Source organism: Mastigoproctus giganteus, chromosome 13 (genome assembly GCF_048544385.1).
Source record: "Mastigoproctus giganteus isolate SK-2022 chromosome 13, ASM4854438v1, whole genome shotgun sequence".
Classification (NCBI taxonomy): Eukaryota; Metazoa; Arthropoda; class Arachnida; order Uropygi; family Thelyphonidae; genus Mastigoproctus; species Mastigoproctus giganteus.
Window position 1 is genome coordinate 54,385,020 of NC_143587.1, and position 72,089 is coordinate 54,457,108.

General features: G+C 38.5%; 1 protein-coding gene across 1 annotated transcript; it reads left to right on the plus strand.

Moving 5' to 3' along the window:
* Positions 1 to 7,688: 7,688 nt before the first annotated feature.
* On the plus strand, positions 7,689 to 59,582 carry LOC150076067 (uncharacterized). Its single transcript, XM_090387248.1, has 8 exons — positions 7,689 to 7,839; positions 8,234 to 8,340; positions 24,035 to 24,580; positions 40,967 to 41,116; positions 47,606 to 47,770; positions 52,830 to 52,965; positions 58,024 to 58,127; positions 59,385 to 59,582. Exons 1-8 carry the CDS (start codon positions 7,689 to 7,691, stop codon positions 59,580 to 59,582), a joined length of 1,557 nt encoding a protein of 518 aa, XP_090243374.1.
* The last annotated feature ends 12,507 nt before the right edge of the window (positions 59,583 to 72,089 follow it).

Genomic DNA, 72,089 nt, shown 5'->3' on the forward strand with positions numbered 1-72,089 from the left:
AAATGCATTAGTCTCTCGAACCAACGCTCCAATTACACAAGCTTTGTCTCCCTAATCATGGAGAATGAAAAATATGATAGGTTTCAACAAAAACGGTTAAAATTAATCGAGAGATTCTCATCTTCCTATATTTAATAATATAATTAAACTGACAGTACTTGTTGAAGAAGATTTCTTGTTACAAGCTGTAATAAGAAACTTGAGGCTCTTTCCCAAGGTCTTTTGAAGCCCTCGTGGGTAGTACGTCCTCCACACACCCGGTGGACCTAAGTTCGAATCCCCTCGATGACGGGAAGAATTTTTAATGGCCTTTTTCACGATGTGGCTGAGTTAGTCGATATCAGGCGAGGGTAGCGTGTTGTTTTTTATTCCAGAAACTCGGTTTTTCATCCAGCAAACAGAAAATCAACCTCAGAACACACAATTTACAGATAATATACACGGCGCAACATGGCCTTAGTTGCCGATGTTCCTGAAATCCAATAACAGAAACAAATTGTCTTGTGTGAGATTCAATTTTCTGGAAAGATCTTAATGTCGTGAGTCAACTCTGTTTAAACATGGCTTACTCCGTTTAACTAATAAGAAAATCTCTCTTGCAAGAGAAGTCCTGGAAATTGTTTTATCCTAAGAGATTGGCAGGTCCGATGACAGCTTGCGTAACTCAGTCAGCATCTGTATAATCTATATATCTGCTTCAAATATTTTCTCGCAGTGTCCACTTTATTAGGCACACTACGAGGTCAGCGTAGGAACTGGTGCACTATGACTTGATTGGCCAATTAGCCAGAAATTCTCAAGAACAAGAACAAAGATACGTCGCATGATTGTGGCACGTGACTCGGGCTATAAACTGTATGTCCCAGAGAAAAGAAGCGTCCCCAGCAGGCATGGAGAAGGCACTGGGGATTGTAGATGACCTTATGGACAAAAAACGGGACCTTAAGATTCATTGAACGCGGAATGTTTGCAAATATCTGGAGGGCAGATGCCCGTGTTGTCACAATGGCGCCGGAGTGTATTCTTTCATTATCTTTAAATGGTGTATTTTCTATGTATTGTCTTATTTGTTTCCAGAAATATTTGTGAGATAAAAAATTTTAAGTCAGAGGCATTCAACCGGTGGTCAGCTTTCCTGATTCTGACTTAACGTTAAGACTTTAGCTAGGCATACCTTCTCTGAGAGACCAGATTCATGGAAAAACAATGCTAATAGAAAATATACTAAGCGAGGATCCAACTGTACACAGGTTGTAATCTCCTATATGTCCAGTTCTTATGTTTAGTTGGATTGACTAAGTTTCGGTGGTCTGCAATCATTCCAGATGTAATTTATTGTGTTTCTTTATAAAATTATAATGAATTGTGTGGCTTAAAAACACGTTGATTGTCATTTGCTGGTTTTTAAAAATTTAAAACTGTTTTTATTTGTTGTTCTGATTCCAGGTTTAAACTGCTTCGAATTACGGATGGCTCACACTAATCATTCATCCTCTCTGAACAGCTTTCCACCAACGAACGATGAACAGTACATTATATAGGCTTCTATTTCTCCATTTCTATTTCTCTAGAAGAACAGTAACCAGTTCAACTGACGAGTGGATCTTGCAAGGCGAAACCGCTGATTGAGGTTGGTGATGTTTGGCTTATGCACCGCCGCTATCCCATTAAAAAAGAAATTGTGGAATTCCGTCCATAGGTGTGTTTATAAAGACTTCAATCCTTGTGACGCCTTAAACTCTTGGTTTGTGGACTACAGTGGTGTCCGACGAGACTTGAATGACCCCTACGAGCACCATTGGTCAGGTGGAGTGATATTCGTGGTCTTCCAATGCTTTTCTAAACAGCGGTGGTACCGTCATGTTTCCATTTCATGATAACACTACCAACGATCGTCTTTGGATGGTGTAAGTCAGTAGCTGTACGAATCGGCAAAGGAGAAATACTTTTTTGGGAGGGTACTGCAACTTTGAAATAACTGCCAAAGTTTCGCTAGTTGAAATACGTTGGTCTTTTCTTTTTCTGGAAGATTCTGTATTTTCTTCAGGTACATAATTGTTTTGCATTCAGTTATTGGGAGTCTGCCTATCGAGTAGCGATGTTATATTCATCGTAATGTATCCTTTTAATATTAAATTTCCGGACTGATTCGGATTACATTTCGTGGTACAGATATTTCTTCATCTGTCAAAAAGTGATAACCTGAATCGTTACGAAAATAACGGCCCCCATGGGTAGCACAGTGGTTATAAACACAGTCCTCTCCACACCGGGTGGAAAAGGACCCGCTTTGAATTTCGGTCAATGACACGAGGAATTTTTCTGAAGTTTTTTTTTTTTTCTCAATGTAGCTGAGTTAGTCAGTCTCATAGTTGATATCATCACCGTCCTCCCAATACCGGGTGGAAAAGACCTGAGTTTGAATCCCATCAATGGAGAGAGAAATTTTTATGAGCTTTTTCACAATGGTTGAGTTAATCGATCTCTGGCGAAGGTAGCATAGTTTTTATTGAGGCAACTCGGGATTTTCATCCAGCAAACAACAAATCGACCACAGAACACAGGCAATTTACAGGAATTATATACAGCGCAATACGGCCTAAGTTGTTGATGCGCCTAAAACCCTACTACAACCAACTAGCCAACCAACGAGGGATGCATGGTTTTCTCTCCCAGAAACAAGGCGTATAAGAATTAAAAAGGTTTGATGTGTCTGTGAAAAAAGCCCAAGAAAGTTGGGTAATCTACTCAGCCTTCATGGCCTTCTTCAGAAACCCATCAAACTTCTTATTTGATCCATGCCATCTCCAAATAACGCCAACCATACAATCACGTAAATTTTTATTTGTAGTGATTTGTATAATGGGCAATTTGTAGCCATATTCATCTTTTGATTTCTTGCCTTCACCATTCCATTTATGCTTTCTGTTGTAAAGAATAGAAGCACCACCTGTCGGCCGATGCTGAACTTCCCCCACGACCATACTGTAAAACAGGAAGCTGCGCATTATTTTATCGAATCCCGTCTATAGCTCCGATATTACATAAAGGGATTTACTTCCTGATGACCAACACTATCGATAGCTGCGACCTTCACTCACTTTTTTTATCCTTGTTTTCTCCTCTTAATTAAATTTTAAGCCAACCACGTACTTTCCTTGAGTCAATAAAAGTGTCAAACTCTTTAATTCTTTTTAACTGCCACCGTGAAGGTCTCTGGTAAGATGACAATGGGAGTAATTGGAATTTGTTGCTCAAAACTCTTTTTCAGCATTTACACGCCAATATCGATTTTGCATTTTACCTGTTTAACCACATACGTTACAAGAACTGTTCTGAAGACAGCTATTTAAGTCCCTGACTATTTATAAAGAAAAATATAAAGTAAAGCACCGATTTAGAGCTTAGGATCACGGTGTGGGACTTAATAACGTTGCACCGGACGAATATTAATTAATCTTTATTATATCATTGTAGAGCGTGTAGTCACGAAGCTCTCTCGACACGAGAACGACACAATTATTGCTAACCTAACACCGAGTTCATTTTGAGTATTTATTTATCAGATCACTAACAGAGATTGGTACCTTTTGAACAGATTGATGAAGGCTGCTCACGCAAAATAGCTGATGCAATCCCATCTCCTGTGGATGTTCTACAACGTCCTAAGCAAGATTTGTCTGCAGTACTCTAGATATCATTGAAACGAAATATTAAATCCCCACGTTGGCCCGATTTTTACTCCAAGGAGAAAGCTGCTGGAATTCGTCATAGGCCACCTTCTAGAATGCAGTAATGCCAGCTGACCTCTTGTGATCCATGTCATAAAAGCAATATCCTAAATAATTTGAAATTGGATACCATCAAAAACCCATAAACCTTTGAGCATGTGCAATGACAAAGTCATCTACTGTTAAAAAATCTAGATAGTCTAGATTTACAAAAATAAGTTTTTTATTGAAGTTCAGATGTTATTAACGAGTACAGTACTTCATCGTTTGATCCTACTTTGTTTGGACAGACTCCAACTCCATTGCAAGCATATGAATTCAAAATACACGAGTGGAATGGTATATTATAGATTAATATCATTGAGTTAGAGATTAATTTAAGTGTTTGCGAGAACCAAGACAACAAAATGAGTATTCTTGAAGATACCACAATATCTGAGAACATTGTAAAATCAATCACTTTTATAAGATGGCTGAATAGTTACATTAGCGTCAACTGCGTCTTGGCTTGCTGACAGAGTAAACTCTTTTCATTTGAATAAGGTGAAATTGGTCTCGCAACAACTCTTTGAGCTGTCGTTAATTTGGACAGCTCATGTGCTCAGCAAACCGTAGCATCCTTCTGGATCAACAAAAGATCCAGCAATCACAGAACAGAAAAAAGCGACCGGGGATGTGTACAAACAGGAAATAGAACATGGGATAATTTAGTTCCGTTACGCTAGATTTTAATTTAACATTTGGAAATTAAGGAACCTTCGCGTTAACGTGTTATCTCTTGCAAAAGAGGAGATTGGAATCGGTAAGGTGAATCGGAACGTATAAAGTAAAGATAGGTGAGCAAACTTCGTTACAAAAATTTGCCTTCTTTAAGCTGGTGCAGAGTTGCTGTTCTGTAATTTAACAAAAGGTTTTAAGTAGAAAGAATTTTAGTAGTATGATCCACCAACAGTAGGAGTCAGAAAACTTAGTGTCATATTAGAAGAAATGTAAGAAAAACGTAAACTACTAATTAGTATCAGGAATATACGAGATATGGAAGAAGATAGATTTAGTTCCAGTATTTAAGGACAGGTGTCGCAAAATATATGACGTTGAAAAAAAGACTAACTCATCTGCTCACTACGGTCCCTGAAGTTTGCCACCTAATCCTTCCAAGTATGGGACCTAGGGCTGCTCCTTCTTTGCTGAAATTCGGTCCACTTTCAGGACCGAGTGGGACCTAAATAGGTCCCACTCGGAAGTCAAGTGGACCGAATTTCAGCAACGTAAGCAAAGATCAAAGTGTAGCGTCCACATCACACATAGAAATGGTTAATCCTCTGCGTAACCAGGCACTACTAGGTGGCAGATAACTCTCATCGTTCGGTGCAATACCGCCACTTTGTTTATTGAAAACTTGAATCGGTGAAACCTATGTTTAGTCTGCAGAAGCTCCGACAACCTCCATCTCTTCTGTCGTGAAGTATGAGTGATGTCCTTTGAGGTCATGATGGCCATCATGGCAAGTACCAATCTTCCTAGATGTCGCGGGTATGGTTCTAAAACAGTGTTTGCAGGTCAGCACTACATGGACCAAAGGAACCGAACGTATTGGTGAAACTCTAGGAGGCTTTTTGGTAATTATGATACAGCCCCTCTATTTGTCCCTTATACCTGTCCGAAGTTTCTCTCAGTCTTTCATCGTGATTCCATGGTACACAACCACTATACCAAATGTTGTCCCACTTCATGGAAAGCTGCACGAATTACACCACGTGTTCTACGAGCTCTGTTAATTTTGTCGAGCAGTGTAGGTTCTATTACTTCTCGTGTTTGGAAGTTTAGTTTAAAAAAAAGTAAATTTAAGAAGTATATTTGTGGACTTCTCTGCTAACAGGTATCGCTAGTGGTGTTGAAAGTGATAATGCAAGTTGTTGCAATTTCTGTCTTTGTTTGAAAGTTTTTTTTAGATGTTTTGGTAAAAACGGAACGGTCACCCAACATAGAAGGGAGGGTGATTTTATATCCGAGTCATGTTTTGCAGCGAATCACTGAACACAGTTGAAAGGCTCTAATGAGAGAGAGATGAAAACTTTACGTTTCCTATTAGTAGAGAAAAAATTCTTTTTGATTTTGGTGTCCAGTCTAAGAAGTCAGTATTAAAGATTAACGTACATCGATGTTTTCGTACTCTCTGGATGCTTCGAAGATTTTTTTTTTTTTTTTGCTTGTAAAACTGGAGATGTTTGACATCTGTGTATTAGTGGAATGCATCTGTTGATCTAAAGTAAAAAGAAAAAACATCAGTAGATTTTAAACGAATGAGGAAAACGGTGTTCAATAAAAAAGAAGCAGTTGCAGATAAAGCAGCCAGATTTAAGGGTTCGAGCATTGCATTAACATCTTGAAGAGTTCTTCGGGTTGATGATCCTCCTGATTTCTTTCTGGCTCTCATCAATTTATGATATATTGATTCATTCATAATCGTTGGGCTCTGGTGATGAAATTCACTGTTCAGCTACAATATACAACATATATATGGGTAGCCTATGCGATAAGAATGAAATAATAATTGCCGAATTTCTATTGGTCCGATTTTTATGAAATTTGGGATCAAGCAATGCTACCTCGACAAATCTTTTCAAAAGGCCCAAATATAAAATGTAAAGAAACTCCATCTACTAGAAACCGCGTTGTTACATGCAGACGGACAGACAGACACACATGGAGAAGACATGTGCACATTGACTTAGAAATATAAGCGTTTCTCTTTTAGAATGAACAAGGGGAAGAGGGATTTCGCAACAGTCATTTGGACACAAAGATGAGTTGTTCCCTAGCGGGATTTCAACTGTAACTTAATGAAACTGCAGTGATCAAGACACATCAACGACCTCTCCCTTCTACCCACTCTTTAATATCGTTGCGACTGTGGAGTGATTATGGCCATAATTTTGGAAATGTTGTACTAGACTGGAAAAAAAAGAGAAACACGAGTGCATTCACATGAAAAGAGGAATGAGAAACTACGAAAAGTATTTCTCTTTGTGTATTTCTTAGAGCGAATAATCAATCAGCTTCATATGTGCACTGATTAAATTAAGGAGGATTTTTCGTCCGGGACAAGGTTAAATAAGCAACTGAATCAAAGTACAATTGGCTAAATGCAGACATTAATCAAAAAGACATTCAAAACAGATTAGAAATTCATAAGATGAAATCCTGGATTTTCGATTTAATTATAAGACCTTTCACCGAAACGTACAGATGCGCCCATCTCTTATTTATTACTACAATAGGAAAATATAGCATCTTGTAGCTATTCGGGTACAACTGAAAGGAAGAACTGGCTGTAGTTAATTTGGAATAGTGCATCATGTTTCTTATTACTTTCTTTTGCTTCAAAGTAGCTTCATCTTCTCCTTTTTCGTGTATCTCAAATGATATTGAAAGATCTATACATCATTAGATGCATAACGAAGTTCACTAACTCTAGATACACTACAGAAAGTTGGACAGTCTACATCTGCAGAAGATGAAACAGTGTGCAAGAAGACAGTGAATACGGACAGATAAGAAATTCGTTGCATTGTACGAGGGGTGATCATACAATTCTCGGACTGGTTTCGCCCCGAATATGGCCGTCCTACGAAGACACCCAAACTCTTCCTTCATCTCTTTAACTGTTTCCGATGCATTTAAGCCCCATCTGACACAATAACCAATCATATATCGCTGTTCAATCTGTATGTCCGACATAATGTTTGCTTCAAAACGATCCTCAGTGACATGAGGCTAAAAAAAACTCTTCAGGCAACACCAGCTCGACAAGTACTGGCATGCGCACACAGTCTGCTTGCACCAGTCACCGAATTAAATGATCACCCCTTGGAAATCTAAAGGCTCTTTTAAATTATTCCCCCTTGGTCGAGACCCGGGACCAGCGAGTTAAGTTTCCACCCTGATATTAGGGCAATGGTCAGCAAAGGAGCAGATGGAGATGAAGATGCTGAAGAAGGTGTGCGCAATGCTTGGAGAGGAAACGTTGCAGCCAGTGTCCTTGAAGGCAAGGGAAGTCCAGGGGAGATGGGGAGCGGGTCCCTTATGGAAAGAAAGAATGATCTAGGTAATCCCACGTAGAAAGATGGCAATATCTGTATTCGTAGAGGACAGTCGATGGAGGTGGAAATGCTTATGAAGCAATTGTTGACAATAGACAGATATGCGGCTGCAGTTAGTTAGAAGAGTCCCACCCATGGGAGATCCAGGGGTAAGCTCGAGAGAGTGTTACACATCGGGATGAGAACAGCAACAGCAACGACAGAAGGAGAAAATCCCACCCTTGGTACACCCAGAGTAAGCAAACGTTATCTCAGCACGGAGGGACCAGAGTTCAGCAAAAGTACATGTCCTTTACGAAAGAGGAAATTTTATTGATGACAGAAGGACAAGACCCTACCCTAGAAAACCAGGAGTAAGCAAAGAAACTATCTTTCTCCAGTATATGTTGCATTTTACAGCGGATGATGCAACAGCCAGTAAGGGTGAGTGCAATGATTTTATAGAATTTCAAAGGGAAGCAATTGCGGATGTAACTGCAAGTAGGAGAGCCTGTCATCCCCACAAGGTAGATGTTAAATAGAGCGCAATACTATTAAAACAGATAACTCAGCGTACAAAGTGCGTTACATTTCGGGTGCGTTCGATTTTTTCTTAAATTTGTTTTTCTTTTTCTCTGATTCACTGAAGTGAAAAGAAAACACAGTTGTCTCCTTATCCACCAATTACTAAGATTATAAATTTATAGAACACTTTAGTTTTATGTTCTCTAAACTTAACCGTTTAGTTTAATTACAACTATATTATATTTATTTCTCTGCTCCCGTATACTTTTCAGTTTCTTTTAATGAGATTACATGCGAATGTCTGGTTGGATATTTTTAGCGTTTGACTTCTAATAATTAATACTCTCTCTCTCTCTCTCTCGTTAATCTCTGTTTTTTTTTTTTTTTTTTTTTTTCATTCATACATGAGAAACATCTGGAATGCGTGCGCAATTTCCTCCATATTTATAAATACAACGAGAAAATCTGTAAGAAGGTAGCAAAGTAGGCGGATAGAAGGAAACTACGAAAGTTAATATTTAATAAGGTTTCCGCATTTGATTTGTGCTGGTAGCAACAGATCGCATTCAAATCTCGGTGCACTGTCGTCACTCCCTTTCCGAAGGACACAGTAGGGTCCTCCTGAAAAACCATTCCAAAGTCATTACTCCGGATGAAATACGTTCTGCTTCATCTGGCGTCCTATTGAAGTCGCGACCACATCTTGGTTAAAGCACAAAAGACACGGAACCGGGAAAATGAAATTTTCTAATTTTAGAATTGATGTCAGCGATGTTGGCCAACGGATTATCCGCAGATTTAGTCAGAGCACGAATCTCATAAATACGGCCCACTCTGTTTAAAGCAAAGGCTGGTATTTGCAGCTGGATGTGGCTTTTACTTGTATGTAGGATGGAGCATGCGTACTTCGATCATGTGATTGGTTCACGTGTCTGTTCGTACTCACTTTCCCAAAGAGTTGCGAAGTTCAACTTCTCGACAGCGATCTATCGAGGTCCATAAGATAATCAGAGATTTTGGGAGTACTTATGCACGCGGATGAAAATAAGCTCAATTCAATTTTATTCCATTTCACATGCATTTGATGTACTCTGAGAATATCGGAGAAATCCTTTTCTTTTCTTTCTTTCCGATATGGGTCTAGTTGTATGATGGTACCTGTTTCGATGTCAGATTAATGATTTAGAAAGATCTTATCATGGATGGTGAATAATGAATGAGAGCAGGATTGCGTCTAACTCGCCACAATTGACTCGGATGCTTTAAGTAGTTTCAGCGATCACTCTATTCCAACCTACTTAAGGGGAACTATTAAGATTAAAGACCACTTTTCTTCCTCTCTGGTGTGTCGCCCCCGTCTGATTATGTTTTTGTCTCATGTGACCAACCGAAGACTTCATAGAGATCGCCTGATTTAGACAGTACCGGATGAGTGGTATTTGAATAAGTTGGGAATTTAAATAACCAAGAAAGAAAGGGAGAAATATGTACAGAAAAGGAAAAATGTAAAGGGAGAGAAAGAACGAAAGAGACAGAAAACTAATTGGTTTACAAAAAAAAATGGCGCATGTCATGTGCCGAGCACGCGCGGAAGATGGTTTTATGTGAAACATCCTTGGCTTGGAAAGATGTTTAGATAATGTTAATTTGGTAGGCTCACGCCCGCTACTTACTCTAATGAATCAACGTTAGTGACTGCATTAGGAACTGATGTAATTTGCATAATTCAAATTCGTACCGAATTTGTACCGAATTGTCACAGTCATAGAAGTATGATTACAACAATAAAACTTACAATAATACGCCTTTGGCGGAAGCTGAAGATGACGTCACTTCCGCGACGCATTTTTTGTGACCGATCAAATTTACTCGGTTGAAGTACCCTCAAGGATGTTTCACGTCAAAAGAGAGAGTGAGAGAGAGACAGAGAGAGAAGAAAGAACAATAAGAGAGAAAAAGGAAAATAAGGACAAAAATAAAGAGGTGAAAAGAGAGATAGAAGAGAGAAAAGAGAGGAGGAAAGAAAAAGGGAAAGGAGAAAAATAAGGGAGCAGAGAAAGAGAGAGAGAGAGGGAAAAATGTGTTATAAAAAGAGTGAGAAAGACAGATAGACTGAGAACAAGAAAGAAAGGGGTGTGAGAAAGAGAGAAAGAGAGACCGAGAAAGAGAAAGAAAGACAGAGAAATAAACCGAGAAAGAAAGAGAAAAAACAGATAAAGAGGTAAGTGAAAAAGTGCGAAAAGAAGAAAGAGAAAGATAGAAAGATAGACCAAGAAAAAGAAAGAAAGAGAGAGGGGGAAAGTGCGAAAAAAGAGGGAAAAAGACAGAAAGATAAACCAAGAAAAGGAAAGAAAGCGAGAGAGAGAGAGAGAGAGAGAGAGAGAGAGAGAGAGAGAGAGAGAGAGAGAGAGAGGAGAAAAGTGCGAAAAGAGAGGGAAAAACAGGGAAATAGACCGAAAAGAGAGAGAGAGAGAGAGAGATAAGAAAACTGTGTGAGAAAAAGAGTGAGAAAGACATCGAGAACAAGAAATAGAGAGAGAGAGAGAGAGAGAAAGAGAGAGAAAAAGAAACACAAAAACAGAAATAAAGACAGATAGATAGACAGAGAAAGATAAATAAGGAGAGAGAGAGAGAGAGAGAGAAAGAGAGAGAAAAAGAAACACAAAAACAGAAATAAAGACAGATAGATAGACAGAGAAAGATAAATAAGGAGAGAGAGAGAGAGAGAGAGGAGGAGTGTAAGAAATAGAAAGAGACAGAAGACAGTGTCTCTAAAAACAGAAAGAAGGACAGAAATAGGCGGAGAAAAAGAAAAATATAAACATAACGGCAAGGGAAAGTGCGAGGAAAAGAGAGAGACAGAACGAGAAAAAAGAAAAACAGAAAGACAGAGGGGAAAGTGCGAAAAAAAGAGAGAAAAATACGGAGAGATAGACCGAAAGCGGGAAAAGGAGAGAGAGAAAGACAATGAAATAGGCTGAAGAGAGAGAGAGAGAGAGAGAGGAAAAGTGTGTGAGAAATAGAATGAGAAAGACAGATAGACTGAGAACAAGAAAGAAAGAGGGGTGTGACAAAAAGAGAAAGAAAGACAGAGAAATAGACCGAAAAGAGAGCGAGAGGGAGGACAGCGATATACACCTAGGAAAAGAAAGAAAGAAAGAGAGAGAGGGGGGAAGACAGAGAGATAGACTGAAGAAAAGGGAGAGAGAGACCTGAAAGAAGGTATATGAAGTCGCGAGCAGTTGGAGGAAGCAGGCATGGACAGGAGAGATTAGTGATGGTGTCCGGTCCAGATAAAGATGCTGCTGCAACAACAACGCCCGGCTGCGCTGACCCCTTTTGTGCCACCTTAAAAGAGAAGACCTTTTAAGCCCTTCGTGTTCCTTTCGAGCGACAATCGTTTGTTGACTCGCGCCAAATCCCTTTTGACAGTTATGCGAACCACGATTAATGCTATTTGCGGTGCAACAGATTTCATTTCTTCCTTCGTTCTTTCCACGACAAACTGCGTTTGCTGTATTCGTAAGTAACTGGATGTCCTTCGGTGGAATAAAATAAGCCAAACGAAGAGTTGAAAACATCTTAATTAAATAGAGAGAGAGAGAGAGAAAGAGAGAGAAAGAAAACCTCTCAATATTTTAGATGCGTTGAAACGCTGCCATTTCATCGAAGAACGAAAATTATTTCAAAATTAGATTCGCTCGGCTAATCAAATTCCTTTAAGAGAGTCTTTCTCTCTATTCTTACATCGCACTACTTAAGATTAATGCAACGCGCGCGCGGACTCCACCCTGCCACGAGATACCGTGTGCGTTGAATCCGCTGACAGAAGGCGTTGCCGGCTTTCCACACATCCGTCAACTGTCACATGACCAAATGACGTAACGGGTGCACTTTTAAATCATAATAACGAAGAGGGCGAGCAATTCGGGCTTTAATCGTCGAAACAAAACGGTTCGAAATCGCGTTAATACGACCACTGCCACCAGAGGTCGCCCTAATCGCTTATTTCCAAAAAGCTCCGAAATCGAGATAGACGCGACCTTTACCGCAGGCCCATATTTATCTCACACGCCGCCTAATAGCGTACGTTTTGAACATTAAGACAATAAGCGCGTGCCGTAAAAACAGACATCCAAACGGACCCGCTCTGGGCGTACAAACTTAGGAAGCTGTCTCCTTGCCGCTGCCAACATCAGCGGCTATCGAGAGATTGCCGGAAATGAGGAGTTCTCGGGGCTGATGTTGCCATCCACCGAGACATGTTGCCGTAACGCACGCGTTGCTCATACTAATCAGCCGAAACTTAGGAGGAAATTACTCGAGGGGGTTGACGAGGGTCGTAACAGAGGATTCACAAATAGGGGCGGGGGAAGAGTGAAAATTCGGTTAGCCGACTGCGTTGGACGAAAGGAACCAAAGGGGAAAAAAAAAGTTTTGTGCCAAGTCTACTGTTGTCAACATCTCCACTGCCGAAGGAAATAAGTTCACCTGACACAGGCGTAATTTGCACGCGCAACACCGCTTTCGCAGACCCACAACCTTCGCTTGGATATCCTGCACTTCGCTTTTTTATAATTAAGTACGAAAAGAAATTTGTTGCCATTAATTTGTGAGCGTAATCAGGAAAACTTCCGACAGTCCTCATTTTTGTTTCTTTTTTTAAATATAAGATTATTGAGCGGGATGGCACATTACCTTTTCTATACATCCATTTTTAACCTTTGAGAAGATGCAAAGGTATTTCTCGTTACATTTCCTTTAATCCTGAGAGCAAACCAGCCTTGGAACACGCAATTTACAAACTGTTTGGTTATTCTTAAAAATTGTTTAGCGTCGTTTGCTTACATTGTATAGTAATGGCTCGCAGCAGTCTCGTACTTGCGCTTGCGCAGATTTTGTTCTGCGTTGAACTTTGTTTTCAAGCCCCCTCCAAAATTCGTTATCATCGCAAATATAAGGAAATTTGGACGTATAGCTAGGCCTCAGCATTCATTGTATTGTCAAAAACATCCAATGCTCCCAGTCCAAACCATAAAAAAACAGCCCCAGACCATCATGCTGCCTCCGCCAAACTTCAGTGTCGGGACGATACAGTCGGGTAGGTAGCTGTCTCGGAGTATCAGCCACACCCAGACATGACCGTCAGTCAGTGGATAGCTGCACGACAGTGCTAATCCGTATTATGCAATTTGCTGCGCACTGTACTGGTGTTGACATGTGTCTCAATCGTCTCACTGATAATCTGTGTGCGACAATGCCGACCTGAGTTCCCAGCAGACAATTTTATGCAGACCCCTTTCACTTGCAGATTAGATCATCAATCGCCGATGTAGGGACATTCAATGCTGTTGAAATGTCACGTGCAGACCGATTATTTCTCTTTTCACCCTATTATTATTCCGCGTTGGAAGTCTGTTAACTCCATCGATCGCAGCATCTTACATTCCCAATCACTCTACCGTTTCCTTGAAGGCATAGGAGCATATTTATAGTCTTGTCTGACACGTGACGTTTGGGTAGGACGTGGCTAACACTCAATGGTGGGGTGTCCGTTTATTAATAGTAGGGCACTGTATATGCATACGCACCTAATTGTCTTCATCATTTCCGTTCGTCCGTCCGTCCTCATGTAATAATTACAATCGAGGTTAGGAAATGCGCATGCGAAGAATTTTGAGCTCTTGGAAACGGATAAGGTTCTAAATCACGTAGGTTGGCGTATTTTTTTTTTTTTATTTGTTTTAGCCAAGTACCTTGGATGATTGGAGACGGGTCGCTTGGTTCAATGAGTCCCGTGTCCAGTTATTTCGAGCGGACGGGAGGGTGCGTATCTGGGGGAAACCGTACGAAGCTATGCACCCGTCATGTCAACAGGGAACCTATTCAGGCAGGTTCAACTGGCACACGTTGGGACCTTTGGTACGTCTAGACGCATCTCTGAACGGTCCAGGTTACGTGTCCATCCCTGCAGACCATCTGCATCCCTTCATGGACATCGTGCACCCACAGGGCAGTGGACTCTTCCAGCAGGACAATGCGCCTCCCCACAGAGCCGTGGTGACTAGAACATAGTTCGAAGAGCATTCTGCAGATTTTACCACCATGGAATGGCCTCCCCCGTTTACCGGACATGAACCCTGAGGAGCATTTTTGGGATGCTGTGGAAAGGTCCGTTCGAGTTTTAGATCCTCCACCCAGGAATGCGACAAAATTATGGAGTGTTGCAGCAACCATGAGTGGAATGCTTTTGTGAACTAGTGGACTCAATGCCTCGTCATGTGACTGCCCTTATCCGGGTGAAAGGTGGGCCTACCCGTTACTAGGCATGTATCCCATGATTTCTGTGTATTTCCGGATATTTGTGTATATAAATACACAAATATCCGGTTAATACCGTATTTATTTCTACAAGTTTAAAATATACAATTGTATAAATTTCTAACCCAAATTTTAACATTCAAATTATCGATGAAAAACACACATATTTAATAAAGAAACAAAACAAAAAAAAAAACACTTTTTGTGTACATCAACTCGTACGTACACAACACAATACAGAATTCAGCCCGTTTCTATCACAATAATGCAGTTATCTAAAATATTCGTTAGAATAAAATTATACAAACAAGACAAAATCTCCTTAACAGTAACAAATTTAGCATCTTCTGATACACGAGAAAGTGAAAAAATTTTCATCCTTATGTGATAGAAGATAACTCCTTGAAGGGTATTACTGAGTCTTGAATTCACCCTGCTCTCTCTCTCACACAAGGAAATGAAATAACGAACCGGAGAGTAGCGTGTCCTCTCGATACTCCTTAGAGACTTGAAGGAGAGTTAGCCGGAGACCGATTCAATTCTGTTATTTGGAGACCATATCAAGGGAATATCACCTCGAATAAAGGAACAGCGTAGGCCTTTTGTTATAGAAATTAGCATTGTTAGTAAGGATACGGAAACGGAACTTCCCAGACACCAGCGCCCTCTTTGATCAGTTAAATTCAATATACCAATTAACAAATTATATTTTAACTTTCTAAATACTCAGATTCGCTTTAATATTTGATATTTATTTATAAACTTAAATAAACCATTAAATAGTTTATATTAATTAAATAATTTGCTCAATTAGAAAATTAGACACGCAAACGGAAGTTCTCAGACGCCAGCACCCCCTTTGATCAGTTAAACTTAATATAAGGATTAACAAATTATATTTTAACTTTCTAGTTGCTTAGATTCGGTTTTTATTATATTTATATTTTATATTGTATAAATTTATATAATAATATTTATGTTATATAAATAAATTTGCTAATAAACCTAAATAAACCGTTAAATATTTTATATTAATTAAATAATTTGCTCAATTATAGAATTAGATATTAATAAAGAGAAATTATTTTTAGATATTAATAAAGAGAAATTATTTTTAGGTATTAATAAATAGAAATTAAACACATCAGGGAATATCACTCCAGATAAAGAAACAATGGAAGGCTTTTGTTATAGAAATTAGCATTTTTAGGAATGATACGGAAACGGAAGTTCCCAGACACCAGCGCCCTCTTTGATCAGTTAAATTCAATATACCAATTAAGAAATTATATTTTAACTTTCTAAATGCTCAAATTCGCTTTAATATTTGCTACTTATTTATAAACTTAAAGAAACCATTAAATAGTTTATATTAATTAAATAATTTACTCAATTACAGAATTAGACACGGAAACGGAAGTTCGCAGACACCAGCGCCCTCTTTGATCAGTTATAAGGATTAACAAATTATATTTTAACTTTCTAAGTGCTTAGATTCGGTTTAAAATTTGCTATTTATTTATACGTCGTTTTAATATTAGTTTAATAATTTTAATAGTTTCATAATTAAACTGTTTAATAGTTTAATTATTAAATATTTTATATTAAGTAAATAATTTGCTCAATTAGAGAATTAGACACGGAAATGGAAGTTCTTAGACACTGGCGCCCTCTTCGTTGAGTTAAATTTAACATAGCAATTAACAAATTATATTTTAACTTTGTAAATGCTTAGATTCAGTTTAAAATTTGCTATTTATTTATAAACCTAAATAAACCATTAAATATTTTATATTAATTAAATAATTTTCTGAATTAGATATTAATAAAGAGAAATTATTTTTAACGTCATATCAAGGGAATATCACTTCAGATAAAGGAACAATGGATATATTTTGTTATAAAAATTATCATTTTTAGGAATGATACGGAAACGGAAGTGACACCAGCGCCCTCTTTGATCAGTTAAATTTAATATATCAATTAACAAATTATATTTTGACTTTCTAAATGCTTAGATTCGGTTTAAAATTTGCTATTTATTTATAACCCTATATAAATTATTAAATATTTTATATTAAGTAAATCATTTTCTCAATTGGAGAATTAGCCTTTAATAAAGAGAATTGATTTTTAAACGCTATTTTCTTTCAGTTTATATTTTCATTTTTAGTGAAAGTTTCTAGTTCGGGATTTAACATTAATGAGAAAAAAATGGAAGTTTAGAATAGTTACGCTAAACGAGCGAGTGGAAAATTCGTATTATGGCTATTAACCACTTAGGATAAAAGCTTCGATATGCACCTTAAATGTAAGCAGAGTCCCGGCATCATATTCCTAATAGCGAATGTAGGATTTCTTTTAAATAATTCACATAGTCCTTTAAGTAACTGCTAATTTTCAAATTAAGAAGAAATTAAACGCGACCATATTCCTCTGGAGATCGGATGTTTGGAAATAGCAGCTTAAATCACTATAATGGACTAATTCGTATGTTTATATACGAAAACAAATTAACGTTGACATATCTGCTTTCATCATTTTGTTAAATGGAAAGTTATGTTTCTTCAAGATAGATTACAGAAGAGTGTAAATATAGTTAAATGACTTCCTTGATTGAACATTACCTTTAATTATAATTTTCATCTCGCATTCTAGTGAAGTTTCATAGTGTATGTTAACAACAAACAGTCTAAAATTATAAAAATCGTAAACAAGTGTCTAAAATGTTGAAGTTCGCACCAGATCACATGACGTTTTCCTCGCTATGAAGGGTAATACCTAGTACCTATATCTATCTACCTATATGTTTATCTGAGAAACAATTGATGGCTTCGTGAAAGTAGAGAATTACATTTCTCGCGAATACAGCATAACTTGATAACACTATTAACCTAAATTAAAATTAAATATTTATGATGTCGTTCAATGTCCATTGCTTCATGGGAAAGAATCTAACTGGATATGAGAAACTCCAAACTACGTATTTCGTCTAGGATGCCAATCATTATGCCATTGAAGCTGCCTTTTGAATTTTACAACATTGAAATAGATTAAAGGAGATCATGATTATGTGTAGGAGCAAACATAATACTGTTTTTTTTCGCCTTTATTAGACAGAAATACATTAAGGCAAAGGCACGATCTACATCTTATCTTCCAACTTATTTGTCTTCTGATATCAATTTCTGAATAAAATAAATTAAATTAAAATTAATTAATTGTAGACAGGATTTATATCTGTTTTTGTCTCATCCGAAGCTATGGTCAACGGAGCTGTTTTACCCTTTAACAACAGACGTATAGCGCAGAAAGAATGTTTTGTTTTCTCACGTTGCTATAGTAGCAAGGAGTTGGATAGGAGGTAGGGAAGGGGTATTCGTAGCTTAGATGCAAACAGACGCACACACGCACACACATACTACATGTGCTTGTGTATCGTAATATGTTTTGCATTTTATATCGATTGCAATGAGAAGGCGGACAACGTCGTGGAGATCCAGGTCACGTGATCCCCCCCCCTTTCGGTACTGAATGATTGTGTCAATTATGATAAAAGGTGCGGTATAATGGTCGTCCAGGAAACTCCTGACTACAACACCGTTTGCGTACACCTGGAATGAGGAGCATTACCATCCTAGGCTGTTACCGGCGCTCGCTGCTACTCACCCAAAGAAAAGGTAGGGACGTTTGGAACGTCGATGTGACTGTTGTTGAAAAGCATCTTAAATCCTTTGCAAAAGCGCTGCTGGTATGAATGTATAGTTTAAACATTGAAAAGTTAGCGCATATATCTGAGTGATAGTAATAATAATTAATCAAACAACGAACTTCATTAGCTTGCGCTGTCTCTCTAATACTGAGGGCGCTCACTGCAACGAATTCCTCCCAGAGAGGCACAAAATGCACTGCCAACGAGAGAACTGAGTTTCTTATTAACTTTTTTTTTCACTGAAAATTAGCAAACTTTATATTTGTAAAAAAAGTCTAAAATTAATAGATATTTTAGATTTTCACATGCGAGGATTAAATTCATCAATCACCACGTAGCGATATCCACAGTAACACTGAAGACCCAAATCATGAGCTCCTGGGATGGAAGATTTGCATCCTAAATTTTCTTTGTTTGCTTTTACGTATCAAATTTATGTTTATATATTTTAATTAAAATTATTTCCTTTTATACTCTTGTACAGCCATCCAGTAGCGTATGGAGTTTACCAATTCATTGTTTTCGAAAGCTGATATAAAGGTGCTCAATTAACTATGCTCATTAAGTACTTAATGAGTGGTTGCTTAATCCACTATAAAACAATGAGAGAACTCCTCTAATTTTAAATTAACTTGTAAATGACATTCATTTAATGTGGTTGAGTCTAATGAGCTGCTTTAAAATTTATTTAATAATAATAATAGTGGTTTATATTTTTAAAATAATTTATTACAACTAAATTCATGAAATAAATTAAAATAGAAGTTCGGTGATTTTTTTCATCCCCGAAAGTTGACGAACCAGCCATGAAACACACACAACCTACATATACGATACCAGTGGAGAAAAATAACCTCCCAAATTTACCATTTCTTTCTCCTTTCATCTTTTTATAGTTTATGAATTAATTTCCAGCAAAATTTCACAGTATACTTATAACTGCGAAGTAAATGTTTTGTCTTCTTTAGATTTTCCATCTGTATGTGATTTGTTATCAAATACTTCAGATGTAATCTGTAAACTTTCCTTAATGAAGGATGAGAATTTTAAAAGCTTAAGGATATAAATAAAAATTCTAGTCGTTTGAATAGCGCTGCCTTAACAGATATGTTCTGTAAATGTAGCTTCCCTGCTGGTATTGTCTGCTACGCGGTACAGCCACCTCACAGGGGCATATGCATTTTTAAAAAAACTCCAATGAAACTCAATTTATTTTGTTTTATTTGATGTATAAACATACTAGGACTAAAATATAAAACATAATTATTAAGGTATAAGAGGTACCACCGTCAAAAAGAAGTTGCTACAGCTTGGGGTTGTCCAATATGACGTCTGATATCCTGACACAGAATACAGCCCCCCTCCCCTCGGACCCCTTTGATATTTCTTGCAGAGACTTTTTGAATTCATACGTGACTTTTTTGGGGGCTGTCATCAACTTGCTGGTGCATTTAGATTATTAGTGTCAGACTGGGGAAAGCGTGCGACAGTTTTTAATTTCAACACTTATTCTCTTAGTCCATTTTTAATTCAACTTTTAGACTATCATTTAAAATACATTTTACACTAAAACTTACTTTTACAGTTTACAGTATCCTTAAAATGTGCTCTAAAATCTTGAATTTACATACAAAAACCCAAAAAAGTACAAATTCCCTATATCTTTTCTGCACTCTATAAGAAATGTTTCAATGTTCCAAGCTATCCAGTGTGGGATAGTTTGAAAATAACCTGAAGAAGGATTCGTAAAAATCTCGGAAACGTTGTTGTGAGTTGCTTTTGGTGATATCAGAGCGAGTACATCAGATAAACTAACTACCAGTTAAACGAGAGTGGTAATATTCTCAAAGATGCTTTACCCTTGGCAATCTCCTTTCTTGATTTGAAAACTGATTTCAAGAGTTATCGAGTAACGTTGATTTATTTCCCATATTAGGAAGTCAAGTTTAACTACGCTATTGCTCAAGAGATAATGAACAAACCCAAAATGTAAATAAATCTAAAATGTTTCAATACAGTATGACAAAATACTGTTATAATCTATTTCGAGACATTCTTTTTTAACGTGACTTATAATGTGAAAATTAGCATGTTGGCCGAATATCTGGTTCTATTTTTAATTTGGTATTTAAATTTTTATTCGCGTTTTTTTTTGTATGTTTGTTCCTTAGCTTTTGATGACCAGTGTACAATATCAATATCTCCGAAAATTGAGGTTGTTTACCGCCTATTGAGAAGGAAAAGCAGAGTTGCGATTGGCTTTTATTGTTCGTATTACAGAGAGCATGTCTGCAATACGTACTAATTGGAAACAGAAAATATAAAATATTTATGAATATGAGTCAGAGTTTCGATCAATAATTCCAGAAACTATTTGCCTCCGTTTCATCACAAATTTCTACTCTAGTTTCTGTGTCAGAAGTCTAGGAATTCGGCACGTGACATTCAGCATTGTACTTGCCATAGTTTTACGAAATCACAAGGCTCAGTTAGCTGCAGCCCACAATGGTGTCAAGCCTTACGCTTTAATAAGCTCTGAGAAAGTAGGTTATCAGCTAGCTAATTAAAGGAAGATACTGTGGAAGAGAGGCCATTAGAAAGAAGGGCGTCACACACTGTTAATTCACCACTAGTGGTGCCCCTAATTGTTACAAACATGGTGGTACTACACCTGACAGGTAAAAAACTTTCTGGGAAAAAAATTATGGTTTTTTTAAAATTCTACTTGGAGTATGCCAAATGTTCCATCTTTGTTTAATGGATTGCAATACTACTGCATGCTTTTTTTAGATTTTAATTTTAAAAGTACTGTATTTTCTACGCCTTTTATTTTCAAAAAAAATTAATTAGCTTAAAAATTAAAAAAATTATAAGAATAAAATATAAAGATTAAGCTATTATCCTCTTTCATTTTCCAGTTAAAAAAATTATTAAAAGCGTAAAATTTAAATTTATTTCTGCTTATTAAATGTATAAATAGTTTTTAAAAGCTAAAATAAAAATAAAAAACAAAAACAGAAATTTTTATGAATTCCTGTGATTTTCTTTCCATTAATCCACTTTTCTACAACAACCGTGCGTTTAACTTTAAGTGCCCATATCTCTTGAGAGTGGCTATTGTTTCGAATCTTGTTTCGACCCAAATCTTGGCTATTGTTTCGCTAATCATCACCCAGAAATAACCTTCATACAATCAATGTAACACTCAAGTATTTCTAATAACAATAAAATGGTATTTAGTAGATCCTCGATGGAATTTACTTGGAGAATATTAAGGGGGTTCGGCAATCGGTAGTCAAGACGAGCAGAAATATCCTATAAATGCATCTCTGACCTATTACGGGGACAAACGTTCTTACGTGACTTGTAAAGGGAATGCTCTCATTTAACCACATATTGGTGATCTGCCCAAGAGAAATCTTTTCTCCTCCAGTTTACCAACACCTCAGAACATTATCTACAACATTGAGTAAGGTTGAAGATCGACAACTTAAATGCAACCTTAGTAAATGTTGATTTGAAATTCTTTATAGAGTGATAATTCTAGAATAATACAAATATTTTCTATTTTACAATAAAACTCTTTGTATTCTTTTTGCCTTTTCAATTTTCATAAGAACAGTTAGCATTTTTTACATTTGAGAAAATTTTTTAAAAATTTGGAAAATGTGTTTTTATCAGAGACGAGTTCGGTAAGTCGCAGTGTTTGCAAACTCAATATCTGCTGGGTGACCTCATCGAGGATTTTAAGGCTTTAGAACTAAATGCTGAGGGTATAATGCCAAGAGCATCTTTACATTTATTCCTTATGAACGTCAGTAGTTTATCTAAATATAAAGAAGGAGTGTACAAATATTTTATGCCATTTTGCCAATATATATCAAAGGCATTATATGTATCCAAGGTGGGTTTGAATATATTTTATATATTTTATATTTGATGGCTGCAAAGAGATTCCCAATTGTATCATCTTTGATCTCTGGACCAAAGAAGGCGATAAGAGATTATCTTGGATCATGCCTCTCGCTTCGGCTAACTCTTACAAATGAGATCTTCAACAAATAAGGCATCATCCGGATAAATTCTGCAGAGATAAGCTCTGCAGAAAGAAAAGTCAAGAGAACTGTTATCAGCTGATGAATCTGTGATGGACACATTCGTGGGACCAATGGATGCTTTACCCTTGATGTATAAACATACTAAAGTACATGATCTAAAATAATCTATATAATTTTTCAAATATATATTACATCAACCTTATGTATATAAGTAAAATTCTATAAATTTCTCGGGTCGAGCCCGCATGTGTTGTACCACAGTCTGTAAACCCCTTCTCCACTGGCACATAGCCGTCCCGGGGTGATCCACTTTGAAGTAATTTCTGTTTAAGTCATTTATTTATTTATAATTGTAAATAATATATAATAACTGGCTTATAATTTATTTATAATTATAAATAAATATAATATATATTTATTTATAAAGAATATAATATATAATTTATAGAATATAATTTATTTATAAAGAATATAATATATAATTTATAGAATATAATTTATTTATAAAGAATATAATATATAATTTATAGAATATAATTTATTTATAAAGAATATAATATATATAATACATGTTTATCTATAAAGGCTAATTGTATATAGATAGATATACACTATCCAGTCAAAAAATTATAACCACCAACCATAGGAGCCGACAGGATATTTTGCAAGGAGTGCATGTGGGAATAAACTTTTTGTTCACCAAATTTCCGAATACATGCAATACTATGGATTTCATGTTTCTGTTGGACCGAGACATTGGAGTGATTGCTCTCCGCAGTTTGTCACCGTACCTTCCATCTACTGTCCATACGCATAGCAGGAAACGTGATTCATCGGAAAAGGCAACTTTTTTTCAAGTCTTTAATGGTCTAATGATGCCGTCCAGCTGCAAACTTTAGGCCTCGTTGGCAATGCATGGTTGTAAGCATGGATACCTTGACAGAGCACCTACTCCGGCAGCCCATACGAAGGAGGGGTTCGTCGGATCGTTGTCTTGGAAACGTCGCTGGTCGTCTCCTGATTAAGGCCATGGTCAGCCATTCCACAGTTTTTCGTCTATCGTTCCACAAAAGGCGGGACAGCCTTCGTTCATCACGACCATCGATAAGTCTTCAGAACCCCCATTGGCCTAGCGACTGCTGCTGTGCCCACTATTCATTCCCTCTTGGAACATCTTAACCACAACATTCTGCGAATAGTCCACAAGCTTCATGGTTTCTGTAATACTGCTACCCTTCAACTGGTTGAGAACCAGCAAAAATATTTACTAGTTCTCAACGCGAGACATGTGCAACCAATCGAGGGGTCAAACAACCGATTGCTGAAACACGAGGGTGGTCATAATGTTCTCACTGGACAGTATATGTAATAATAATAGTATACATATAATAATATGAAGATACGTATTATTTAATCGGTTATTAATAATAAATTATTATTATTTATCAATAGTTGAAACCAATTCATCAATCTGGAGATGCTCACATGACCACTGTTTAAATGAAGGGGACAGTTGCCTGAATTGATGGTTATCTTACTATAATAACTGGTGAATTAGTTTATTTTGGGTTAACTATTAATCTTCTTATCTCTTATGTACTTCAGGATGCTATAAAAACCGATCCCAGAGTGAAGTGTGAATTATTTTTGCTCGCATTTTTCCATCCTGTGCTAAGTGATTTTAAGATGGGGTGTCGACCTTCGAAAGAAGTTGGGCCCCGTCCTGGTAAGCACCATCTTCTTCAAGCGTACACCGATCACGGAGGCGGGATCAACTGCATGGTTCTCAGCGATGACAAGTCCCTACTTGTAACCGGAAGTGACGACAACACTGCCAGAATGTGGAGCACTCAGTCCAATCCTGTTGAATGTATAGGTGTGTTGGAAGGCCACGAAGGTTACATCACGTGTTGTGCAGTGCACGAGCAATACGTCCTTACCGGATCTTCGGACAATACAATCAGGAAGTGGTTTATCGCTACTGCTGACTGTCTTTTCGTATATCGCGGCCACGAGTCTCGAATCAGTCGGATTGTCTGTTCGGGGGAATATCTCTTTTCTGCTTCCAGTGATAAAACAGCCAGAGCTTGGCTCTTCAATCCAGACGACATTGCAGATGACCCACAAGATGCGTGTCTCAAAGTATTTCAGGTAAGCTTCCATTCTGTTCTAATCTCAAAATTCATGAAATGCAGACGCGAGCTCTGTTAGCTTCAGCTGTAGTATGCTCTTTGAAAGGCATTCACAGTCCCAACCCACAGGAGTTTAATTGTAGTTGGATCAATGGATATATATGTATATGTATAATTGTGGTTGGGTGGCTCCTGGACTATCGTCCATCTCCACCTGTCTTATTTACAAACCATGTAAAAAGGCCTGAATGTATGTTGTGTTATGTTTGTGAAGAAAATGTGTGTGTTGTACGTGTTGGTGCAGATCCTATAGCCACCAGGGAGCGTCACCACCTGGGCAACTGCTGCCTGGTGCCCGTCCCTAGCCAGACCCAAGTGCCAGCAAAAAAAAAAAAAATATATATATATATATTATATAAATACATTAATTAATTAAAAAATTAAAAAATAGTAAAATAAAAATGAAATAATAATAAATAAAAATTAAATTAATTAATTAAAAATAATGAAAAATAAAAATAAATAAATAATAAATAAATAATAATAAAATACTAAATAAATAAAATATTATAAATAATAAATAAAAGTAAATAAATAAAAATAAAAAATAAATAAAAATCATCCCGCACCAGGACATACCAACAAGTAGAATGGCTCAGCTAAAAAAATTATAATAACAAAAAATAATAAATAAAAAAAATCAATGGATCAATGGATAAACTCAGATAAATTGGAGAAATTCTGGTATATTTCATAATTCCAAAACAATTAACTTTAACTTATCGAATGAAGTTCTAACCGCCACTGTAAATAACTTCAGGATACACCATTCAAAATACATTCATCAACCATCCCACAGCACCCACCAATGACGTTATATTCGGCGCAGAATACATAGTGGCGGCACGGTAGTGCCTGTCAGTTCGTCATTACGAATCCCGTGCGTTGGGGAAGGGGAAGGACCCGAAGGAGTTTGAACGGGGAAATAATTTACGGCTCTAGGAAGACGTTGCCAACCTCTCTGCAACTGAGCATTGTCTGCCTGGCGCATTATGACCCACGTAGTCCATGCGCCATTAAACCCCAGTACAAACCAAGCCAAGCATTGTCTGCTGTAATGAAGGTGTTGCGGGAATAGCCCAAAGAGGGACACAAAACCACCCGATTTGCCGGTATGGGAGACCCCCACTGGTCACAATCGAAGTGAACGGCTGTTTGCCCGCGCTGCTAGGAAAAACAGACTGCTCACGATCCCTCAATTAACGGAAGACTACATTTTCTTTTGTTGTTATTTGCTATTTGGTTTTTAGGAGCATTAGCAACTAAGGCCATATTGCTCCGGGATATGCGGTGGTCATTCCCTAACCTTTCCGCATCCTCCGTATTTGGTGGTGACGGGCTCGAACCCCGGTCTAATCAAGAAGCGCGTGCTACGCACTGCTGCTGCTCCTTCCCACCTGGCTACGGAGGCGCCATGGAAGACTACAACCAGGGCCCACAAAGAAACATTTCTAAGCACATCATCAAGCGGACGCTTTTGCGGATAAGCCTACGGAGTGTGTGACCTGTTCATATGCCTACGTTAACCGACCGTCATCGACACCCCCATCTGGTCACGGGCGCACCGTTCCTGAAACTTGGATGACTGGAAAAGAATCGCGTGGTCTCATGAATCAAGGTTACAGCTCCATCATTCCGATGGACAGGTGCGTATTCCACAACTGCTGCAGCTACACTACTACTAGTGCTATTATATAAATAGGCCACCCGAATAATTAAATTCATCTGCCATGCTGTGTCTTATATCTTTTAACTGCGTGTGTTCTATGGTCGATTTGTCTGTTTTTCTGGACGAAAAAACCTTGCTATCTACGTCTGAGACCGACTAACTCAGCCAAGGAGTGAAAAAAGCCCATTAAAGTTCCTCACGTTTTCGACGGGATTCGAACCCGGGCCTTTTCCACCCGGTGTGGGGAGGACGGTGACGATCCCACTGCGCTACCGCGCAGATGCTGCAACTAGACTGCACGGTTGGACGAAAATGATTTGGGAAGGATACTTTCAGGAAAAACACTGGGTCCCCTCATTTCCACTGAACACACACTCAACGTCAGATCCTACACAAGGGTTGAACAAACGTTCCTGGTGCCGCCTAACCTATGACTTACATACCTCGTATGTAATCCTACCTCGTAGATCCTACCTCGATACCGTTTCAGTTCAAGTCAAGTTTTGCCCTACATGTTGGCCGTACATAATTTATAACCACGGGACCATCAAACTCTTTGTGATCATGTGCGATGAATGATTTGACTAGTTTTCTTAGGAAATGGATTAACTAATTTATTCAAAGTGGATTGGCTAATTTTCTCCAGATGAAAATTAGCTAGTTTTCTGGAGATTAATAGTGGAAAACGACCATCTTGTAGACGGATGAAATTCATTCATCTAAATGACAAAATGGAGTTATTTGAAACAATGGGTTTTTGGAGATTTTCTGATTTATGCAGTAGGTTTATAGGAGACAATCCATCGTGAGACAGCCTGTCTTATAAATGGTACAGTTATTAAATTGCTAATAAAAAAAATGTGTTTTCAATTCTTTTTTGTCTTTTACGACAAAAAAACATTTTTGGATTGAGCCTACATTTTTGATATTTCAAGTTTTAAATATTGTTTAAAAGTGGGAAAATATTTCATAACCACTTTGTACATAAAACTTCGGTGATAACTCAAAGTCTAATTTAAAACATAAAATGCTGTCGTGTTTTTCTCTTAAGCCAAACATGGATAATAAGAGAAGAAATGTATGACAACCATTTAACTTTAACGGTTGGGTGAGTAAGAAAATTTCAAAAACTTCCAAAGCTTTTAACAAGTACGTACAGAGGACAACGAACTGTTCTGAATAACATCACCAGTTGATCCGTCTTTCATATTTTGAGAAAGAACATTTTTATTAGTTCGTTGTTATCTGAATTACACGTTCCATCTTAGAAGGAAATTTGAATAATCGTATTACTCCATCCAAAGTGACACTTATGAATATTCAAATCCATCAATTTTCCGTCTGTCTTTCGTAGTGTTCCAGCGGCTAATTATTTTTAATGTTATTATACCGCAGTCAGAAGGCGCTAAAATTCATAAAGCTGCTTCTGATTCCCAGATCTGCTAAGTGCCTTTCTAAACGTTTATTTATTTCTAAGAAATCAAAGTTGGGCACTAATTGACGATGCATTCCTTTATTGGAGACATCAGTAAGTTGGAATCTTTGCAGTGCTAGAAAGAGCGATGTGGAGATTATATGATATGGTTTCGAAGGGCTGTTGTGGGTTTTAGGAGCATCAGCAACTGAGGCGTATTGCTTCGTGTATACTGTCTGTAAATTGTATGAGTTCTGTGGTCGATTTTCTGTTTACTGGATGAAAATCCCGAGTTTCCGGGAGAAAAAACCTCACGTCATCGACGGGGTTAGAACCCAGATCTTTTCAACCCGATGTGGGGAGGACTGCGATCCTACCAACTGTGCTATCCACAAGGAAGAACTTCGAAGAGGTAAATTTTAAAAAGCGAATTAAATTGAGATCATGGTATTGAACCTTCATCCTTAGCTCTTATTTAATCCAAGTTATCTTTGCCCTTTTAAAAACACAGCTTATATTCCATACTTACTCTCTTTTTCATATATTTTCTGTACATTTTCTTATTTCGTTTGTATGTCATATGAATCTTAATTCCAAGTTTATTTTATATGACCGATTTTCTTTATTTTCCCGAAGAGAAAAGTTTCTATAAATGGCTGGATATATAAATTACTGTTCCATAAAATGATTCACTTTATTAGGCTCCCAACACTAGGATATCCTAACATAATTCAACGTTCTTATTTCAGACATTCACTGATTTCGGGGACTCGTGGTTAATACAGTTGATACAATCATCCTTCTTCCCACACTGGGTGATAAAACCCTGAGTTCGAATTCTTGAAGAATTTTATGGGCCTTTTCCCACTTGGTTAAGTTAGTCGGTCTCTGGAGAGGGTAGCATGGCTTTAATTCCAGAAACTCGGATTTTTTGTCCAGCAATCAGAAAATCGACCACAGAACACACGCATCTATAGACATAGCATATAGGGTTAATATGGTCTAAGTCACTGATGCACCTTAGCCGTGTCTTAGCAGTGGAGAAATATCAAGCTCCGGATCAAATTCGAGAGCAAACTGCGTACCCAGATTTTTGGTTCAATTTTTTATTAAAAAAATGCGCAGGATATTCGAAAAATATGCGGTCATTTCTGGACAGAGTTATTTATATAAGGAACTGTGCTTTAACGAAAAGGTGTTCAAACTGGGCTGCATCCAGCAAGGATTAAGGTAGATGTGGTTTGGGGTAACAATTATGCAAAAAATATTTCTTCTAATTATTAAAATCAGCAAATTAATACGATTGAAATACACATCTTTGAATAACAATAATAATTTCAAACACATTTCTGGTTTTTTTTTTTTTGTGCTGCACAGAATACAGTGATAAGTAAAGCCTGGTTCTGTATTGATTTCACTGACGACAGAGACATTTTGGACTTGCAGAAATTCGACCGATAACAAAACACCATCGATTTTATGCAGTGTTTTATGAGGTAGACGTTAATGCACCATGCGTCATTAGCAAAGTCAAACTATCCATTAAATAATGGACAGCTTGACGCAATGCCATCTTCAGCAAGTTTTGAATACTTTTGGCCTGTATCTTCCAGTATACAGTACTGCTTCAAAACCAACGCAGAGGGAAACAAAATAATAAATTGTGTTTATACTCCCGGATGACCAGAGGCTCAGAAGAGCTCACAATGTAAAGAGAGAATACGAAACAGCACCCTATTTAGCAGTCAGAGGCTTCGAACCCGGTCACTCAAGGCACGTGTACTTATGCACCCTCGTGCTGACCACTCGACTACGGGTAGATATCAAGGCTGTTAAAACTAAACACCCACCAATCTTACTACTCTTTCGTAATTTCAGTATCCTCTTGATAAGAGGGATACAGTGTTGAACAGAATATCCTGTTCAGCACTATCCCACAATGCTGAACAGGATATGCTGTTGTTCACAAGCACACTAGTAAAGCCTTTTCGAGTAAGAAGTTATACAAGACGAATTCTACAGCCAATTGAGCACCGCATAAAGCAGTCAACACACGAATTGGACTTAGAGTCCTCCTATTGATCTTTTCGTTCTGTACAGAATGCAAGAAGTATAACAAATAACGTGTATGCACTCCAAGCACTCCCCTTTTCTAGCAGAATTTGATTTCACCTGTTTTGTTAAACATGTCTCTCCCATTTGAGTTAATAGGAAATAGAAACAGGAGAGGGGGAAGAGTAGAGATTTTTTATTCAAATAACTTCTGCTCAACAAAGGTGCAAGGAAGCCGGTCTGGTAATTTTTAAGTAGTTTTTGTAACGCTAATTAGCGGATTCTATCGTGTCCAAATCTGGCTAGTCAACATTCTCCTGACCACAATGACAACGCTATAAAAGAGTTCCTAACATGGATGGTGGCCAACTTTACACAGTCTGCGCGTGTAGCACCGTTTCAGTGTCACCATTCTCCCCACATTGGGTGGAAAAGGCCCGGGTTCGAATCCCGTCGATGACGTGAGGAACTTTAATGGGCTTTTTTCACTCCATGGCTGAGTTATTCGGACTCAGGCGTAGATGGCAAGGTTTCCTCCCCAGAAACTTGGGGGTTTTCGTCCAGCAAAACAGACAAATCGACCATAGAACACACGCAATTAACAGACATAAGACACACAGCACGAAAGATGAATATAATTATTCGGGTGGCCTAAATATAACAGTTTGTTTGTTTTTTTTTTGGCCAACCTTACACACGGAACATCGATTCTGGTAACTGGCGACTTCAACCTGCCTCTCCCAAGACATGAAGAAACCAAAACAAAAGAAAGATCTAGAGGTGAGCCTGGGTAAACTTTGGATTAAGATAAGAGGAAACACCACCTAGTAGAGGAGGAACTAGATTTACTCTTCCACCATCCATTCCTATTTCCGTTTCCCATAAATTCCAATCATTCAGTTGGCAGTGAATTCACACTCGAAAGTGCTAAATTGGCAACATCAACTGGCTCCTCCCAAGCTAAGAGCATCAAAAAAATCTTCTCAATCTGTAAACTTTGGATTCATAACCGAACTTAATTCTCAGACGCCTTAAACGCCTTATGACTGGAACAGTTTAGACATGATTGTGAGGAACTGTCTCAGGTCGTCCTAATTGGTGCCGCTAAGGACGTACGAACTGCTCAAACTGTCAACTTGTGGTTCAACGCAGACATCAAGACAGCCTTTCTGAAGAAACAGAAAGCCTACAGAAGATGCATAAAACAGAACAAACTGTTGACCACATCACCCTTCAAGAGTGAAAGAGCAAACTTCCTTAAAAAGAAACGGAATACATTACCAAGAAACGGAATGTTTATGGGGAAGTGGTTCTGCGCAAACGAACACCATCCGAAAGGATTCTACGTCATAAACACAAAAACTTCAAATTGGATAATCATGTGTTCCAAGAATGCACACATTTCGCCTTCAACCAGGCAAGCCAATAACTGTGAGGAATTGATTGGAGTGATAAACAAACTGTCCACTAACCAGTATGTCCATTGTTGGACCAGAAGGATTCCTGCTGCCTGTAACAAAAGTGTGCAGCCCTTATATAGTTGGCATACTACTTAATATACATGTCCTCCCCACACCTGGTGAAAATGACCTGAGTTCGAGTCCCGGTGATTACGGGAGGAATTTTTATGGGTCTTTTTCACAACGTGGCTGAGTTTAATAAATATAATAAGTACTCCTCCTCCTTTCATATAAATTCTAGAGTTAGCTGTGGCGTTAAATGATGTGTTGTAGAAAAGTTTATCCAGATCCTTTTTTATTGGACAGTTAGGTCTCATTAAGACAAAGTCGTGGTCATTAGCTAATATCATTGTTTGCAGTGCGTGAGTAGTTTGTTAGATATACTCCTGACATTTTGTACAAAGATATTGATTCGCTTTTGACCGCTTTTGGTTTCTTTTGATTTTAGTTACTATGCTTCTCATTCCTATTATGTTCTAGCTTCTGCAACTCTCGCAAGAACGGCCTTACTTTTACACATTTGGCCAGGCTTCTGCTTGAACGCTTTTTAATGTCCTGTTCACGGGTAATATTTGCAAATGATGCAAAACTCGGCATTTAGTCCTGAGCTTTCTCACTTTGACTTTGATATCCAGGCTATTTTGAATTTCCATTTGAAGCTGCTCCTCCATCGTTAGTGTGGTGCAACTTGGTTACGAACAACTTACAAGTTAACTGAGCAGCTCTCAAGCATTCAATGCCTTACCACGGACAAAGCGGTTTTCTCATCTCTCAAGAAGTGTTTCTTCCTCTGCTGCTTGCTATTGCTTTGTTCCTCTTCCTTATTTTTACTCCTTGCCTGTTTTGATTCATTGATATATTTTTCACCAATTTTCCGATCATTGTGGAGTACCCCCCCCCCAATAGGTCGACCTGTATCCCATTTCCAATCTTTACGTTTATTCTAATATTTGTTCTCATATAGATTTTGACTCTTTCGGCTCATATCTTCCAATTTTTGACTTTGTCTTCTCAAAAAGCGTACACGGTCACCAGAATATAATTGTTATAATCGGATATACGTCAATTCCTTGTAGATCAGTTCACTGTATGACATTCATGACAATTCGGTGGATGACAAATATCTAGTAGATAGACCTAGATCAACGAAAAGGAAGGCGCAAAAAGGTGATATAGTTGTACACGTTGACACCAATGACATTAAAAGTATGTCTGCACACTTAAAATTAACAAGTACAGGGCAATGTTGAAAAAAAGTCGCGAGTTAGTGTTAAATTTGAAAATGTCTGCAGTTCTGCCAAGACGATATTAGAAGGGAGTATATGATGAAAGCCTTGCCAATCAAGTCGGCCCTGGAGAGATTTTTCAAGGCTCATGTGGTAGAATTTTTCTCAGCGTGGTCAGTGCTTGTTAAAAGGACAGACTACATCTACAGGGATGGGATACACTTAAATAAAAGGGGTGCAAGAATATTTGCTGATGCTATAGAGGCAGCGTTAGGTGGGTCGGAAAACTTGAGAGAATACACAGGTTAACAATAGCCACAAGCACAGGTTAAAGTGATCCTTGCACTAGTTCCATTGGAACGAGCAGCAGCCTGGAAAGCAAGGTGCTGGGGATTTCAAGAGCTACTGGGAGTCATCATGGAACAAGTAAATACATGGGCTGTTTTAGGATAACCACTAAGAGTAAAAACAGTTGCATGTACACCAATGCTAGGAGAATAATAAATAATTTGATGAATTTGAAATGCTAGTCAAGACATCAAAGGCGAATATTGTTGGCATATCAGAGACGTGGTGTCACACAGATATAAGGAATGCAGAATCTGAATATGGGGAGTACAATGTATACAGAAAGGACAGATATGATAGGAGGGGGGTTGTGCTGTTAGCTAGGAAGCACATAAACAGTGCATCCAGTTGACACGGGTGGCCAGTGCAATGTTGAGTCAGTTAGGTGTGACATAAGCAATGGGAAAGCAAAAATGAGAGTAGGAGTGTGCTATAGACCTAATGACTCTGATGAGTACAACGAAAAACTGTACACAGAAACAGAGTGGGCTAGTAAATCAGAATATCTCCTAACCGTGATGATCCTGCTGCCAAACTGAATGAGTATTTTGCATGTACATTCACACATAAGGAATTCTTTAAGGAAGGGAATGCCTGAAATTTATCCAACTCTAATAAAGAGTTAAATGATTTGGTAATAACTGAGGGGAAAGTGGAAAATAAACTGTTGAAGTTAAACATAAGAAAAGCTCCTGGGGTGGATGGTATCTATCCAATTATTTTAAGAGAGGCAGCGAAGGAAGTAAACAAACTCTTAGCCATAATTATGAAACCATTCTTGGATTCAATGGACTGGAGATGGACTGGAGATGTACGAATGTATCCCCAATTCTCAAAGGGGTCATGGCGTGGTTATGGCGTGGCATGTTAGTTTAAGATTGGTGTAATATCAGGAGTGGATCCCTCATGGATCGGTTCTTAGACCACTGTTGTTTCTCATTTTAATAACTGACATCGAAGAAGGGATGGAAGGCGTGGTGTCAAAATTTGTAGACTAGGTAAAGACTGGTAGAGTCGTTAATGATCAGGTGCCAAGCAGCGCTCCTTCCGGATGACTTGAACAGACTTCAAGGATGGTGAGAGAAGTGTCAGCTATGTTTTAATGCAGCTAAATGCAAGGTCTTACACTTGGGGAACAGCAACCTCAAAATAAATTATACACTTGTGGGGTTGAATTAAAAACAGTGGAGGAGGAAAGGGTTCTTGGAGCTACGATTCGGCCAGATAAGAAGTTTTTTTGAACTCCGTAAACAGACAGCTAGGAAAGCCTATGGTGTCCTATTGATGATTTATCGCACTTTATCCTGTAGCGATACGGAAGTCATAATTCCACTGTATAATGCAAATATGAGACTACATTTGGAATACTGTGTTGAAGTATGGAGAACTCATCTGAAAAAAGACACTGAGCTTCTTGCAAGGGTCCAAAGACGGACAACTGGAATGGTGAGATCGCAAAGGACGACGTACGAGGAAAGACTTCGATTATGTGGGTTACAGAGCTTGGCAACCCGGCACTTCAGAGGTGCCTGTTTGAGATTTATAAGGCTCTGAAACGGATCAGTAAAATGAATGAAGGTAGAATTTCCACTGTTACAAAGAATTCCAGAACTAGAGACCATACATTCAAATCACAGGGGTTGAAGTGTAGATTAGACTGTGGGAAGTTTTCTTTTAGCCAGCGAGTCGTTGATTGCTGGAAAAAGTTGTCCTCGCAGGTAGTTGAGGCTGACAGTTTGAACAAATTCAAAGGTCAACTGAATAGTTGCCTGTGAGCGCCAGCCCTACAAGTCCTAATGGATTCATGCCCCTCTACCTTGAGATGATTAAGAGAGGTCTCTTGTACAACTTAAAGAAAGGAACACCAACAGAAATCGTTGATTTCCGTCTCGACTTGGCAAATGACCTAAGGCAGAGCGCTAGCGTATTACTGACAAACTCCTTGCAATCTAGCAAGACTCCTGGACAAATACCACGCCATAACCAACATCCATACAAGATTTGGTCCTTTCAAACAAAAGCAGGATCATCATTGCAATTATGGAGAACCTGAAACTTGAGACTTGCGATGTACACCTGCCTCTTTTACATCGACTACAGGATTAGACTTATAACCAAAATCCAAGCTAATCTCCGACACCAGGAACACCTCTACCTCCAGGATGAGACTCATTACCTTACCCTTGCTGAATTTGCACAATTAACGTTCCAACTGAAACGGATGATACAGCGAAAAAACACCCCATGATCAGGTCCTCTTTAGAACATGATCAACTACTGTCACTATTCCTCCTCTTCTCCCTAAAACTCTAATGTGGCTGAGACCTCTGCTGGCACTCCGCTGAAGTGCGGATTGTCCTTTTATGGAGAGGACCCTTTCGGGTACCATGCTTGCTGAGTAGGATGTATTCTGGTGGGGGGTTGAATTTTCTACTAACTCATTCTGGGGTAGGATTAACTGCCAACTCTCCAAGGTAGGATAATTTGCAAACCCCTTCGGAGTAGGATTAAAATGCAAACCCCACCTGAGGTAGTATCCTCCAGAGTTGCCCCCTGAATGCGTAATGTGGGACAGGGCTTTGGCACCCTTCCGATTACCAAACGGCGCTTCACCTCACTGCATTCTTTACCTTTCCCTGGGTTGGGTGGGGTAGGCTCCCCAACCCAGGAGTTCCCCAATTCTTCACCTTTTCGTCTTCTAGTGGAGGATGATTCTTTCTTCTTCCTTCTTTCCCCTACTGTTACTCCCACTCCACTCCTATCTCCACCACTCAATTTTTTTTTGCTACTGCAGCAAAAACCTGTGGCTTCCTTGCACTATATGGCTATGACTATTACTAATTCGCTGTATGCGACATTTCGGTGTATGACAGTTAGGGGAAAGACAATTGGTGGATAAACAATTCAGTGAGTACGACAATTTGGTGTACCGCACGGAGATCAAAATTAACACAATCAATGAAGTAAAAGGTTTAAGAAACAACAGAAATTTCGGACACTTAGAAAGAGAAATGAAGAAATTTAGAAAAAAGAAAATAATATATTTTTTATCCATTTTGTATAAAAAGATTCACCCGATCCTACACATGGGCAGGTTAGAAAGTGAATATTTCAGCACGTACTCACTTTCGCCGTTCATGATTTAACACCTTTTAATCCATATAAGATATTTATTAATTTTTAACAAACCTAATCAATTGAATCCTATGCTTTTCCAGGAGCAGGAATTGGTTGAGGGTTGAGAAACTAGAAGAAAATTACAAGTGTAAAAACCATCGTACCATCCCTTAGTGAAAACGCCTCACTGGACCCGAGCGCTTTTCCATGTGGGGGACACGGACTCCAATTCCTTTCCCTACACAATCTCCAGGAAAAGCTTACCCTCCTACCCTTAACCCTTCCATGGTATTAGCCTATTGCTAACTTAATTCAATAAAAAGTATAGCATGGATTGCAAATCGAACTTCAGAAGATGCGCATTACCCAGTCGACATCCATTAATGATCTCTGTATTTGGTGTCTGGAATGATTATCCCCCCCTCCTTGTGTATTTTCTAAAAAATGCAACTTACAGTAAGCGAAAGTAAAGTTCTAACAAGGTTTTCCCTTACTTAATCTTTATCATGTCCCTGGCATTTTTTTAAAAGAATCTCCTAAAAAAAAAAGTAGAATGTGCACTAAAACACGAAGATGGATGATACACTCCCTCAATAATATAAATTATCAAGAACCAGACAACACATCCAATTTATGGATATATTACACATGGACAGATAAGTTCGATCTCGGGTAGCCATGATATGACACGTTTTTCAGTAGTATGTAAGCAGGGGTCACTACACCTTTTCTTCCAGAAAGTTCCCTCGGTAATATTATTAAGGAGAAGAAGAAAGAAAGGAAGGAAGAGGACAGCCGAGAGGTCTCCCGCTCCCTTGAGCACTCTTATAAATTGGAAAGGAGACGGTAAGAAAATAGCAGGATAGATTTAAAAAATATAAGAATACAGATTGAAAGTAAGATTCGAATTTGAATATTGGCAACGTCGTTTCTAATAGAGCAGCCCTGAACAACAAACTTAAGCATTGTTATGAAAGGGGACGTATAAAAATAACAATGTAAAAATTGAGTTATGTGCATGCAGAAGTTGCGTTTGTACGTGCCTTGGGTCCACGGTGTGATGGTTTGTCCTAAAAAAATCTAAGGAAGGGCATGTAAAAGTCTTATAATGCATATTCTCGGATTCCATTTTGAGCGGTAGGACCTCCTTTGGAAATGGATTCACACATTGGAATGTTTTGTGGTACGGTAATCACGGCACTGCGTGATTGGCCCTGCATAGATGAGAAACTGGGCATTTTTTTGTTTGGTTTCCAGATCATAGAGTTGAATGCACAATTCGACAAGTCTCCACAGTATACGAACACGTATAATGGTGATTCGTCATCACTCTTAACACATAACCACATAATGGTGAGCAAAAACGTATAACGAATTTCATTGTTGCCTTTTTTCTAAATTACATACACTGGTGTGCAAAACTTAAGGACCAACACTATTTCTAAAGGTAACACCCACGAAATCTTTACTTAATGTACTCTTTAATGATGAGAGTAGATTCAGTCTCAGCAGCGATTCTGGACGTCAGCTAATCTGGCGAAAGGTTGTCACACGGTATCACCCTGCAAATGTCACTGAAAGGGATCGATATATTGGTCGACGTGTTCTCGTCTGGGGAGGCGTTATCTTGGATGGACGTACACAACTCAAGATACTGGAAGGCGGTACTGTAACCAGTGCACGCTACTGTACTGAGGTAATCCTTCCCCATGTGCGTCTGTTCCCAGGTGCCATTGGCCCCCAGTTGGTGTTTATGGATGATAACGCCACATTCCACCGCACTGCAGCTGTTGATATGCTTTTGGAAAGCGAGAACATTGTTCGTATGGATTGGCCTGCCCGTTCCATCGGTCTAAATCCCAACGAACACATATAGGACGCTCTGGGAAGACGCCTAGCTGCACGTCCACACCCACCAGAAAATGTTCACCAGACAGAGGAATGGACGATGTTACCGCAAGAACTTATCAACAACATTGTTCTAAGTATGGACAGGCGGTGCAAAGCCTGCATCGACATTAGGGGTGGCCATATCTCCTACTGAGGATCACCTCTTCCCTTTGTTCCATCTTTGGCAGTGATGCATCTGTATCATGGCAGCCAGTGCTAGGTTGCCATTTTTGAATAAAGTTGCTCTGTACTGTTTTGTTTCCGTTGTTGTGTCGGTGGTGTTTCCTTCATCATTTCTGTACCTCACGAGGTTCCTTTGGTATGCTTTTCCCATATCCAGGCCACTCCTATGAGAAGCTACAGGTGAAAACCTGACTGGCCCTTAAGTTTTGCACACCTGTGTATTATACACATTGTCTATAATTTCGTGAGCGCTAAGGTTCAACTTGTATAAATCTGAAAAAGTTATTTTACGGTCTTCCTTAATCCATTATTCTGCTGATGTTCATCTGTGTTGGACATTGAAGACCTTGTTCGTGGTTCATCCTGTGGACTTTCATTTTTTTTTTTCTGAAAACATTGTGCTGTCTGATGACTTGTACCAGTGATGAACCTGCCTTGAAAGTTGATTTTCATTGCATGACAATGTCATCAAAATCATCAGGCAGCTTTTCAAGGCAGATTCTCTCTTCACTGGTACAAGCTATCGACCGACTACAGCAGCCATGTGTTTTAAAGGCAATTAATTATGGAAATTAGGCATGCGATTTCTGCCATCTACCTAATACCGTGTTGGGCCATTGTTAGCAGGAATAACAGCCACTATTCGCATAGACATTGACTCCATTAGGTGTCTGAAGACGTCTGTAGTGATCTTCAACATGCTTCCTGAAAGGGTTTCCAGAGTGTCGGAATAGATTACGGTTTCCGTGTCCATACGCCTCAATTTCCGTTCCAAGATATCCCAGAGGTGTTCAATTCTATTGAGGTCAAGTGAATTTGGAGGTCAAAAATGAGATGGCTGATATCTTAACTTCTTCGAACCACTCGTACACAGTGCGGGCCCGATGACACGACGCATTACCGTCTTGGAAGATCCTGTTTCTGCCCGGAAATGACGCATCACAGCATGGTGCACATTGTCTTCTATCAGCTGCCAGTAGACTTCACGAGTGAAACGTTGGTCCATACGCACTAGGGATCCTAGTTCTTGCCAGCAAAACATGCCTCATATTAAGCAACCACCGCCACCTGCTTGGAGAGTGGGTACCATGCACAATGAAGACATGACTTCTGTTGCTTGCGCCACACCCGATCATTTAATAGTTCTGTCAGCTAGAGGTGGTTTGGCTCGTTCGTCACCATTCTTTATACACCTTAACCACAGTGGGCCGTGCGAAAAGAATAAGACATGCCGTTTCCTATATGGAACCATCCGACGCACGAGCTCCCACAATCATGCCCTTTTGAAACTCCGTGATATCTTTACTACGTCCCATAACTGCTACTTTATCAACTTGGACTACCATATGCAAATTATCATGCTCGAGCGTACGAAGCTGTTCGGCTTTTTATACTGCTAGCCACATGCAGCATAGTCCATTACCGATGAGGTGGGCATAATTTAGTGATCACTGAGAGAATGTCTATCCTTAAAAAAGCCACAAAAGAAATCTGTAAGAAAAAAGTTCAAAATATATTTTTTTATTACTTTGGCAGAAATACTCGTAATGGTTGGCAAAACAAAATTGAAATCATTGAACTGAGAATACACATTTCATTGAAAGTACAATCATCGCAGCTAAACTTCTAGTCTTTAGCAGACGCTGATTTTACTTTGGGGGAGGATAGGTTTCATCCCCACCAGTCAGGAGCCAGATTGCAGTAGCAGGCGCTCTTTGAGTGTACCTGGTTTCAAGCCCATGACTGCTAAATACGATTAATGTTTATATTGCTAATTTATATTGATAATTTATTCTAAACTCCACTGACCTGGTACTCATGCCGGAGTATAAACAAAAACATATGTTGTTTTAACAGTTGTTCACATGTAATAAGTTCATATATAAAGAATGTTTCTCCTTAAAAAGCTAGATAGCCCAAGAAATATACTGGTGTGTTAAATTTAAGGACCAGTCAGGTTTTCACCTGTAGCTTCTCATAGGAGTGGCCTGGATATGGAAAAAGCATACCAAAGAAACCTCGTGAAGTACAAAAATGATGAAGGAAACACAACCGACACAACAACGGAAACAAAACAGTACAGAGGGACTTTATTCAAAAATGGCAACATAGCACTGGCTGTCATGATACAGATGCATCACTTCCAAAGATGGAACAAAGGGAAGAGGTGGTCCTCAGTAGCAGATATGGCCACCCCTAATGTCGATGCAGGCTTTGCACCGCCTGTCCATACTTAGAACAATGTTGTTGATAAGTTCTTGTGGTAACATCGTCCATTCCTCTGTCAGCGCCATCTTCAGCTGGTGAACATTTCCTGGTGGGTGTAGACGTGCCGCTAGGCGTCTCCCCAGAGCGTCCGATAAGTGTTCGATGGGATTTAGAACGATGGAACGGGCAGGCCGATCCATACGAACAATGTTTTCACTTTCCAAAAGCATATCAACAGCTGCAGTGCGATGGGGTGTGGCATTATCATCCATAAACACGAACTCGGGGCCAATGGCACCTCGGAACAGACGCACATGGGGAAGGATTACCTAAATACAGGAGCGTGTACCGGTTACAGTACTGCCTTCCAGTATCTGGAGTTGTGTACGTCCATCCAAGATAACGCCTTCCCAGACGAGAACACCTCGACCGCCATATTGATCCTTTTCAGTGATGTTTGTGGGGTGATACCGTGTGCCAACCTCTCGCCGGATTAGCTGACATCCAGAATCGCTGCTGAGACTGAATCTGCTCTGATCACTAAAGAGTACCTTAAGTAAAGATTTTGTGGTTGTAACCTTTAGAAATAGTGTTGGTCCTTAAGTTTTGCACATCAGCATAATAATTGAATTATCTGAAATAATAATGTTTCAGTTGATTTTCTCAATAGTTTCTACTTGTCACATGCTTATTAATTATTTTTAATTAGTTATTGACCTTCTATCCTGAGAATTCGTTTCTAAGGCGCTCTCTTTCTTAACACCCTTAATATTTTTAGGGTCATACTAAGGGAATCTATCCTCTTTTGTATATTCCTTCGTCTGCCATCGAGAATATTGAAGACAACTGGGGAAGTGGTTTCATTATCACGGGATCAGCTGACTGCACAGCTCGATCGTGGTCTTTTGACTCCGGAGAATGTGTAAGGGTAAGTATAAAATGTTCTATTGATTGTTAGAAATGATTGTATAAATGAATTAATAATAAAGCAATTAATTCTAAGATGGTGTCCATTAGTTCTTCAACTGAGAGTGGATTCTTTGAAAATGTTTGCCCTTTAAAATCTCCCTGAAGAAAAAATTAGGACAGACAAGAGCTGTCAGAGGCCCTTAAAGATAAAGGCAGTCAGAGTCCCTTAAAAATCAAGAGATCTTCAGAGAGATTTTACAGTCTGCAGTGCCACCGCTGATGCATACGCAGTTGCACAGTCTTTTTGGAAATGCCATTCCAGACATTTTTTAGTCGAACAGTTGGCCTATGGACCTTTCAAACATTTCCAGACATCGATGGGTGTTGACTTTATATTTAAAAAAATTAGGGCCGATGATCCTACCCTATCAGTCGCACAGTTTTTTAATCAACTCCGGTAGGGTAGACTTACTTTGGTAGCTCGTATGTCTTAAAATGCGTATACGGCTAACTTCTGAGGAGGAATCATATTTAAAACATTGCTTCTCAATAAACTTATCTTTGTTATAAGGTTAACTCGATGGCTTAGGCCGTAGTGAATGAAATTATTGCGAAAGTGATTTTGCATGCACAGAGTGAGTGTTTCCATCTGTCGTTATAATAATAATAAAAAAATTCTTTATTAATAGAAATGTACAGGGACATGATTCCCGCTACAGGCAACCAGAGGGATCTAACAGTTAACTGGACTCATTACATTAAGTCCATACACCGATGAGCCAAAACATTGTGATCAGCGAGTCGTTATGCAAATCGAAGAAACTGCAGGTGAACTACGGCTCGTGCGCGGGTCGGGACACGGTATGAAAAACACCTGATACTGTGCTCCGTTAACCAGTGTTACTCTTGTTCTTCAGATGAGAAAGACTTAAACGAGTTTGACAAAGGCCAAATTGTAATGGCCAGACGACTGGATCAGAGCATATCCGAAACGGCATGGCTAGTTGGATGCTCACTGTAATTTGCAAAACTTAAGCCTTTCTTCGTAAGAGCACCCCCTTTGTTCCATTCACTAATCTTGTTGCCCTTCTCTGTACTCGTTCCAGCAGCTCTACATCCTTCTTGAAATGAGGCCTCCAGACCTCTATACAGTACTCTAGGTGTGGCCTGACCATCGCCTTATACAATGGAATAATCACCTCCTTATCCCTGCTGGAAAAATTCCTGTATATCATTGACAATACTCCATGAGCTACTCTTGCAGCCCGTCTGCACTGCTCAGAGAACTTCATATCTACCTGCACAACCACCCCCAAGTCCCTTTCATTCTCTACCACTGTCAGTGTTGTACCATAGAGTTGATACGTTGCTCTGGGGTTGCTGTTTCCCATGTGTAGTACTTTACATTTGTCAATGTTAAACTTCATTTGCCACTTCTCAGCCCATCTGCTCAACCTTTCCAGATCCTGTTGCAGAAGCATAGTGTCAGTAGTGTCCTTGACAACCCTGCCAACCTTTGTATCGTCTGCAAACTTGGACATTAATCCCGATATACCATCATCAATATCATTTATAAATACAGAAAACAATAATGGACCCAACACTGAGCCCTGAGGGACTCCACTAATAACATCAGTCCACGATGAGCAGTGTCCATTGATTACCACTCTCTGTCTTCTCCCCCTCAACCACCCCTTTATCCATAGCAGCAATTTGCCTCCAATGTCACACTGCTCCAATTTGTGTAGCAGTCTTGCATGTGCAACAGTATCAAAAGCCTTTCTAAGATCCAAGTATATAATATCAAAGTTATTCCCTGCATCCAGTTCTTTTGTGACTGCATCATAGTATCCAATCAAGTTGGTCAGGCAAGACTTCCCCTTAACAAAACCATGCTGTGTCTGAGCTATAACTGAAGTCTTGTCTAAATGATCCTGCAGTGCGTGTTTAACCAGTGCCTCCATTAATTTTCCTGGAACAGAAGTCAAGCTCACAGGTCTATAATTACTTGTGTCAGCCTTTGATCCTCCTTTGTGAATTGGGGTCACATTTGCACATTTCCAGTCTATGGGTACCTCCCCTGAGTCCAAGGAAGCTCTCATAATTATGGCTAAGGGTTTGCTTACTTCCTTTGCTGCCTCCTTTAATATAACTGGATAGATCCCATCCACCCCGGGTGCCTTTCTTGTGTTTATCTTCAACAGTTTCTCCTCCACTTTACTCCCAGTTATTTCAAGATTCTGTAACTTACTGCTAGAGTTGAATACACCTCTGGCATTCCCCTCGCTGAATAACTCCTCATGTGTGAATGTCGATGCAAAATATTCATTTAGTTTGTTAGCCACCTGAGCAGGATCATCAACACTTGACCCATCAATATCAAGTGGACCAATCTGATTCATCCCTTTCCTTCTAGAGTTTACATAAGTAAAGAACTCTTTGCTGTTTTTCTTTGCATCCCTTGCCAAGGATTTCTCGTAATCTGCCTTCGCCTGCCTAACCTCCTTTGTAACTTGGTTGCATATCAACTTGTATCTATCATAGGCTTCTGTGTCATGTGTTAATTTGTAAGTATCCCATGCATTTTTCTTCTCTGCCATATGCCTCATTAGTTCATCTGACATCCTGTTGACATCCTGTTTCATGTTGTTTACGCAAGTATATCCAAAGACATATGCAACTGTATGGTTTTGGAGACCTTAAAAACCACCTTGTGTGAGTTAAGAGGCCCTCGCGGTAGCACAGTTGATAGAATCGCTTTCCGCCCCACATCGGGTGGAAAATATCTGAGTTATAATCCCGTCGATGACGTGAAGAATTTTTATGGGCCTTTTTCACAATGTGGCTGAGTTAGCCTGTCTCAGGCGAGGGTAGCATTGTTCTTTCTTCAGGAAACTAGGATTTTTCATCCAGCAAACCGACCAGAAAATAGACGCAATTTGCAAACAAAATATATACGACGCAATATGGCCTAAATCGCTTATGCCCCTTAAACCGTACAACAAACAAACAATAAGTTAAAAGTTGTGCTCACAGCTTTACAATGGCTTAGCATAACAAGAGACCATCAATCAGTTGCAGAACCTTTTAGTATTGATTGTAAATTTTCTCTATCCAACAGAGAGTGCACACAACTGTTCAACAGACCTACTTAATCTTTGCCAGTAATGTCGAAACTATAAAACCCGTGTGTTTATCATGCGCATGGACTCGCCACTGAACGTTTCCCTTGAGTACTACCTAAGAAGATTCCAAGGAATTACTTCGCCTTGATAATTCTGTGATTTCAATAACATCCATTCGGGTAGGAAAAATAGAGAAACATCTATTTCTCACTTTATTTTGCCTTCTGTAAATAATAAAATCAGTATTTGTTTACTAGAGTACTTCAAGAGACTTTGTGGTCTTTATTTCCCATCGGATTTAAAAAACCGAAGGGAAACCTCGCAATGTGGTACGACCGGAAGTTCTCCACTCACAAAAGAAGATGCGAAACTACCCTGTAAAGGATAAGAATCTTCATTTTATTTATTCTGATTTCCCTAAAGTCATAGTTTAAAGTTAGCCTTTGGTGCTATTCTATAAACGAAAACCAGGAATTGAATAAACAAAGCAAAATAGGGTATACTTCACACAAATGACCCTGATTAAATTTCTGCATTTTCCAGTTTACCATTTTTTAAAAAATTTTCTTTCTAACGGTATATGCGAGTATCTCATCAAAAGTTGTCTCAAAACATAAATATCAATATATTTGAGTACTAAAATTCATTTCAAACTGTAAAAACTATTTTTAAAACAATATCATACCGATAAACATTCATTTCACAAATCTAGAAAAAGAAATCAGTTCTTAGGAAAGTTATCAAACCACCGAATTTCACCTGGGAACTGATAAACTAGGATTGGTACTGAGTATGGGTGTCGGATACTCAACACGGGCCAGTAATGGTGGCTGTAATTTGCATTCTGTGATGCAAGTTTTTAATTGAAGAGGGTGGATAGCAAATAAGAATTTTTTTTGCCATATTGCAGTTGAAACGCATCTCGTTCTCTCACTAGTGAAAAGTGAATGTGGTTCAGTGATCTGCCACGACCTAGGACCTGCCATGTCTGGGTCAAGCATAGAAAGATATTAGTTAAAAAAACCTCACATAGCAGTAGAAAGGGTTAGTGCTGCAGCACCACCCTACAGCTTGGCCAATCTCCCAGTGACTTCTGAAGAAAGCGTTAAAATATCGATGCTTTCGTATCATTCAGTAGTCAGCGAACTTTTGCACTGAGGATTGTCCTGCCTGGTGATACGATGGGTTGTTGTAGAAGGATTTTAGGCATATCAATGATCAAGGCCATATTGCGAGGTATATGTTATATCAGTCACAATGTGAAAAAGCCCATAAAATTACTCGTGTTATTAACGAAATTCAAACCCGGGCCTTTTCCACCCTGTGTGGGGGAGGACGATGCTTACATGCACTGTACTACAGGCGATGGGACCGATGTCTCTGCACCGCTTTTAACCAGATACATTTTTGAATATTTATTCCGAAAGTTTATGCTTCACTTGAATGATCCATAAAGTAGTTCACAATTTTAACATGAAATACAAATATCTTCATAAGAACATATCAACAGCTTTAAGCAGCTTCCCCAAATAGAAACTTAAGAAATTAGATATTTCATTAATATCTTATGACGGACTGTACTCTCACTCTGAACATGCTGTTCTGCAAGTGCCCGATGGAGGTACCATGATATACAAGATGTACAGTGGCGCTTAAAGAAAATTGCATCACTTGCAAAATTCATCGAATTTCTGTGAACTTTGACAATATATCATATATGTTTTGTAATAGCTTTAACCTAATTCATCATCTATCTCTTAGATGATGCCACGTACCATACATGACTGCATCACCCTAACGGCAGTATAAATACAATGCATATGCCATGAGCCCAGTATTCTGTGCTTGCAATGGCTAAGTTTTCACGAGTAGCACAGATTAGGACAGATTTCTAGTCCGTCTGTGTGTCTGAAACAGAAGATCCTCGTCCACAGTTCTCAAAACAGCATGGGAGGAGGAGGATACAGGAGTAAAAGCAAGTACTGTTGGAGTACGTAGACGCCTTTTCTCAACGGGATGAGAAAAGCCCTAGAAGGACAGTAATTTTTGACGAAAACAATGAAAGCACAGCATCTCAAGTGGAAAAAAGAGCATGCTAGTTGGTCTGAGGATCAGTAGAAATGTGTTATTTTCTCCGATGAATCAAAATTCAACTTGCAGAATTCGGACCTGTTAAATGTAAAAGTGAACAGTTGTAAGCAGACTGTTAGACGTAAAAGAGAAGAATTTCATGTTGATGGTACCGTCTACACAGTGAAACATTCTTCACCTCAAATTATTGGGGCTGTAATTCGCATAGAGGAGTTGGTTGTCTTGAATTTGTGAAGGTTACAGTGAATGCTGAGGTGTACAAGGACATTGATGAGAAAAACTTTCCCACAATTAGATATCACTATGCATATGTTGCCAATTGCATTTTTCAGGATAACTCTGCTCCCTGTCATAGAGCCAAAACCGTAAGTACTATATCATAAAATTATCAAAAGTTTTAAATTTATGAAACGTCACATTCTTGCTTAAATAAATATAATTTATTTCGCTGTCTCTGTCGCCCATGGGTGTAAAAATGGTTGATGGATATATAAATTCAAACAATAACATGGTCTGGAAAGAGTCCAGACCTAAATCCAACTGAAAATTGTTGAAACAAAATAGGTGTTTCGGTAATGCAAAAGAAACCAAAAACATTTAGAGACCTTCAGAGACATTGATCAGCGTTTGGTACCATGAGATTTCTCAGGAATACGTTCAGAACCATATCCAGTCGCTGCCACAATGATGTCCATCAGTCGACAAACAAAAGATGCTTTGATGACTGATGGACATCATAAACGAAATAGTAGTGTTCGTTTTGTTGTTTTTGTGGTTCTATAGCTGTCTGTATTAACAAAGTAATGAAAACAAACCACTGCTTATAGAGAATTTTTATTATAAGAACCATAAATAACATGCTGTTATTTTGGAGAACACAGGAACATGCTATTCTAAAAGATTATCTGCCAGTATAATGACAAACAACCTGAAAAACGAGGTATGCAATATTTTTTGAGTACCACTGTATAAATAAGATAACTGAACTCAAAAGTGCAAATTTTAGTGGTACTGTTGGCTCTAAATCCATCCTTATGGTAATAGACTGGGATCTCTCTGTACAACAGAATTTACCCGGTGAAAGAACACTGTGTAGACTAAAAATATATTAATAAATAAAATAAAATATAAGATCAGTAACCTTCTGTTTTTTATTCACCTTGGGTAAGTTTTATTTATTTAGAATAAACATATCAACATTACAGGATTACAAAATTGATATTTTTATGTATGCAAATATTGAAGCAGCAAGTTATTCATACTAAGACTTTAATTTTATCTTTTTTCGTTAGATTTTTAGGGGCCATACAGCCCCCGTAAATACCATGGTTCTAGATGACACCAACACTCAGTTATTTACCGCTGGTGGAGACACAGTTATTCGTAATTGGAACTTCCAGACAGGAGAATGCATTCGTCAAATGAGAGGCCACGAAGGATCAATCTTTTCTTTACTTGTAAGTATTTCAAATATTTTCAAATATTTCCTTTAAAATTCCCAATATTATGGTTTCGTTAAGGCTATGATTCTAAAAAAAAAAGTAGAACATATAATACAGACTTTGTCAGCAACTATATCTGGCAATCCCAAGATCAAAAATCAAACGGTCGGTCGCCCAATAATCGTGTTATCTCCCTACAGCCATGACTTTCTCTCATTTTGATTCTTCTCATGGGTCACTTGGAAAAAAACTCTGAAAGTTAAAAGGATGCATACCAACAACATTTTAAATATGTAAATAAAGTAGATACAGTAAACTCCGTAAAATCTGACACTTTGCAATCCGACAGTCGTAACAACCAATGATCGCATTTGTCTTTAAGAATCCAAGCAAAAAAATTGACATTTATTAATTTAATAAGATGCTTGACAATCTTCTCCTTTAATCTATTTTGGCGACCAGAAGAATTTAACCTGCATGGATAATGCAATGATCTGAATTCTCACAGCAAAACAAACTTGCCTTTGGAAAGGGTTACCCTGATATTGTGCTATTTTAAAAAGGATGACCTCTAGAAAAGGTAAATTGGTCATTTGTCTAAGATATGAGATCGCTATGATGGCCTGTTTCAGGACCAACTGGTCTCTCATAAGGTAGCAGGTAGTCACTAGTGATAACGCCGTGACAAAACACTTGTAAAGAAATTGTTCGATGTGAGCTGCGATACTGTATACAAAATCAAAGTTTTCAAAGTCGTAATATTGTTAAATATATCTGTTGAAAATAGTGCAATACCAGTACAACTCATTACAAAGACAAGTTTACTATGATGTGAAAGTTAAGACGATCACATTATCATTAGCATTAGCATTAATAGTGAGATGTGATACAAGAAAGTAGACTTATGCAGCAGCCAAAAAAATAAATAAATAAATAAACACTTCACATTTCACCTATCCATTTCCTCCAAACGTTTATCTAGTATTTCCTTGAATTTATTTAAGCTCTCAACTTCCACAACGACAGATGAAAGTTAGTTCCAGAAATCAACCACTCGCCGGCTAAAGGCAAATTTCCACACATCTATTCTGCAACCGTCTTTCCTCAATTTGAATTTATGCCCCCCTCAAGTGTATAACCTGAGCAAGAGGAAGAATCCCATCAGCCTTGAGCTTTCTCAAACTATTCAAAGCCTTAAACACCTCAATCAGATAACCACGCAGGCGCCTAGTCTTCACACGCTACAACTCAAGATGTAGCCTGACCATTGCCGTCTACAAAGGGATAATAACCTCCTTATCCCTGCCAGAAAAATCCCTATATATCATTGACAAACCACAAGAGCTGTCCTGACAGCCTATCTCCACTGTTCAGTGGAGATAGGCTGTCACCCCAGGCACAATCACCCCAGGTCCATTTCATTCTCCACTACCCTGAGTGTATTACCGCACATTTTGTATGTCACTCTGAGATTACTGGTACCCATGTGCAGCACTTTGCATTTGTCAATGTTAAACTTCAGTTGCCACTTCTCAGCCCATCTACCCAACTTTTCTAGATCCTCTTGCAGTAGCATACTGTCATTAATGTCATTAAAAACCCTGCCAAACCTTTGTATCATCTGCAAACTTGGATATTAAGCCTGATATACCTTCACCAATATCATGGATAAATAAATAAAACAACAATGGGCCTAAAACCGAACGCAGAGGGGACTTCACTAATAACATTGGTCCGCGAAGAGCAGTATCCATTGATTACCACTCTTTGTCTTCTCCCAATCAACCATCCCTTTACCCATAGCAGAAAATTGCCCTTAATACCACGTTTCTCCAATCTGGATAGCAGTCTTTTATGTGCAATAGTATCAAAAGCCTTCGGGAAATCCAAGTTTGATATCAAAATTATTTTTTTCATCCAGTTCCTTGGTCACTGTGTCATAGTAACTTATCAAATTGGTTAGACAAGTCCGTCTCTTAACAAATCCATACTCTAATTGTAGTATAATTTCCTGTCTAGGTGGTCCTGCATTACGTCTTTAACCAGTGATTTTATTATTTTTCCTGGAACAGAACAGGTTTTTAATTACAGACCTGTTGAACTATCAGGTCTGTAATTACTCGTGTCACCCTTTGATCCCCCTTTGTCAACTGGAGATATATTCGCACTTCCCCAGTCCACAGAGCCCTCCCCTGAAGCCAAGAATGCTCTCATAATTAATGACTAAGGATAATCTTACATCCTTTGCTGCCTCCCTTAATATAATTGGATAGATCCTATCCACTCCAAGTGTCTTTCTTATGTTTAAACCCAACAGTTTCTCTTCCACTTTCCTCTCCCTTACTACAAAATCATTTAGCACTCTGTTAGAGTTTGATAAACTTCTGGCCTCCACTTCCCTAGAGAATTCTTCATGTGTGAACGTAGATGCAAAATGTTCATTCAGTTTGTCAGCTACTTGATCAGGATCATCAACAGTAGAAACATCGATGTCAATTGGACCAATCTGATTCATCCCCTTCCTTCCAGAGTTTACACAAGTAAAGAAGTATTTATTTTTTTCCTTTGCATCCTTTACCAAAGATTTCTTGTAATCTGCCTTCGCTTGCCTAACCTCCTCTGTGACTTGACTAGTTGTTGTTGTTATTTGGTTTTTAGGAGCATTAGCAACTAAGGCCATATTGCTCCGTGAATATGCGGTGGTCATTCCTGACCTTTCCGCATCCTCCGTATTTGGTGGTGACGGGCTCGAACCCCGGTCTAATCAAGAAGCGTGTGCTACGCACTGCTGCTCCTTCCCACCTGGCTACGGAGGCGCCGACTTGACTAGACTAGCGCCCTCGTGGGTAGCACAGTTGGTATGATCGCTGCCCTCCCCACACAGGGTGGAAAAGTCCTGAGTTCGAATTCCGTCGATAACGGGAGGAATTTTTATGGGTCTTTTTCACGTGGTTAAGTTAGTCGATTTCGGGAGAGGGGAGCATGTCCCTCCCCCCCCGGCAACTCGGGTTTGTCGTCCAATAAACAGAAAATCGATTTCAGAACACACGCAATTTACAGGCAATATGCACGGAGCAACATGGCTTTAGTCGTCGATGCTCCTAAAACCCAATAAAACAATAACAATAAAGACTAGCTTATATCTACCATAGGCTTCTGTGTCGTCTGATAATTTATATATATCCCATTCATTTTTCTTCTCTGTCACGAGTCTCATTAGTTCATCTAACATTTACTTAGGCCTAAACCTTAAACAGTATTTCTTAGTTGGTATGAAAAGCCTAGTTATTTTCATCATTAATTCCTTGAATGCTTCCCATTTAGAATTTGCTGTTGATAACATCATCAATTGGTTCCATTGTATAGAATTGTCTGAAACCACTGGAGTCGCCTTTACGAAAGAAAAACCCCTAACTTTATCCCTGATAGTAGTTACTTCTTTAAGTAAATCCGCATCAATACAATGTGATCACTACCACCTAGTGGTCCCTTTTTCTTCAGGGTCCTAATGCATGAATAATCACTGCTGATAATCAGATCAATATCTGGAACGTTAAAATCTCCCATTATGACATTCTGATTTACTGGCCCACTCTATTTCTCTGTACAGTTGTTCGTTGTATTCATCAGTCATTAGGCCTATAACACATTCCTACTCTCATTTTTATGTCCTTTGTGTACACATTGTTCTCCCCATATTCAAATTCTGCATTCTTTATATCTGTGTGACACCACGTCTCTGCTATTCAAACGATGTCCCCATTTGATGTCTTCACAAGCACTTCAAATTTACTATGCTGCTAGCATTGGTGTACATGCACATGTTCTTACTCTTAGTTAACCTAACACAGCCCACGTATTTATTTTTTTCAGGATGACCCACAGCAGGATCCGAAGTCAAAGACACCTTGCTTTCCAGGCTGCTGCAAGTACCAATAATAATAATGCAAGAATCACTTTCGCCTCTGCCTGTGGCTCTAATTAGGCTATTAGTCTCTGTATCTCCCCCAAGTGAATAGTTTTCTGCCCCACTCACTGTCTCGATAACATCAGCAAATATTCTTGCACCCCTTCTATTCAAGTGTATCCCATCCCCGTAAAAACAGTCTCTCCTGTTAACAAGCACACACCACGCTAAGAAAAATTCTACCCCATAAGCCTTGCACATTTTCTCCAGGGCTGAATTGATTGACAAGGTTCTCATGATATACTCCCTCCTATCGTGTCTGCGCAGGAGTGCAGACAAGTCAAATTTTAAATCTAATTCGCGACTTTTTTCCCCACCATTGCCCTGTATTTCTTTAGTCCACACATCTACTCTTGATGTCATCAGTGTCAACGTGTACAACAATATCACCTTTTGTGCCCTTAAAAGATGATATCTGCTCTACAATGTCATAAACTTTTTCCCCCTGGCAGACACTCTGGTCCTATTCTACCTATCCTTTATGCACAATATAATTCCCGTTTCTCTGACGATCATTTATTACCAAGCAGTTAATCGTGCTGTTCCCAAAAACAGATGAAATGACAAGATAGTCATTATAAATATTTTTTCAGTTATAAATAAGTTCAGTTGTTCGTGCTAAATATTAACATGTGAAAACATTAAGATCAAACTGGTGTCTAAAATTGAAACAAAACATATTTTGTTATATCTCATTATTCTCTACTCAATCAGAATCATCAAGACAAGGAATGAGACTGTATATGAAATACCTCAGAAAGTATTCCAAATAACTTTTGAATACCTTCTGGCTCGAATCAGCTGATCGAAATCCACCATCGAGTACTGTACTGTCTCAATATCATACAATAGCTGAATATTACAGCAGGCAACACTCAAAATTTGGTCCTAAGTGGTGCTAAGAGGAATGTACTCTGACTGCTACAAAGGGATTACCAATCTTATCGGAAATTGGATTTAAGGGATACTAACTATGCACCTGTATTTTTCTAACTATTGTATAAATAAAAGTAAAAAGCATAATTCTATAATAATACAATTATACTTTTCACTTATCGTGAGCTATTAAATAATTGAATTCTGAATGTATTCTTTTTATCTGTTTAGCTAAACAAAAGGATGTTATATTCGGGAAGCTCAGATAAAACTGCTCGCTCCTGGGCCATTGAATTTGGAGAGTGTACAAGGATATACCGTGGTCACAAGCATACAGTCTCATCTGTGCGCTACTTAGATGGAATTCGTAAGTTGTGAAAATATATTCATTGTATCAAGGAGATGCACGTGTTAATTGTATTGCTAAAATCATTCAATTTAAAAAATACCAATATATGATTTATTCCTCACCAGATAAAAAGTACCTCAATTCTAAAATAATACAATCACAAATATATTAACATGATTTTGGTGTCACTCCTAAAACACTTGTAGTCAACGTCCCTAGTATTAAAACTACCGCATTTATCTCATTTCAGGTGATAAGGGTACATCTCATATAAACCAAAAATAGCGATTTTTTTTTGTTCAATATTTCTTACACCAGAAAAATGCCTTCTCCACCCTACCTCCCCAACCTCTGGGTCCCATGATGCTATAGAAGCTGCAAAACAGTTGCTAGGCAATTTAGCGCATAATGCGTCTATTTTCTTCGCCATGTCCATCCATTTCTTTTATTTTCTTCCTCGTGCAATACCTGAATCTGCAGGTAAAGGACCCACTGGATGGCCGCGATTATAGTGTATTAATGTGGAATTTAATTAAAGACATAGCTACTGAAAAGGGTAAGGGGAAAGGCTTTTGCCTTCATAAGGGTGACTACAGAGGTCTCAGACAGTTTTTAAATACTGTGCAGCGGGACGAACTGATGATGCTACCAAATTCTAAATGGGAAGTACTCAAGAAAGTAATCAAAGAAGCTAATAAGCTTTTCATACCAATGAAGAAATACTGTTCAAGGCTATGAAATAAATGGATGTCAGATGAACTATTGAGACACGTGGCAGAGAAGAAAAGTGCAAGGATGCATATAATTTATCAGGCGATGGCCAAGCCCAAGGTTATGTTTACATACATAAATTAGTATGTAAACAAGCCACAAAGAAAGATAGGCAAGCTAAGGCAGATTATTAGAAGTCTCTGGCAAAGAACACCAAGAAAAGCAGCCAAGACTTCTATACTTATATTAACAGTAGAAGGAGTTGAATCATATTGGGCCACTTCAAGTCTATGGGTTAACTGTTGATGACCCTATCCAGGTTGCGAACAAACTGAATAGGCATTTTGTATCTACAGTCACACATAAGGAATTCTTTAGGGATGCCAAAAGTTTATCAAACTCAAACGAGAAGCTAAATGACTTTGGGACAACTGAAAGGAAAGTTGAAGATGGACATAAAAAGGCACTTTTCTGCCTCCCCTAATTATATTAGAGGAGACAGCAAAGGAAGTAAACAAACCCTTAGCTATAATTATGAGAGCATCCTTGGATTCAGGGAAGGTCCCTATGGACTTGAGATGTGAAGGTGTATCCTCAATTCATAAAGGTGGATCAAAAGGCAACATGAGATGGAGCAATATGGCCTTAGTTGCTAATGCTCCTAAAAAAAAACCAAATAACAAATAACAACAGCAACATGAGTAATTACACACCTGTCAGTTTAACGTCTGTTCCAGGGAAAATAATGGAATCACTGGTTAAAGAAGTAATACATAATTATCTGGACTGGCATGCAATTATACTGCAATCACGGCATGGATTTGTTAAGGGGCGGTCTTGTCTAACCAATCTTATAGGCTACTATGACCCAGTGACCAAGGAACTAGATACAGAACATAATTTTGACATAATAACTTGGATTTCAGACAAGACAGACTTTTGATACTGTTGCACATAAAACACTGCTGTACAAACTAGAGCAATGTGGCATTAAAGGTAAGTTACTGCTATGAAAAAAGGGATGGTTAAGTGGAAGAAGAGGGACAGTGGTTATTAATGGGCACTGCTCTTCGCGAACTAATGTTATTAATGGAAGTCCCCAGGGTTCAATTCTGGGCCCATTGTTGTTTTCAATATGTATCAATGGTATTGATGAAGGTAGAGACTTAATTTTTAAGTTTGCAACAAGACCTAGGAAAATTGGTTCGATGCGCTGAAAAATGACAGTTGAAGTTTAACATTGACAAATGCAAGGTACTACATATGGGTAGCAGTAACCCTTCTTTTTCAGTCTCCACTGAAAAAGACCTGGGGTTAATTGTGCAGTCAGACAAGAAATTCTCTGAGCAGTGCAGACATGCTTCCAGTACAGCGCATCGGGTTTTTTCAATGATATACACAAAACTTTGCTAGCAGGGATAAAGAAGTGATTATCCCTTTGTATAAGGCCGTGGTTAGGCAGCATCTTGAGTGTATACAGGTCTGGAGGCCTCACTTTAGGAAGGATGTAGATTTGCTAGAATGGGTGCAAAGAAGGGCACCAGACTGGTGGAATGAACAAAAGGGTGCTCTTACCTAGAAATACTACTTCAGTTCTGCAAATTGCATCGTCTCGAGACTAGACACCTGTCGAGAGATCTGATTGAGATGCTTAAAGCCTTGAATGGATTGACTAACTGCCTTTAGTCAGCGGGTGGTTGATTGTTGGAACAGGCTTCCAGCTGTTATTGTGGATGGTTTGAATGAATTCAATGAAGTAGACAAATTCTTGGAGTGCACAGGAACTATGTACGGTTTTTCTTTTTTTTTATGGCTGATACTGTATATGCCTGCTTTCTTGCATCATTTTCCATTACTACCAGTACTACTACTACTACTACTATTACCTCTACTCCCAGCGGATGGATTTTTATGAACTTTTATATTTCTTTCTCATGGAAAGATTAGTAGTGCACTCCCAAATTTTAATAAAATCGGATGAATACAATCCGAAAATTATTAATTCTTTGTGCGTCCGTACACATGTAATAACTCGACTGCCATTGAATTTTCGTGAAATTTTATATTTCGGTCTGTTATAAAAATTTTCGACTTTTCGAAATTTAATTAAAATCAGAAGAATTATAAATTCAGAAATTATTATTCTTTTTCCGTACATATCACATATACCGTATATTATAAGTGAAAGACGGATATTAGGTTGTTGCCATGCTCTGATTGGGAAAATGAATGGGCAATGTAGCAAATGCGCAGAAACGAGATGATCTCGGATGCTTTCTGATTCTTTGGCTATAAAACATTTATTGTTTATCCAGGCCCATTTCAGCTGGTTACGTAGTTGTATAACCGAACTTGAAATGTGGTGCCTTTCTTTGAACAGCGAAATTGGAGAGATAGAAAACGTTGAATTGCAAATTTCAACCGCTCTGGAAGCATGGATGAAATAAGAAGAAAATACAATAATGTTTTTTAGAAAAGAACTCAGGATTTCACACTTTTAAGTAAAATAGTTGAAATTATAAATGGGAAAGGGAATGAAGTTATGTTACAAGTAGAGGCTGCAAAAGCTCACATTTTTAAATACAGTCCAGTCACTTCCGTAGAAGTAGAAAGTCCTCTGTGTATAAAATGATGTTGAACGATTGGATGATAAACGCCAAAAATTTACATATACAAAGAAATTATAGTTAAATTAATCGTAATAAATTAGTAATAAATGTAATAATTGTAGAGCATACGAGAACACCGATGAGCCAAAACATTATGACCAGCGAGTCGTTATGCAAATCGAAGCAACTGCAGGTGAACTACGGCGCGTGCGCAGGTCGGGACAAGGTATAAAAAACACCTGATACTGAGCTCCGTTAATCAGTGTTACTCTTGTTCTTCAGATAGGAAAGGCAGCGGACTTAAGCGAGTTTAACAAAGGACAAATTGTAATGGCCAGACGACTGGGTCAGAGCATATCCGAAACGGCACGGCTGGTGGGATGCTCACGGTCAGCTGCAGTTAGTACCTACCGAAAGTGGTCCGAGGAGGGAAAGCCCACGAACCGCCGGCAAGGTGTTGGACGACCACTGCTCATCGATGCTCGAGGTGAGCGAAGGCTTTCCCGAATGGTACGTGGCAACAGACAACAGAAGGGCGACTGTGGCGCAACTAGCCGGTAATTGGAATGATGGTGACGGGAGTAATGTGCCACAACACGCAATACATATCGAATCCTGCTGAAAATGGGGCTGCGTAGCCGCAGGCCGCTCCGAGTGCCCATGCTAACTACTGTTCACCGGCGACAGCGCCTACAATGGGCTCACGAGCATCGAAACTGGACCTTGAGTGATTGGAAGAAGGTCGTCTGGTCCGATGAATCACATTTCCTGTTGCACCATGTGGACGGCCGGGTACGTGTGCGTCGTTTACTTGGGGAAGTGATGGCGCCTGGATGCACTGTGAGACGAAAAAAGCCGGTGGCGGCAGCGTCATGCTTTGGGGGATGATCTGCTGGAATACCCTGGGTCCAGTCATCCATGTGCCGGGCATTCTGACGTCTACCACCTACCTAAACATCATTTTTTATCAGATACACCCTTTCATGGCAGCGATCCTCCCCTCTGGCGGTGCCGTCTTTCAGCAAGATAATGTGACATGCCACACCGCCTGGATTGTTCGAGACTGGTTCGCAGAACATGAGGAAGACTTCCAGGTATTGCTGTGGCCTCCAAATTCCCCAGACATCAATCCCATCGAATAGTTGTGGTTTGTGTTGGATCAGCAACTTCGACCTGCGGCGTCACAACCACGGACCTTACACGAGTTAAAGGTTCTGCTGGTTACGTGTTAGTACCAGATACTGTACCACAAGACACATTTAGAAATCATGTAGCGTCCATGCCTCACCGGGTACGAGCTGTTTTGGGTGCACATGGAAGACCAGCATCATATTAGGTAGGTGGTCATAATGTTTTGGCTCATCGGTGTATATTAGTATTTTTGTGCATATTTGACCTGTTTTTAGTGCATATAATCCGTTGTCTACTTATTACATGTTGTCTGATTCCACACGGTGAAAAGTTACTTCCTCTCCTATATTTTGAGAGAGAAAGCAAGAAATGGAAAATAAATTTTACTCAAAGTTTAAGTTATGGGTCTGTAAGTCCGATCCATCACAAAAGCATTCCAATTTGAATCAAACCAACAAATAAATGCCCACAATAACTAAATAAAAGATACTTCAGTACTGTGATCAAACAGGGATTAAAACAAACACACAGAGGAGAAAGGAAGTTTGGAAGAATAAAAATGATATACCTTCTCAAATACATTCATATCCCTTAAAAAAACTGTCCTTATTCTTTTTTACTGCAGTGTACACAGGATGTGGTGATACAATGGCCCGGATGTATGAAGCAAAATCTGGAACATTAAAACGAGTATTTAGAGGTCATGAAAATGCAATAATATGTATAGAGGTAAGCAGTATATTTTCTTCATTATTTCTCTTAAAAGAATGCGCTTTTTCTCTAATATGCCAGTGTTTAACAGAGCTTAAACATCTTAAAATTTGCTCAGTATTCCATTTTTCCGCTTTCTTTTACTCCTTATTAGTGTTACACATTATATTATTTTATTTTTTGGAAAATTTTCAGAACTACGTAATTACAACTATTCCCGGCCTTAGTATTTACTACCTATACATTTAAGAAAAACAAGACATATACCGGATTCGTTTATCCGAAAACTCTTGTTTCGTTTGTCCGAAGCGTCCGATTTCTTTTATCCCCAACGTGCGGTTCCCCGCATTCGCGCCAGTTACTTCAACGTATCTGTTTGAAAGTTCAAAGCAATATCATTTTGAACTGCTAGCGAATTATATTTTAATGTTGATGGCGTTGTTTTACGCTAAGGAAAGTTGCTAAATCTTTCATTCACAGATTTAGACGATCCTGTGGTTTAGAGAGGTTTGAAAGAATACACTTTAAAAATCGGTTATTACAAGTGTACTTTAGAAGTTTGAGTATCAGCTTCTAAAGTACAATTCGACAAATATTAATCGCGATCACGCCGACTACTGTACGCGTAGTCCTGTATTCGTTGGCTAAAATATCATCTTATTATTTTGGCATTTCGAATAGAACAAAGAGTGATCCATTCGAAATGTCAAAATAATAACCAACAATTCAGTTTTCGGCTGTGAATTTTGACCGCGCCCTTCCATGAAAAAACAGTATCATTCTGTCTTCAGGGAATCTCGCCGATTAAATAGAATATACTGACCACTTTCCCACTACCGGCTTGCGGGTCTGTATCAGTTTAAAACCAAGGTACAAAAACATGATAAAAGTATGTCCGGTCAAAGGTGTACTCGTAAACAGCACACCAAAACGTCTGGACATTAATATTTCACAGACATGAGGAAGCATACAACAAGCACCGTATCCTTTGGCGGCTTTCTAAAGTTTGGACACTTTTTGATTCTATAGCTGACAAAAGTCAAGAAATCGTATACTATTATTAATAGCAGACATATATCCATCTTTAAAGTCATATTTTATAGTTTAACCTAAAGCAGTGGATTAATTTAATTACTAATTGGTGTTACTTAGCAAACCACATTTAAAAATGCACTGCAATTTTTGAACCTAAAGAAGTTTCGTTACATGAATAAAATTTAAAACATTATTTTTTTATTGCAGTCATAAATATATTTTTATTTCAAACTATTACAGGTTATAACGGGCAAGCTGTTTACTGGATCATACGATGGTAGCCTCCGTGTTTGGGACACTACAGGAGTAAGAGACGAAACAGTATTCGGTGTTGACTTCAACGACAACAGGTGGCAAAAACAGGAAGAAGAGGAAGAAGACAGTGAGGAAGTACAACAAGCTGTAAAATCGCTAGATCCGTACATCCACGATGAATAAAAATATTCCCAAGTGTGGGAGAAATTCATTTCTCAAAGCATCCAGTAACGGGTACTTTAACTACAGCCGTTTTTATGAAAGAATTTGTACACACAATGAAGACATTATTGTTAAACTAACTGAATTCGTACTAGGGTGCAGTTGTGATCAGAATTTGCATCTCCAAAACATTTCTAATGATGATCACTAGAGAGAGAGAGAGAGATTGTGTGCCAAGAAGGAATTAATTCAGCATGATCACCAGCTTCCTGTCGAAGTTTTATATGAAATGGAAAGCGAGGTTCACCAATACAACATTGTCCACTTTGGAGGATGCGATAAAATACGCCCTCAAAGACGTTCTGCCTTATTCTCTTTGATCGTTATTAATAATAATGTAATGTTCATAACACCCGTATGAAACGTGACCTTCATGGAATGTTGCAGCCAAATGGTGAAGCCCTATTCGGAATGTCTCATCTGAATCAGAAAAATCTACGAAAACAAAAACTTCGTCTAAACCTCAATAATAAGCTAAAATGTATATCGAAAGAAGCTATAAAGTAATCATAAGAGATAAGGTGAAGTTTGTTTTTGTTTTTAATAGTTAATACTGTATGACCAAAATATTTTTGTTATTGAGTGAAATTCAACTTTTTTTCACTGTAGTGACTAAACCATTCTCTTGTTTATACTTCTGTTTTTCTTGATTCTGGCTGATGCTATGTAAGTCTAATGCTTTTCATCTGTCCGAAAGTAAATTTCTAAAAATGTTTGTGTTAATTATTTATCTCCTTTAAGTGGGTGTCTCTTTTTTATATAAATCGCAAAGTTCCCATATGCCTCTCATCTAAGTTCATTAACGTTCCTAAATGGTTATCATCAATGTGCTATTAACGAATAAGTAAACACTGTGTACGACGTCTGACACCTCTGCCATCACAAAAAAAAAATTTTAAAAAGTGATCAGACTGTTTCAAATTTCACTAGGTAGCCATTAAGGGACTATTTATTAGCACGTCAAACAGAACCACTCTGCACATCCTTTATAAATTATTTAATATATAAAAGGGATTTCTTTGATATTTCTTAGAAGCTTCAAGTTTTCGCGTGCATAATTATAGAGCTTAATGCATAGATTATGCAAAAACTTCACTCAGAGATGAATTAATTATTTATTTTAATATCTTTCAATATTTGAAAGACTTTGGGTCTTTGAGGCAATAATGATGCTGCAGCCTCTGAAACTTATATTTTGAATGGCATATTCATGAGAACAGAAAAGATTAAGCAACTTCTCAGCGTTCTCCGAATAAAACGTTGTTCGTTTTACATGGAGTGCTGCGAACCACACAGCGTACCTGCATGATTTGGATCAATAATAGAAAAGAAACTTTTTTATGAAGGTAAGAGATATCTGATATCACATATATGTGATCATACTCTTCCAAAATTCTCTAGGATCGGAAAGAAAGTTCTGATTCATTCTGTATATGTTATACACTTCCTGGCTGATCCTTTATTAGGTTTCATATAGCCCCGTGCATTGGGGCACAATTAGACAAATTCATTGCGAGTTCAAGTTATCGCGATAAGTTTCGAGTTCACAACTTATCTCGAATTCAAGCTTCAAATGATTCACATATCTAGTTGGTGGCTTGTGATTAGAATTTACCAATTACGTATACGGTGTAAAAAGGTTCAGGTAAGTAGATGAACTTATCGCGAGCTCAAGCTTGCACTACGCTACAAAACAAATTAAATTCACATTTTCAGTTGGTGGTTCGTTATTAGAGTGCCTTGCCAATCGCAAATACAATGAGTTGCCTATTGGATAGGGCGGAGAGTGGTTTTAAATTAAAGATAAAAAAAAAAATTTGAACCTACGAAGTTTTCTTAGCCGTTGTCTGCGCGTGTAGCACAGTGGTAGCGTCATCGTCCTCCCCACACCGGGTGGAAAAGGCCCGGGTCCGAATCCCGTCGATGACGCGAGGAACTTTAATGGGCTTTTTTCACTCGGTGGCTGAGTTAGTCGGTCTCAGGCGTAGATAGCAAGGTTTTACCCCCGGAAACTGGGGTTTTTTCGTCCAGCAAAACAGGCAAATTGACCAGAGAACACACGCAATTTACAGTCATAATACATCTATGGGTATATGTAAGAGATTATGGGTGGCCGTAATATAATAATTTGAATTTGAATTTGTCTTAGCCGTTGAGCTCTTTAGATAATGCAAAGTATTATTCAGGGTACGCGCGTGCATAACACACACACACACACACACACACACAGTGAAAAAATCTAGCCAGTAAATTGATACATTATTAATCTGAAAATTTTATTTCATTGAGACTTGAAGTTTATCTTTTAAATATGAAACATTTCAGCAACAAATGCATTGAAATATTTTCATTAAAAATTTTATTGAATCATTCAAAACACGTAAACTTGTTCACCAAATTGGGTAGAAAATAGTAACAAGTCAATCGTAATTATCTCACAATTCAATACTGCTGAAAATATACAATGAAACAAATATATTTTACTTTATATTTGTACACATAAATTCTTCTAACGATACATGCTCTTCTAACTGTACATAGTGAATCTTATTTGCCTAATCTTTAAGGCCTTGTCGTTTCTGATATCTTCATCATTTAAGTAGACATTTCGTTAAACTGCAGACAGAGATTGAAAACTTTCCCGCAACATTAGTTGAGCTACGTTGAGGAACTTGGAAACATGGTTCGTTGTCTAATCTAATCTTTAAAGTCAGCTTATTAATTAATCGTAATTTCCTCAATTAAATCGGGCGACAAGGTGATGCAAGATTTGGGTTCTGGATTGTTATCTTCATTCATTTTATCCATTGGACGACGTGCAACTGTGGCGTTCGAAATGTTATCGTTTTCTGGACTACAAAAGCTTGACGTCCCTTCTAGCTGACGATTACCATAGGGTTTCGGTTGAAAGGCTTTCCCCCAACTTAGGAAATTAGTTTTGTCTGAAGAAGTTACTATATTTTCCTCGGAATAAGACTGGTGAAAAGCATTTCCAGACTTCACCACAATATCGTTATTCACAGTGTTGCTGAGATGTCCTGTGCTTTCTTCAGAATCATGAGAGTCAAGGAACTCGATATTAAAAGAAGGTACATCTCTTTTTGTGAGACTCTTTCCTAACGGAACATCAATAAGTGATCTTGGTACATAACGATTTTTTAATTCACCTTCTTTGGATATTGAACAATGTAATTGTGTCTGAGTAAAATCAGCATTAACAGGCACATCGCCAGTATTACCGTCTGAATGACAAGATACAACACTACTTGAAGGAATGGAGGAGGTCCTAGCATTGTATAATCGTGATGAAAAATTATGCTTGCTATCCGGAAATGAAGATTGCATACTAATAGTTGGCGCGTGGAGTGGTTGCTTTTCTGGGGTATTCTTTTTATCTGTGTTTCCAAAAGTAGGATATATCCCCGAAAAATAGTTAAAAACTCCTGATTTCGAGAAATCAACATATGATTTCAGATCATTAATCACAGTTTTTTCATTATTTTTGATACCCGTATCAAATCTATTAAGTGAAGATACTTCATTACCGACTTTGAGTTTCTTCAATCTATTCTGTATGTCTTCTTGAAATGAATATGGCCGTTTCCAAGTCATAAGTAAAGAATTTTTCTGAATTGCTTTCTCCCTTGTTTGCTTATCCTGAAGCGTGGGCAAACCTGTCGAGGGATTTGTACTCTGTACAATTTTCTTATCTGCACATCTGGGTCTCCAAGAAAATAAAGAATGACTCGAAGAATTTTTTGGAGAGTTGCTAATAGCACCGTTTTTAGATAGATCCATCAAGAGTACTTCCTTAGGAACCTCTGTCCTTGTGTCTCCAATTAATGGTTCTTCAATAATACCTGTTGACTGTATTACTTCGCAAGGGTTTGCTTTGGCGTCTTTAGAAAATAAACTGTTGGTAACCATAGTTGAATCTTCGCTTGTTTGAAGGGATTTAGACAGCGTATTACCTTCGCTGTGGCCGTTTACGTCCGTTTTATTTAACTCTTTATTCCTTTTGGCATTATCAGAAACTATTTCCTTTAAAAATGAAATATTTTCTTGCAAATTATCAATCTCGTTAAGTCCGGACACTTCACTAGTAACAATGTCCCCACTGTGTATTATGCCGGAATCTGTTCGCTTGTTATCAGATGAAATTCTTCCATCAAATTTGTATTTTTGAAAAATATCCTGAGAGGTCTCTTGACAGACTTTTGGCTGCTTCCAATTCATAAGAAGAGAATTTTCTCTGAATACTTTTTGTCCACTTTCCAATGATTGGCTGGATTCAGTAATAATGCCCATTTGTTGGTCCGGATAAGTCGAGGGTAAATTTGAGAAATCTGAATATGACATACTTTTCTTCTCTGAATATTTGAGTTGCCAATCGAACGAGGATATGATGCAAGAATTCCTTGGACGACTGCAACTGGCATCAGTTTTCTGTACATCTGTAGAAGGTAATTTGTTAGGAGATATTTTTTCGATAATATCTTCTGATATAGTTGGCGCTTTCAACATCGATTCCGTAGTTTTATGTAAACATTTTGGAGATAAACATTCGTTTTCTCTAGATCCTTTAGGCAAACTAGCGAATTCAACGTTTTCTTTATCATTAATTACGCAAGTGTTTATTTTGTCATTCTCAGTGATTGAGTTCTGTGAAACTACAGTTGTTAACTCTTCGTTTGCACCAGGAGAGTGAGGAATTGAGTTATCTGTGCAAATATCATTCCTAAAAACTTCTTTGAATGACTTTTCTGATTGGTCAAGAAGAAAATTTATTGTTTCGTACACAATCCGAATATCGTCGTCTAAACTGGTGTTGTTACCATTACATTCCTCTGGTGCTGCAACACATTCTTCAGTGGAATGATAAGTTTCCGTTTCTACTGCATTTTCCTCTTTGAGCACATATCCAGCGGCATCACCATCGTCATCATCATCAGAACACCCAATTTCAAGAATATTCGGTTCTTCTGGTATAGTTTCTAATCTATGCTGTTTGTGTTCCAAACTGTTTTCAAGCATTCTTTTCACACCTTCGCAATGCTCCACAGTTTTTCCATAATGCAACAAAGCAGGTGGTACTTCGCTTTCAACAAGATCCGAATCTTCTTCAATGTTATTTGAAATGTCTTCCTCATCAGCCGGGGAACCGCTAACATTTTGAAAAGTTGTAAAATCAACTTGAACTTCCTGATTGAATGTCGTAGTTACTGCTGTCTGTGTAGAAAGGGTTTTTGTATTCCCTGATCTATGTTCCTAAAAATAAAGAACATTACTGATTAATAATAAGAGGGAACTTATAACAGAGCAAATACGATCCATATATAAAAACATAAAAAAAAAAAAAAAATCCGCTAATCAAATTTCTATAATCGAGTAGTTATTTTTAAGTATCTTCTTCATTCTCATGAAAAAAATTATAGTAAACATAGAGTTCAAGTAAATAAACATCACTATAAAAATAGAACCTGGCTCTACTAGTCGAATTGCCAAGAGCGAGAATGTGGTAGTAACACACGCGTTTGAGTGGACCATGATTGAAGCCCGCGTGATTGATAAATTCCGTTAAATTTTATTCGTTGTCAAAATGATTAATCGTAAACTCCTCTGACCTAGTGATTGCTCCGGACTATAAACAGAACTACTGATTCCAGTACATGGAACTATCAAATATACTTTCACAATCATATTTCATTTGGTCGTTTAGGCATACCTTTACTGTGCACAGATGGCAAAAGGTTAAGGGAGAGGTGAAAAAGTTGTAACAGTTCGCAAAATGATTAACACAAGTCATGAAACTTGGTAGAGAAATGCATTCTATTATGATGCTGTACTATTGTTCTTGCCCTCGTGGGGTAGCACAGTTGGTACAATCGCTGTCCTTCCCACACCGGGTAGAAAAGACCTGAGTTCGAGTCCCGTCGATGATGTGAGGAATTTTTATGAGCCTTTTTCACAACGTGGCTGAGTTATTCGATCTCACGCGAGGGCAGCGTGGTTTTTCCTCCCGAAAACTCGGGCCTTTCATCCAGCAACAGAAAATCGACCACGGAACACACGCAATTTACAGACAGTATGCACGGAGTAATATGGCCTTACTCGCTAATGCTCCTAAAACCCCACTACAAAAACAACAACAACTATCGTTCTTAACTTATGGGTAAATGATGTCGCTCCTGAATTATGCAAATTTGCTCATGCGTACTTCAAAAAGAGTCTCAATTAGATGTTAGAGATGTTGATGGGGCAATGATGCCCGCAATAAACTTTCATTAACGTGCTTTGGTGGGCCTCCGATATTGAGATAAGAACTTGAGTTCGGCCTAACTCACATATCTATCCTTCCAAGGATGTTTGACTAACCGCAAAATAAATTTTTTGAGGAAAAGGCCTACATGAATTATACCACACTTTAAAATTATTCAAATTTTCCACCGACTCTAATGAAGCAAGTTTGACCAGCCTAACGCAAAATAAGATGACGGGGTCATTGCAAATATTAATAAATCAAGAATGAATCGTCATGAGGAGCTTATGGAGTTTCAAAGACGTTTTTTTTAATAATTTTTTTAATAATCTTCCGAACTCCACTGTAGCCATGAATGATCGAAGAATGAGGTGATACGGTAAACTCAGTTCTCCACAAAGACATACGAAAAGAAATATGCAGTCACTGAAAAAAGTCATTACCTCCCAGCTACAGATGTCTTTGCAAAGTGGTAGAAATTCAGCTAATAAACAGCGGTGGCCTTAACTGCACCCACCATCCACTGGAAGTTGTACAAACTTGTTTTCCCTTGTAGAAATGCAGCTCTTAAGCCAAACGAAATTCCACTGAGCCCAAAACATTGGAGTCGTGCTTTACTTTTTTTACTTTATTATGGTAAGATGGAAATCGGTCCTAGGAGTGATGAACGACCACAAAATTGATGGTCAATCCCTAGATTGTTCTAATATCATTATGCGAGTTCTCTGCAAATCTTAAAATTGAGGCAGCCAGCATTACAACGGCGGGTTTCAAAACATACCTAACCGTCAGCCGATGATCAACTTATGAATTCGTGATAAACCTTCCTTTCCAACTGATGAGTATAATAAGGAACTGTACAGGGAAATAGAGTGGGCCAGTAAATCAGAGAGTCTTATAATGGGAGATTTTAATTTCCCAGATATTGACTGGAATTTGGGGGCTGGTCACTCACACACTAGCAAGGCTTTTGTGGATTTATTGGATGATTGTTTTCTACATCAGCATGTTCGGGAGGCAACTGGAGGGAGTAATACTCTTGATTTGATTATCAGCAGTGATTCTTCATGCATTAAGAATCTGCAGATAGAGGAACCACTAGGTGGCAGTGATCACAGTGTGCTGAAGTGGGATTTACTCAAAGAGGTAACTACCATTAGGGGTAAAGGGAAGGGTTTTTGCTTTTGTAAAGGCGACTACGATGGACTGAGACAGTATTTAAATTCTATACAGTGGGACCAACTGATGATGTTACCAATAGCAAATGCAAAATGGGAAGCATTCAAAGAACTTATCTTGGAAGCTACTAGGCTTTACACACCAACTAAGAAATATTATTCAAGGTTTAGGCCAAAATGGATGTCACATGAACTAATGAGACATATGGCAGAGAAGAAAAATGCATGGGATACTTACAAATTAACACATGACACAGAAGCCTATGATAGATACAAGTTGATATGCAACCAAGTTACAAAGGAGGTTAGGCAGGCGAAGGCAGATTACGAGAAATCCTTGGCAAGGGATGCAAAGAAAAACAGCAAAGAGTTCTTTACTTATGTAAACTCTAGAAGGAAGGGGATGAATCAGATTGGTCCACTTGATATCGATGGGTCAACTGTTGATGATCCTGCTCAGGTAGCTAACAAACTAAATGAATATTTTGCATCGACATTCACACATGAGGAGTTATTCAGCGAGGGGAATGCCAGAGGTGTATTCAACTCTAGCAGTAAACTACAGAATCTTGAAATAACTGGGAGTAAAGTGGAGGAGAAACTGTTGAAGAGAAACACAAGAAAGGCACCCGGGGTGGATGGGATCTATCCAGTTATATTAAAGGAGGCAGCAAAGGAAGTAAGCAAACCCTTAGCCATAATTATGAGAGCTTCCTTGGACTCAGGCGAGGTACCCACAGACTGGAGATGTGCAAATGTGACCCCAATTCACAAAGGAGGATCAAAGGCAAAGGCTGACACAAGTAATTATAGACCTGTGAGCTTAACTTCTGTTCCAGGAAAATTAATGGAGGCACTGGTTAAAGAAACACTGCAGGATCATTTAGACAAGACTTCAGTTATAGCTCAGACACAGCATGGTTTTGTTAAGGGGAAGTCTTGCCTGACCAACTTGATTGGATACTATGATGCAGTCACAAAAGAACTGGATGCAGGGAATAACTTTGATATTATATACTTGGATCTCAGAAAGGCTTTTGATACTGTTGCACATGGAAGACTGCTACACAAATTGGAGCAGTGTGACATTGGAGGCAAATTGCTGCTATGGATAAAGGGGTGGTTGAGGGGAAGACAGAGAGTGGTAATCAATGGACACTGCTCATCGTGGACTAATGTTATTAGTGGAGTCCCTCAGGGCTCAGTGGTGGGTCCATTATTGTTTTCTGTATTTATAAATGATATTGATTATGGTATATCAAGCTTAATGTCCAAGTTTGCAGACGATACAAAGGTTGGCAGGGTTGTCAAGGACACTACTGACACTATGCTGCTGCAACAGGATCTGGAAAGGTTGAGCAGATGGGCTGAGAGGTGGCAAATGAAGTTTAACATTGACAAATGTAAAGTACTACACATGGGAAACAGCAACCCCAGAGCAACGTATCAACTCTGTGATACTACACTGACAGTGGTAGAGAATGAAAGGGACCTGGGGGTGGTTGTGCAGGCAGAGATGAACTTCTCTGAGCAGTGCAGATGGGCTGCAAGAGTAGCTCATGGTGTATTGTCAATGATATATAGGAATTTTTCTAGCAGGGATAAGGAGGTGATTATTCCCTTGTATAAGGCAATGGTCAGGCCACACCTAGGGTACTGTATACAGGTCTGGAGGCCTCATTTCAAGAAGGATGTAGAGCTGCTGGAACGAGTACAGAGAAGGGCAACAAGATTAGTGAATGGAACAAAGGGGGTGCTCTTACGAAGAAAGGCTTAAGTTTTGCAAATTACAGTGTCTGAAGACTATGCACCTGAGAGGTGATTTGATAGAGGTGTATAAAGCCTTGAATGGTTTGAGCATGCTCAATGCTGATGGGATTCTTCCTCTTGCTCAGAAAAATCACCTGAGAGGGCATAAATTCAAATTGAGGAAAGACAGATGTAGGATAGACGTGCGGAAATTTGCCTTTAGCCAGCGGGTGGTTGGTTAGTGGAACAGACTCCCATCCCTTGTGGTGGAGGTTGATAGCCTAAATAAGTTTAAGGCTCAGCTGGACAGGTATTTTGAACGAACAGAGGGGTGAAGTGGAAGTGGTTTTTTTTTTTTTTTTGGCTGATGCTGCATAAGCTTGCTTTCTTGCATCAAATGCCTCTACTAATGCTAATGCTAACTACAAGGGGTGGTAGTAGTAGTTGTTGTCTGCGCGGGAAGCACAGTGGTATCGTCACCGTCCTCCACACACCGGGTGGAAAAGGCCCGGGTTCGAATCTCGTCGATCAAGCGAGGAACTTTAATGGTCTTTTTTCACTCAGTGGCTGAGTTAGTCAGTCTCAGGCGTAGATAGCAAGGTTTTTTCCCACAGAAACTGGGGTTGGTTTTTTCGTCCAGCAAAACAGGCAGATCGACCAGAGAACACACGCCATTTACAGACAATACATATATGGGTATATATCAGAAATAATGGGTGGCCCTAATAAAACAGTTTGAATTTGACTAGTAGTTGTTATTGTTGTAGGTTTTAAGCGCATCAGCAACTTAGGCCCTATTGCGGCGTATATAATATACAGTATCTGTAAATTGCTTATGTTCTGCTGTCGATTTGCTGTTTGCTGACGAAAAACTCGAGTTTCCGGGAGAAAAGCCATGCTACCCTAGCTTGAGACCAACTAACTCAGCCACGTTGTGAAAAAAGGCGGCAAAAATTCCTCGCGTCATTGACGATATTAGAACCGGGGTCTTTTCCACCCGGTGTGGGGAAGGACGGTGATTGTACCAACTGTGCTACCAACGAGGGCACAAATAGTAGTCATCGCTGGATATGATATGGTGGCGAATGGACATAAACCACATGCCTTCGCGGATTTCCTGCATTGCATATAAGCACCATCCTCCCCATACCAGGTTCGAATCCCGTTACTGACGCCAGGAACTGTTATGGGCATTTTTCACAACGCGGCTGACTTAGTTTCAGGCGAGGGTTGCGTGGATTTTTCCTCCCGAAAATTCGGATTTTTCGTCCAACAAACAGGTAAATCGACTGCAGAATACACAATTTACAGACATGATATACTCGTATACCGCGCAATATGGTTTAATTTGCCGATGCACCTAAAACTTCACAACATAAAATACAAGTTGCTTTCTTCTAGTTATACTGTACTTCCAATTAAGTATGGCAAAAACCTGAACTTTGGAATCTACGACCTTCATGTGACAATTTACTACCTGATTATTGCTTTAGTTGATAAATTACAAGAAACCATCTCTCCCCTGAATTAGACCAACACACACATATGCATATAGGTACAGATTAAACAGCTAATTATATTTTTAGATTTGATTAATTAAAGTAAAAATATTAACTATATAAATAAGCTTAAAGTGCAATAGCAAAATTATAAAATAGCAAACTTTTTCTCTCCATTCCAGTTCCGCTGCACAGAATTCACTTTGCATCTTCTTAATTTCCTCCTCTTTTAACTCAATCTCATTTTTCAGAGAACTAATTTTCTTCTCTTTTTCTTGTACTAATTGTTCTACCTTTTCTTTTCCTTTTTCAATTTTCTTTATTATGTTGCAATACTGACTAACAAGCTTGCTGGCTTCTCCAAGACTTGATAATGTTTTCTAAAGAATTCGAAAAAGACGAAAAAAGATGTAAAGTTTCAATTCTCGCAGATTTAATGCAGAAATTAATTAATCATTTCACTAAAAATTTTAATAATTTACTTTAGCTAAGGTTAACTTATCTGAATTTTGTCAAAACCGATACCAGATATGTTGAAAATTAATGGAGGAAAAATATATCGTGAGGAAAATCATGAACTAAGAAAGAAGTTGGCTAAATCGATCCGTAAGAAAAACTTTTTAACACTCGAAAAACAATAGAATGTTTAACACTTATATTTTATAAAAGAATTCGATGAAAATGGCTGCTCCTTCTCTTTCATATTTTCCCGTGTCAAATTTCCTGAAAAAACAAAATTAAAAAATATTCATTAATCATTAGGCCAGTAATAACCCATGGATGTGAAACATGGTCATTAAGTAAAAGAGAATCGACGTACAAGTGACAGTTTCTACAATAACATGTTTAGGGAAGATCTTTGGTCATGTCAAAAGAGTATAATAGAAGCGTGACAGCGTCGACATAATAACTCTGAAATCTGTGTAAGAATGCTTACATATTAGGGCACAAGTAATTAAAGCTCGAAGATTATGGAGTACTCCTGTCATTAACGCAGAGCAATAAAGATATTACGCAAAGATGGAAAAGTTCCCGATTACCTGAGGAAAAGAGAGGACAGAATACAAAAAGTTATGGAAATTTTCATTAAGTTATATAATAATTTTTTCAGTTTACTAGAACATTCTTGGAGTCCACTTCAAAGCCCAGAGCGTGATCCCTCTCCTTATACAAGAAAACTCTCTCTCTCTCTCTCTCCATTTTAGATTAAAATTACTAATGAGCTTTAGCAGATGATGCACAGCATCACTGAAGAATGCAACTCTATTATCTAGTCGAATTCTTCACTGCGATTAGCTATTTTTTTTTTTAATTTCAAGATTGAAATTAAAAAGTCCATCCCTTCTTTTCTCCAGCTCTCGTCAGAGGAGGTTTATACCCTCTACACCTGACCACCAAGCTCTTCTCCCTTGGAGTGGGGGAGATGCCTATCACCTTTGTTCGGATTCCTACAGATCCGTCTCTTTAGTTCGCCCCCCCCCCCGATTTCCTAGTATCCTTTTTTTTTCAGATGCGCACTTTATTGTCGTTTGATTCTGTTCTATCGTCGAGAATAAGCAATTTAATAAAAATGTTTAAACTGTACGTCTTTCTGTTCAAATTATTTTCGGGACTATTGCAAGACATCCGTATAAGTAATATACACGCTCATAATTCTTTCTGAATGATTCGAACCATAGAAAGATGCAATAAAAGCAGTCCGAATGAAAATCCGTTGCCTTATTAAAAATTCAAAGCAAATTTAGGTTTATAGCAGCTAAAACAAACGTGAAGTAGATGATGT

Excerpts from the sequence above, each read along its gene's own strand:
- LOC150076067 (XM_090387248.1), top strand. The coding sequence starts at position 7,689 with ATGGTCAGCAAAGGAGCAGATGGAGATGAAGATGCTGAAGAAGGTGTG. Across the intron at positions 8,341-24,034 it reads GAGCCTGTCATCCCCACAAG|GATGCTATAAAAACCGATCC; the intron begins GTAGATGTTAAA and ends TATGTACTTCAG. Across the intron at positions 24,581-40,966 it reads CGTGTCTCAAAGTATTTCAG|GGTCATACTAAGGGAATCTA; the intron begins GTAAGCTTCCAT and ends TAATATTTTTAG.